This window comes from Ursus arctos, unplaced genomic scaffold (assembly GCF_023065955.2).
Source record: "Ursus arctos isolate Adak ecotype North America unplaced genomic scaffold, UrsArc2.0 scaffold_22, whole genome shotgun sequence".
Classification (NCBI taxonomy): Eukaryota; Metazoa; Chordata; class Mammalia; order Carnivora; family Ursidae; genus Ursus; species Ursus arctos.
The window spans coordinates 33,229,188-33,301,276 of record NW_026622897.1 but is presented as its reverse complement, the minus strand read 5'-3'; the positions used below and the strand labels follow the sequence as shown (position 1 = coordinate 33,301,276).

Genomic DNA, 72,089 nt, shown 5'->3' with positions numbered 1-72,089 from the left:
TCCTAGAGGAGAACGTAGGCAGCAACCTCTTTGTCATCGGCCACAGCAACTTTTTTCATGACACATCCCCAAAGGCAAGAGAAACAAAAGATAAAATGAATTCATGGGACTTCATCAAGATTAAAAGTTTCTGCACAGCCAAGGAAACAGTCAGAAAAACTAAGAGACAGCCCACGGAATGGGAGAATATATTTGCAAATGACACTACAGATAAAGGACTGGTATCCAAGATCTACAAAGAACTTCTCAAACTCAATACACAAGAAACAAATAAACTAATCAAAAAATGGGCAGAAGATATGAACAGACACTTTTCCAATGAAGACATACAAATGGCTAACAGACACATGAAAAAATGTTCAAAATCATTAGCCATCAAGGAAATTCAAGTCAAAACCACACTGAGATACTACCTTACGCCAGTTAGAATGGCAAAAATAGACAAGGCAAGAGACAACAATTGTTGGAGAGGATGTGGAGAAAGGGGATCCCTCCTACATTGTTGGTGGGAATGCAAGTTGGTACAGCCACTCTGGAAAACAGTGTGGAGGTCCCTTAAAAAGTTAAAAATTGAGCTACCCTATGATCCAGCAATTGCACTACTGGGTGTTTACCCCAAAGATACAGACGTAGTGAAGAGAAGGACCATATGCACCCCAATGTTCATAGCAGCAATGTCCACAATAGCTAAATCGTGGAAGGAGCCGAGATGACCTTCAACAGATGACTGGATTAAGAAGTTGTGGTCCATATATACAATGGAATATTACTCAGCTATCAGAAAGAACGAGTTCTCAACATTTGCTGCAACATGGACAGCACTGGAGGAGATAATGCTAAGTGAAATAAGTCAAGCAGAGAAAGACAACTATCATATGATTTTTCTCATCTATGGAACATAAGAACTAGGAAGATTGGTAGGGGAAGAAAGGGATAAAGAAAGGGGGGTAATCAGAAGGGGGAATGAAACATGAGAGACTATGGACTATGAGAAACAAACTGAGGGCATCAGAGGGGAGGGGGTGGGGGAATGGGATAGGCTGGTGATGGGTAGTAAGGAGGGCACGTATTGCATGGTGCACTGGGTGTTATACACAACTAATGAATCATCGAGCCTTGCATCGGAAACCGGGGATGTACTGTATGGTGACAAACATAATATAATAAAAAATCATTAAAATAAAAAAAAATAAAATAAAAAACTAAGAGGCAGCCCACGAATGGGAGAAGATATTTGCAAATGACACTACAGATAAAAGACTGGTATCCAAGATCTACAAAGAACTTCTCAAACTCAGTACACAAGAAACAAATAAACTAATCAAAAAATGGGCAGAAGATATGAACAGACACTTTTTCAATGATGACATACAAATGGCTAACAGACACATGAAAAAATGTTCAAAATCATTAGCCATCAGGGAAATTCAAATTAAAACCACATTGAGATACCACCTTATGCCAGTTAGAATGGCAAAAATTGACAAGGCAGGAAACAACAGATGTTGGAGAGGATGTGGAGAAAAGTGATCCCTCTTACACTGTTAGTGGGAATGCAAGTTGGTACAGCCACTCTGGAAAACAGTGTGGAGGTCCCTTAAAAAGTTAAAAATTGAGCTACCCTATGATCCAGCAATTGCACTACTGGGTATTTCCTCCAAAGATACAAACATAGTGAAGAGAAGGGCCATATGCACCCCAATGTTCATAGCAGCATTGTCCACAATAGCTAAATCGTGGAAGGAACCGAGATGCCCTTCAACAGATGACTGGATTAAGAAGATGTGGTCCATATATACAATGGAATATTACTCAGCCATCAAAAAGAACGATTTCTCAACATTTGCTGCAACATGGGCGGGACTGGAGGAGATAACGCTAAGTGAAATAAGTCAAGCAGAGAAAGACAATTATCATATGGTTTCACTCATTTATGGAACATAAGAAGTAGGAAGATCAGTAGGAGAAGAAAGGGAAGAAGAAAGGGGGGTGGTAAACAGAAGGGGGAATGAACCATGAGAGACTATGGACTCTGGGAAACAAACTGAGAGCTTCAGAGGGGAGGCGGGTGGAGGAATGGGTAGGCTGGTGATGGGTAGTAAGGAGGGCACATATTGCATGGTACACTGGGAGTTTGCGCAAGTAATGAATCATGGAACTTTACATCAAAAACTAGGGATGTACTCTATGGTGACTAACATAATATAATATAAAAATATTATTAAATTAAAAAAAGAAAGTAGCTTTAAACGATCTATCTTGTTGAATAATTTTATTAGTTCTGTAGAATTTCTTAGATTTTCTAAATAAATAATTATAGGCGAGCCCGGTGGCTCAGTCAATTAAGTGTCTGCCTTCAGCTCAGGTCATGATCTCAGGGTCCTGGGATTGAGCCCCGGGTCAGGCTCCCTGCTCAGTGAGGAGTCTGCTTCTCCCTCTCACTCTGCCCTCCACCCCACCCCCACTCATGTGTGTGCTCTCTCTCTCTCAAATGAATAAAACTATTTAAAAAAATAAAAATAAATAGCCAATCATGCCATGAACAAATAATAATAATTTATCTGGGTTTTTTTAATTTATTTTATTTAAATTCAATTAGTTAACATATAGTGAATCATTAGTTTCAGAGGTAGAGGTCAGTGATTCATCCGTTCCATAGAACACCCAGTGCTCATCACATCATGTGCCCTCCTTAATGCCCATCACCCAGTTACCCCATCCCTCTCACGCACCTCCCCTCCAGCATGTCTCTTCCTTTTTGATCCATGTTTCTCCACTTGGCTAGAAATTCTACCACACTACTGATAATAACTGTATTATCAGTGTGGTAGTGGATATCTTTGTTTTATTCTTGGCTTTCATAGAAAAGTCCCTAAACACTTATTTTAGGATCTTTGATAAAATGTCTTATGATATGATAGAGATTTTTGTTATATGTATTTTTTCAAGTCCAGTATGTTCAAGTTCCCCTCTATTTATACTTTAAGAGTTGTTTTAGTAAATCACAGATCAGTTGTGAATTTTCCCGAATGCTTGGTCAAACCTATTGCTGGGACCATGTGGATCGCCTCTTTTAATCTGCTCCTCGGTGAATGACATTGATAGATTGTCTTGCGTTCAAGCTTCTGTGCATTCCTGGGATAAACCTTGGTCTTCTTTTGAAAACATTCTTCCCATGCTTCTAAACTGGATCTCTTCATCTTTTACTTGGAGTTTTTCCATCTATGTCTATAAGTGAGGTTGGCATGTATTGTTCCATTTTATATGGTCTTTAACCAGTTTTAGAATAGTTTTATATTGTCTCATAAAATAAATTGAATGGTGTTTTCTCTTCGTCTACTCTCTGGAACAGTTTGTATAAGATAGGAATTATCTGTTCCTTAGTGACTATAGTAATACTCAGCTATAAATCTTCTGGCTCTGTTTTCTTTTTAGGGAGGACATTTTTCTTACTACTGACGCAATCTCATTATTTTGTTATTCCCATATTAGCAGTAGGTAACACACAGTGTCAGGCCCCTGTTCTAATCTATGCATTTTGGCAACTAATTCTTATTTAATCAACACAACAGTTTTATGACCTAGGTGCAATTACTATTCCCATTTTGCTTATGAGCAAACTGAGGCAAAGAGGGGTTAGCTAGCTTGCTCAAGCTCACATAGTAATGGCAGAGCCAAAATCAAACCCAGGCAGTCTGGCTGGAGAATCTGAGCTCTTAAGCACCACAATAGAGTAAATTTCTCTGTTTCTTTTTGGGTAAATTGTGTTAATTTACATATCCCTAGGAAATGATACCTTTCTTTCAAAATTTCACAATTATTGATGTAAGACTATTATAATATTCACATGATATTTTAAAATCTCTACTGTACATTTTTTAAAGATTTATTTATTTATTTACTTATTTACTTATTTGAGAGAGAGTACACGTACGCATGCGCCATGCACATGCACGCATGCACCAGCGGGGAGACGGGCAGAGGGAGAAGGAGAGAAATCCTCAAGCAGATTCCCTGATGAGCGTGGATCCCTATGGAGGGCTCAATCCCAGGACCCTGAAATCATGACTTGAGCGAGATCATGAGTCAGCCACTTAACCAACTGAGCCACCCAGGCACCCTTCTACTGTACATTTTGTGTCCCTAATAATATTTTATTTCACAGTCTCCAGTAATAAGTGAAACTGTATTCTTACATATGTTACATTAAGATGAAGTCTATTTGTGAGTGTCTATGTACCATTCTTATCTGATGTTTCTGTTTTCCCTGTTCTTTTTTTCTGTACTCTTCCTCTTCTCTTTTCTTGTCTTTTATTGAATGGATAGTATCATTTATCCTCTTTCTTCCCTTCTACTGAGTCAGAGTGATGGAATATTTATTCCTTTAGAAGATACCCACATACATTTCAACCTTATCTTCTAATGAAATGCAAAATTACTATATCTAGCCTCCTTCCTGACAAGAGAAGGACCTGTGCACACGTTAGCTTCCTTCTACAGGCTCTCATCATGCTTGTTGTCCATGTTGACTCCCAACCTTTTATTAACAGGAACAAGGAACGTGCTTTGTTTCTTAAAACAGCCAATACTAATTTAGATTTCCAACATATTTTGCTGATTTCTTTCCTCCTCCTCACTTTGTTCAATGGGTTTGTTTTCTCTCTTGCTGAAGCACATTCTTTAATAGTTCTTCCAGCAAGCATCTGCGGACAATAAACACTACATTTGAATTTTTATATTTATCGCTCATTCTCCAAAAACCATTTAGCTGTGCACAGAGTTGTAGTTCACTATTCTTTTCTCTCAAAACTTTAAAGATATTCTATGTTTTCTTGCCCATTCTTACAGTGATGCTTCCAGGCAGTGTATGTGCTTCTTTGCAGGCAGTCTGCAAGTCTGCATTTCTTCCCTGAATCTTTTAGGATTTCCCTTTTATTGTTGATGTTCTACAGTTTCATTACAATGTGTTAGGTATGAAATTTCTTATTTATCCTACTTGTGGTTTTTCATTTCACTCTAAGAATGTATGTTTCAATCCGGAACACTCTTGATCATTCACTCTTTGAAAGTCGCCTCTGTCTCCCACCTCGTTCTCTATCTTGCCTGTGTCAGGCACTTCCACCAATGTGTGGTGAGATGATTCATGTTACACTCCATGTCCATCTCTTCATACTCCATTCTAAGTGATTTCCCAAAGGCTGCTTTCCAATTTATTAAATCTGTGTTCATCTGTTTTTAGTCTTCACAAATCTATTTTTATCTCAATGATTCTATTTTTCATTTATAGGATTCCTACCTGGTTCTTTTTCAAACCCATCAATTATTTTCCAGAATTATTTGGGAAAAAAATAGGTTTGTACTTACTTTACATTATAATAAAATCTGGGTGGATTTAGAGTTAAATGAAAGGAAATTAAAACAAAAAATTTCTCAAATCTTTAGATGGGAATAGATTTTCTAGGTTTCAAATCCCAGATCTGCTTTCATAATCCTAAAAAAAAATAGTGATAATTTGAATATATAAACTCCAAGTATCTGTAGCTAAAGAAGCTGCATAGGGGGGTGCCTGGGTGGCACAGCGGTTAACCGTCTGCCTTTGGCTCAGGGCATGATCCTGGCGTTATGGGATCGAGCCCCACATCAGGCTCTTCTGCTATGAGCCTGCTTCTTCCTCTCCCACTCCCCCTGCTTGTGTTCCCTCTCTCACTGGCTGTCTCTATCTCTGTCAAATAAATAAATAAAATCTTTAAAAAAAAATAAAGAAGCTGCATAAATAAAATTTAAAACAAGATAATAAATTGGGGGCATAGCTACAAATATATGGCAAAATATTACTACTTTTTTTTTTAAGATTTTATTTATTTATTTGACAGAGAGAGACAGCCAGTGAGAGAGGGAACACAGCAGGGGGAGTGGGAGAGGAAGAAGCAGGCTCATAGCAGAAGAGCCTGATGTGGGACTCGATCCCGACACGCCAGGATCACGCCCTGAGCCGAAGGCAGACGCTTTAACGACTGCGCTACCCAGGCGCCCCGAAATATTACTACTTTTAAAATATAACAGACTCATAGAAGTTGATAAGAAAACATAAACAAAAATACAAACAGCTAAGAAACATTTTCAAATTGTCTTCCTTTATTAATAATTAATAAACAGTAATAAAACAAACCCTCTGACATCTACCATATTATTTTTTTAAAGATTTTATTTATTTATTTATTTATTTATTTATTTGAAAGAAAGAGAGAGAAGGAAGAGGAAGAGAGGGAGAGAGACAAGCAGATTCGGTGCTGAGCACGGAGCCCGATGTGGGGCTCCCAGGACACTGAGGTCATGACCTGAGCCTAAATCAAAATTGGTCACTTAAAAAACTGAACCACCCAGACACTCCTACCATCTTAATTTTTTTAAAGATGTATTTATTTTAGAGAGAGTGCAAGTAGGGGAGGGGCAGATGGTGAGTGAGAGGGACTCTCAAGTGGACTCCCCGCTGAACTTGCAGCCTGGTGCAGGGCTTTGATCCCAGAACCCTGAGATCATGACCTGAGCCAAAATCAAGAGTCTGGTGCTCAACCAACTGAGCCAGTCAGGCACCTCTGACGTCTGCCGTATTAAAATAGTTTGCTTTTAATAAGAATATACAAAGCTTACTAGGCTGCCACTGTGAGAGCATAAAATACGACAGTTTGAAAAAACATTTAAAAATATATACTAAGCAACTTACAAGTATTCTCTCTCTTTTTAAGTATTCTTTTTGACTTACTAATTTCACTTTTAGGAATCTAACCCAAAGCACCAATCCCAAATACTGGGGAGAAAAAACTTTACACTGTTGTCTAGAAGAGAAATTGGAAACAACCTAGAGATACAATAAAGAGGGGAACAAGTAAACTGCTACAATAGTGAAAGAAAATACTCCTCAGTCCTTAAGATTTATTCTTACACTATAGTAATCAATTAATTACTTAATTACTATAGTAATCAAAACAGTATGGTCCTAGCACAAAAATAGACATATAGATCAGTGGAAAAAAACAGAAAGTCCAGAAACAATCCCACAATTATATGATTACATAATCTTTGATAAAGGAGGCAAGAATACACTGGGAAAAGATAGTCTCTTCAACAAATGGTGCTGCAAAACTGGAAAGCTATGTTTAAGAAAATGGAACTTGACCCACTTTCTTATACCATACACAAAATTATCTCAAATGGATAAAGGGCCTAAATGAGAGAACTGGAACCATAAAAATCCTAGAAGAGAGCACACACAGTAATTTTTCTCACATTGGCCATAACAACATTTTTCTAGATATGTCTCCCGAGGCAAGGGAAACAAAAGCAAAAATAAACTCCTGGGGGACACCTGGGTGGCACAGTCGTTAAGCATCTGCCTTCAGCTCAGGGCGTGATCCCAGCGTTCTGGGATCAAGCCCCACATCGGGCTCCTCCGCTGGGAGCCTGCTTCTTCCTCTCCCACTCCCTCTGCTTGTGTTCCCTCTCTCGCTGGCTGTCTCTGTCAAATAAATAAATAAAATCTTTTAAAAAATAAAATAAAATAAATAAATAAATAAATAAACTCCTGGCACTACATCAATATAAAAAGCTTCTGCACAGCATGGGAAACAACCAAAAAAACTAAAAGACAACCTACAGAATTGGAGAAGATATTTGCAAATGACATATCCAATAAAGAGTTCATATCCAAAATTTATAAAGAACCTATACAACTCAACACCCAAAAAACAAATAATCCAATTTAAAAATGGGTAGAAGCCATGAACAGACATTTCTGCAAAGAAGACATCCAGATGGCCAACAATACCTGAGGAGATGCTCAACACCACTCATCATCAGGGAAATGCAAATCAAAACCACATGAGATATCACCTCACACCTGTCAGAATGGTGAACATCAAAAACTCAAGAAACAACAAAAGTTGGCAAGGATGCAGAGAAAAAGGAACCCTTGTGCACTGTTGGTGGGAATGCAAACTGGTGCAGCCACTTGGAAGGCAGTGTGGAAGTTCCTCACAATATTAAAAGTAGAACTACCTTATGGTCCAGGAATAGCACTACTGGGTATTTACCCAAAAAATATGAAAACACTAATTCGAAACGATATATGCACCCTTGTGTTCACTGCAGCATTAAGATAGCCAACCTGTGGAGGCAGCCATCAGTAGATGAATGGATAAAGAAGACATGGTGTATATATATGATAAGAATACTACCCAGCCATAAAAAAGAATGAAATTTTGCCATTTGCAACAACAAGGATGGATCTAGAGAGTATACTGCTATGCGAAATAAGTCAGTCAGGCAAAGACAAATACCATGTGATTTCACTCATATGTGAAATTGAAGAAATAAAAGAGCAAACAATGAGGGGAAAAGAGTCAAACCAAGAAACAGACTCATTTTGTTTTTGTTTTGTTTTTTTTTTAAGATTTTGTTTATTTATTTGACATAGAGAGACAGCCTGCAAGAGAGGGAACACAAGCAGGGGGAGTGGGAGAGGAAGAAGCAGGCTCCCAGCTGAGTAGGGAGCCTGGATGCGGGGCTCGATCCCAGAACTCTGGGATCACACCCTGAGCCGAAGGCAGGCGCTTAATGACTGAGCCACCCAGGCGCCCCAAGAAACAGACTCTTAACTGTCGAGAACAGTTGGTTCCCAGAGGGGAGGTGGGTGGGAGGATGGGTGAAACAGGTGAAGGAGAGTAAGAGGACAGTTATCATGATGAGCACTGAGTAATGCATGGAACTCTTGAATCACTACATTGTACACCTGAAATTAATATAACACTGTATGTTAACTATATTGGAATTAAAATTTTTTAAAAAGATTTATGCTGCAAAAATGTTTTAATAAAATATTAAAAGACTCATGCCATATCTTATGTGAAAAATAAGCATGGAAAACTAAGCACATGGTATAGTTAAAGCACTAAATGAGAAGTATGTATTGAAGTGTTGACAGTATATACTTCTGGGTAGTAGCTGTACTGACGTGGTTGTTTTTCTACAATGTTCATTATACTTTGTTGTACCTTCCAAACGTTCCATAATGTACATCTATTATTTTTATAATGTTTACATCAAAGACTAAGAAAACTTTCTCAATAAATTGGAAGGAACTTGACTCAGCCATAAATTCCTCAGTTGTGCTTGGCCTGTCCGCCTTTGAAGTGAGTCCTTATCTCATCTTTCTAGGGGGTGCTCTTAGGTTATTCCTGGCCAGTGGACACTGGATCAAATTGAAAGCGAAAAGTGCAGGTTCTTCTGACCAACAAAACTCAAACATTTGACAATAGTTCTCAAAAGCAGTTGACACTTCAGGTCTGAGATCTTCAAGTGTGTTACAAAGGTTTAAGAGGAAACTGTCCCATGGAAAATTCCTAACTCAAAGTCCAATATTTAAAAGGTTGGAAGAGCCTCCCAAATTACTGGGCAGTTCTCAGAAAGCCCTGATTTGGTCAGAGAGGAATACTCTAGCAAAGACTGCCCAATAGGGGATTCCCACGCTGGGCAGAAATGGCCCAGACCTAGTGCCTCTGCTGAGCCCAGTCAGCGGTCAGGAGCAGCCGGGGGAGATCGTGCCTCGTCATCAACGCCGCGCTGGGTCCCGTCAGCCAGCTAAGGGAGATCGGAGCGGTGCACCTCTTGGATGCCATGGAAGTGTATTTAAAGTATACTCTCTTCAAAGTCTCCTTCTCACCAAAACCACAAAACCAAAAAACCTTCTCCATAAAACAGCAAGGAGTAGGAATATATCTAGAGAAAATTTGAGCTTTCCCTTAAACTGGATTAGAGAAGAATTCGAAACCTAACACGGTTCCTAGCACATTGTACATACCCCTGAGTATTTGTTGACTAAATTGTTATTTGATACTTTTTATTTTTGAGTACAGTTGACACACCACGGTACCTTATTTTCAGGTGTCCAACATAGTGATTTGACAAGTTTATAGATTATGCTGTGCTCATCACAAGTAAAGCTACCATCTGTCCCATTACATCGCTATCACAGTATCATTGACCGTACTCCTTATACTCACTCCGTAACTGGAGGCCAGTATCTCCTTCTCCCCTTCACCCACTTTGCCCCCGTCCAGCAACCATCAGTTTGTTCTCTGTATTTATAGTTCTGATTCTGTTTTTTATTTTTAATTCCATTTATGAGAATCATATGGTATTTTCTTTCTCAGCCTGACTAGCTTTCCTTAGCATAATACCCTCTAGACCCATCCATGTTGTCTCAAGGGGCACGAGCTCATCTTTTTTAATAGCTCTGTAATATTCTATTATGTATATACACCACATTTTCCTTATCCACTCATCTACTGATGGACACTTAGGTTGTTTCCACGGCTATTGTTAATAATGCTGCAATAAACATAGGGGTGCATATATTTGAGTTAGTGTTTTTGTTTTCCCTGGGAAAATACCCAATAGTGGAATTACTGGATCCTATGGTATTTCTATGATTCTTTTCCTCTCATGAGGCATAATAATATGCTGTTCTTAATTAAGCCAGATACTTCATTTTTTTAAAAGATTGTATTTATTTATTTGACAGAGAGAGAGAGAGCAGAAGCAGGGGGAGCAGCAGAAGGAGAGGGAGAAGCAGACTCCCTGCTGAGCGGGGAGCCCAATGTGGGCTTGATCCCAGGACCCTGGGATCATGACCTGAGCCGAACGAAGCGAGATGCTCAACCGACTGAGCCACCCAGGCCCCCCTAAAGCCAGATACTTTGGATTTGATATTTCTAATCCTTACAAAACCCCCACAATTTGGACTTTGTTAGGTGTCTTTACAAGTTGATACGCTGAGGCTCAGAGAGGTTAAGTAACTTGACCAGGTCATACAGCTAGTAAGCAGTGGTTCTGGGATTCAACCTAGTACTGCTCCAGACCAAGTCTTCAACCCTGGCTAACTATCAGAATCACCTGCAGAGATTTAAAATGTTCAGAGGATCAAGCTTCATGTCAGACTGACTAAATCACTATTTCTGGAGGTGGGCCTAGACATTTGTATTTTTTAAAAAAGCTTTTACATGTGGAAAATTCTATTGTTTCCAAGGTTGAGCACCAATGACCTATACCAACCCCTTCTCTTATTACAGTTTGGGTAACTGAGTCTCGGAGAGGGGAGACGATCACATTCCACAGCGAAGTGTCAGAACCAGAGCACAAATGAAGATTTTTCTAACCCCACGTTGCCCTCTCGGAGAGTACTTGACCCTTCCACGGCTATCTGTGGCACCACAGGGGCAAAGGGGGGTGGGGGAGCAGGCTCTGCCCGTAGGATGGTTCTTGTGTGCCCCCTGGTGGGCTAAAATGGTACAGACCACTGCCTTGGGCAGTACTTCATGGGTAAAAGGGGAAGGAGCTCTCCAGGCCTCTGTATTGCTAATCCAAACACTGCAGGTTGATTTATACAAGGCGGCCGCTTGGTTGGCGACACTTTAGAGCACCCCTGCACTTAGAAAGAAGAAAACAACACCAAAACAAAAACACAACCACTCTGGATTGGGACAGTGCCTTGCCTCCAAAGACTTGTATACAATGCCAACTTGAAATCATATGAGACACTTCCTCATCTAAGAACTCAGGGAGAAATTTTTACCATCTTGTAGTCCCTGTTCTTAAGGCAGAAGGCTTATGGTTCATCGCACAGACTTTGGAGTCAAACGTACCTGAGGACGAATTCTAGCTCTACAATTTATTGATCTTATGAACTTCGGTGAGCCCCATGGCATCTTTAGTCCTCAGTTGTCTCACCTGTAAAATGGTCATTCTAGTGCCTGATGGATACAATTGCTGTGGAGAGTAAAGGTCTATGTAAAGTGCTCGGCTCTGCGCTCACACTGTCCTAACCTCCACCCTCAAGCCCCACAAACAGTATTACCACTATTACTGAAACTGACCCATGGTGGGCACCTTTTGACCAGGCCTGGGAAAAACTCCCGAAGAGGAAACAGTGTTCTCAGGGCCAGCTATGGGATCTCACAAGTCAGAGAGAACCTGCGGCCCTCCGCACGCCCCTGCATGTGGCCTTGCACGTGATCCTTCCCCTAAGAGTGTTCCAAGTACACAGTCCTGTTCTCATTCCTGGGGCATTCTCACATGAAAAGGATGAGAAGATGAGAAGCCAGCAAAGGAGAAGGAGGGAGAATGAAGGACTGACACAGTAGAAGAGAAACCAGGAGAGTGTGTCATCCTAGAGGCCACTCGGGTGCTGGGGACGGAGGAAATGACCTCCCGGGTCAAATGCTGGGATCTCTTAGGACGGTTAGGCCCCAGAAAGGACAATCCGGTTTAGCAAAGCGGAGGTCATGGGTGACCTTGACAAAAGCCATGTTGCTGTAGTGGCTGTGGTGAATTCTCACTGGAGTAAGGAACTTGATAGATCAGGCATCAACTCCTCTTCTGAGAAGTTTTCTATAAAGAGGAGCAAAGAAATGGGGTGGTCACTGGAGGAGGAAGTAGTTTCGTCTTTAAGGTGGGAGGAGTAACAGCATATGGCTAAGGATGCCGGAATGACCCAGGGTGAGGGAAGCAGGGCTGCCACAGGAGGGAGAGGGAGGAATTCCCAGAGCAGCTCCCTTCCCAGCTCAGCGGGAGAGGGACTTGGTATCCACAGGAGCAGAGACATGGTTCATTTACAATGACAGGGGCAGGGCTGGGGCTCCGCGCACAGCTGACCTGCGGAGGGGGGAGGGGACGGGGGCCTGGGCCAGCTCTCTTCTTGTGGAATCCGTTTTCTCAGTGCCACGGGAAGCAAGATCATCAATGAGAGCACCTGCTTTTAAGAGAAATCAAGTACCTTCAAGAGAGCAAGTGGTATGTCCCGATTTAGAAACGTCACTCAGAGTGGTGGTGGTGGGGTTAGCAGGTAAGTCTGTGCTGAAAACCAATCATGAGGTTTGCATGTAGCTTCGACTGAAATCCAAACAACAGTAAATACACATAGGATGCTCTGAATTTTCTTTATTTTCCAATAACTATTGGAACCACTCTACAAAATGTTCTACAATATTATTTAACAAAACGTCAACAAAATTTAGGGTGGGAATTAGACCCCATTTCCCTAGCATCAGAAACATCTTGCAAACACTTATTTTCTTAGAGGATATTCAGCTCTGTGGAATTACTTACAGATGATGGTACATTTTAATTCCATTTACCAGCACGAGAATTTACCGCGAGCATAAAACTCTTTGAAATGAAACACTGTACATTTCTTTTGAACCATTTCAGATTAAGCTGTGCTGGGTGTTTTTCCAGAAGCTAAAACTAAGCTCCATCTCTTTTCCCCAGTCACGGCCTCGCACTTGAGGCAGGTTTGTACAAAATCCAGCTACTCCTCGGACTGCTCATGCAGGGACGCCCGGGGTTCCCATCGTCACAGGTAGAAGAGGGAGTTGGCTAATTCCAGACTGGGCTCTTTGTGAATGCTCTGCGCCACCAGAAAGGTCAGCTTGTGCGCGTACTGACAGGGGGCTGGGATACTGATTAAGCCCTGAGGAGAAAACATATTGCCAGCCATTAAGAGGTTAACTTGTCGTCAAAATAATTCATGTTCCTGAGTTTTATCCTCTGCTAATTCCATCACAGTGGAATGTGTTTGTGAGTAAACAACAACTAAAGTCAACCAACAAAGGGCAACCAGTCGCGGGAAGCACAGACTCACTGGGCAAGCTGGTGTGGAAGGCCAGTCTGGCTCCACAGAGCTGGGAGCCAGGAGCCCGTCCCACTTAGTGCTAATCTAAGTTTCCTGTGGCTTGAGGCTCCAAGGGGCTCAGACCAAACCTTGGACTTGGACTTTGAGAGCAGCCCTTGGCTTCATGCTCAGAAACACAGAACAGACGTGTCCTTACTTTCCCATCAGACACAGTGTCTGAGTTGGCTTCAACTTCCTCAACTGAAACTTGGAAATAACAAGACCCCAATTTCCTCCCAGGCTTGCATAAGATAATGCATAGAATAAAGTCTGCTGGAAAGGATCAATACTAATGTTTTAAGTAATAATAATAATGTTTACAGTTGTTGCTGCTTCGTTTCTATGACAGGCTGGGTTTCTCCCACTGTGGAATCGGAACTCATTCATTCATTCATTCCCACATGCATGCATTCATTCACTCCTCCTTCGTGAAGTCAGGCACCGTGCTGGGTGTAGGGATACAAAGGTGAGTTGGGTGACGACCCTGGGCGGGAACAGTGAGTGTCAGTGTCCCACAGTGTCACTCACCGGCCAGTTGTAGTACACGTGGCACAGTTTGAAGGTAAGTCTCTGCATGTGGTCGGGCTTCAAGCCGTTGTCGTCATAGATGACATTATAGTGGGTGGGAGTCACTGTTCCCCGGCTGGCCGTCTGACTGATCAAGTAGAAGTCGTACCTGAGCGGAAAACCGGCAGGAAGGTGAGAAGGAAGGCCAACGGAAGGGGGCCTCACGTGAGGAACGCACAGCGAACGTTTCATTGAAAACCGGCTTTCGAGGGGCACTTGCCATTCAGGACGCGTGGCTTCGGAGTCCACCACGGTGCCCAGCGGTGGGTTCTGCACCGACCGGTTCAGCTCCGTGAAGAATCGCAGCAAGCATTTCTTCCTGACCACAATCACGGACAGTTTGGTGCTTGGAACCAGAAAGGCAAAAAGTAAGATGCAGAGAACCAGAACCAAACTTGCAGCTTTCTAGTCTTTTTTTTTTTTTTTTTTTTGGTAATTTCTAGATAAATTCATTCATTAGAAAAACACTGCAAAAATGAAGAAAGTCAAAATTACCCCCAACCTCAACTCACTGCAAAAATGAAGAAAGTCAAAATTACCCCCAACCTCAACTCCCCGAGATACACAGTTTTCACAATTAGAGATTGTTCTTATTTGTGGTAAAAGTGTGGCATGTCCACTCACCTGGCTGGTTTATACCACTTGATGAGGACAGGGGGAAATGGTTAGTAAGGTAGTGAGCTTCAACTAGCACTTCTAAAGGAAGATTTTCCAGAATTTTCCATGGAGACAAGAGTTCCTTTTTCCATTAGCAATAGTCCCCCTATTTCACCTTCACCCTTCCTCTCACTTTTGAATAGCAAAGAAACCCACAAGTTCCTCTTACTCCTCAAATCATCGCTTCTGAATCCTGCAAGACACACACACCTGGGGAGGATAGATGGATGAACCAAATGTTGAATGACCAAGGGTTACAGTCAGGATTTGGTAATGCCAGGGCCAAATCCAAATACTGGCCATCATTCCCAAAGAAACCCCTGAGATGCAGAGATTATGGGGAAATCTCACTTTCACCATTTTATTTAAAAAATATATTACTGTTTTAATACTGAAACTTTTAAAAGTTGATGTCATATTGCAAGAAAACTCCTTAGCACTGTCAGCTGCTAAATGTTCTCCTGCTAGCCCTAAATTGCACGCTTGTGACTCTGAATGATGCAGTCACCGGAGCTCAGTGGGAGGGAGAGATCTGGGCTGTGAGGTCTGGATGCAGCTGCAGGCGATACTGCCCCCCAGCCACGATGCTCTCCCTCCTCGCTGACAGGCCGTGACGGGGTCCAGGCTCAGCTCCTCCGGGGCTCAAGGCGGCAACTTCGGTTGCCAGTGGTGCTGATGGTGTCCCCCACCAGACAAATGCAGTGCTCTGCTCGGAGTAAGATGCTCTCCGAAAATTTTAAGAAGCCAACTTAAGATTGTCATCCTCCCCCATTTGTCAGTTCTAGTATTTTCCTTGCACCTGCCACTTGACATTCCACTGAGGAAAACGTACCGCGCCCCTGAATCTAGAAGGGTAGCAATGGAGCAAGCTATTTAGGGTGGTCTTATCTCAGTCTGCAGCCCAGCCGGCCCCGCCCCCCACCGCCTTCTGCACCTCCCACTGACCTTAGCCGCACCCCAGGGCCTGCACTGGAGGGGCCCTAGCCCTGGCTGTTGTTTTGGGCCTTGAATTTCAAACCACAGCTTGTTTAGTCTCTAGGCATATCAATATGCATGAAGCGTCTCCTCCCACAGGCAGCCCCGCAGGCTTCCTGCGGAATCTCCATGTGGGCTGCTCTGGAGAACACCTGCCTTCCTCCAGGTGCCCCCCCACCCCCAGGGTGCACCCCACCCTATTCACGGAAGAGCATCCCAACTACGCTCCAAGCCGGGGGAAATCTAACCATCCAGGCTGTATTCACACGATGCAGACACCCAGCCTTATTAACGTTAATAGTTATAATCAATGTGCTATCGCGAGTGTGGGGAAAGAACAGCAACAGAATACCTGGTATTTGAACTTGCTTCGGTCACACTGCTCAGCAGCTGTGGAACTTCGTATTCGATCAGTGTTTTCAGCTGGCCATCCCCTACGCCGTCCCGGTAGACGATGATCCGCGCGGGCAGAGCATGGTTCTGCTTGTACCATCTGTTGAGCGCTCCTGCAGAACGTGTGGTTGGTGAGAAGAGAATGGCTTGTCCAATGCCAACACAGAGTAACATCCCCATAGAGATCAATGCGTTAGAGAAGTCTGTTAGGACAGACCACTCACTGTCAAAGAGGATTAATTCCCAACTTGAGTTGTAACTGCAATAATATAAAAGTGGATAACTTTAGGGAACGTTCGGCATCTCTGCTCTTTGAGGAGTCATAACGGTTTCTGTGGCCTAACATATTCTTCACTTAGCATGCCTCTTTAGTAACATGTTAATATTTAAACAATAAATGAAGTCATGCAACAGACATACAAGTTCCCAAAACCAAATTAATACTAATCTAGTTTCTTCAAGCCTTTCAACGCTATCAACAGAGATAGACGGGATCATTTCATGTCATTTTCTTCTTCAACGAGCATCGATATGAAGACATAAGGAAAGGAGGTGGCTGCCCCTCTGAAGGCTCTCTTACCGTGGGCTCACCCAATCAGATTGTAAGTTGCACTGACAGTACGAATTCTGAAAACATTTCCAACTACTCCACCTAGAAACTGCCCCAAGAGCAGAGCCAGACAGTAACTCCTACTCAACAGAAACTTTTCATAACAACTTCAAAAAAGGACCAAGTTTTGAAGTGAGGGCAAAGTAATATAATACTTATTTTCATGTATATATTGGGCAATCGTTTTAGAAGAGTTTGTTGTCCAGGAAATTCAGTTTAGTTCAATAGAAGATGATCATATAGGTAAGGCCATAACCAACACATACCACCAAATTCACTTTTTTAGGAAACAATATTTACAACCTCCCCTGCCCCCAAAGTTTATAGATGGGAAGATGCGCGTCAGGAGAGGAAGTGAATCGTACAAACCACACTGCGAGGGAGTGCCAAAGCCAGATCCCAACCAGGGCTGGGGAGGAGACGGGAGCCCCAGATACTGTTCCCATCACATCCCGTATGAAGAAGGCACCCTTCCTCGCCTGCCTTTTTCCCCATCTTCTCCTGCTAAGTCACACTTCATCTGCCAGCCTTCCTATCACCGCCCCAAAGGCTTCCTTCCCATTTCTAGACCTCACACCACTCCATCACAATCCTTGTATCTCTGGAATAGATGCCTTTGGTCTCTGCACTGCCTGCCAGAGCCACCGGTAGCTACAAACTCCCCTTCCCCTTGGCTGTTTATCACACACAGATGACACATGTAAATTCTACAGCATCTGTTAGCATGGGTCAGGACACAGCGCTGGGAATCTCCAACCGGGTGACAGTTGACTCGGGCAGGCTTAGGGCGTCTGCTTCCACCATCTGCTCTGCTACAGGCACACGGACTCTGGGTCAGAAAGAATGGTGCTCGGAGCCCACCACCCACTGCTATACTTTGAGTACCAGTCATGAAAACTTTTAAGCAATCAGCAACGTCAGTCGTTGTTCTCTGAAGGATACAGCGAGAAAACCACCTAAAGTGAGAAAAACACAAAAGTAAAGTTCAAATTCAAAATGTCTACTATAAACATGCATTAGAATTAAGTGAAGAAACAGAAAACAACCGAAATGTCCATCGATGGGAGAATGGATAAAGATGATGTGACACGTGCCTGCGTGAGTGAGTGCACATGTGCGTGGGCACGCACACAGAGAACACTATTTAGCCATACAAAAGAATAAAATCTGGGCATTTGTGATGACATGGATGGACCCTGAGGATATTATGTTAACTGGAGTAAGTCAATGTGATCTCACTTATAAGTGAAATTAAGAAAAAAAAAAAAAAAAGCTCCTAAATACAGAGAGCAGACTGGTGTGGTTGCCAGAGGCAGGGGGTGGGGGCGGGGGCACTGCGTGAAGGAGAGCAAAGGATACAAACTGCCTGATACAAAATAAGTAAGTCCTGGGGATGTAATGAGCAGCATGGTGAGTATAGTTAATAATACTGTATTGCATATTTGAAGTTGCTAAAAGATTACATCTTGAAAGTCCTCATCACAAGAAAAATGAATTTCATAACTATGTGATGATGTTAACTACTGTGGGGATCATTATGCAATATGTACAAATATTGAATCATTACATTGAACACTGAAACGGATATAATGTTGTGTATCATTATACTGCCATCAAAAAAAAAAACAGACACTATGAGTGAAACTTAATGCTCATGATTTTGTATATGCTGTATGAGCACAATTATATTTTTTTAAGATTTATTTATTTATTTATTTGACAGAGAGAGACAGCCAGCGAGAGAGGGAACACAAGCAGGGGAGTGGGAGAGGAAGAAGCAGGCTCCCAGCGGAGCAGGGAGCCCGATGCGGGACTCGATCCCAGGACCCTGGGATCATGGCCCAAGCTAAAGGCAGATGCTTAACGACTGAGCCACCCAGGTGCCCCATAGCACAATTATATTACAAACCTCCCCTCCCCAAAAGAAATTTATTGGTAAGAGAAACTAAAACATAGTGTTGGCATCAGACTAGCTGGGTTCAAATCCTGGCTGGCATAATGACCAGCCATGTGACTGTGGTATGTGAACCTAAGCCTCGGTTTCCTCGTCTGTACCAAGGAAATGTACAAGGTGGTGAGGTAGTTACTACCTCATAAGGTTGTAAAAACTAAGTTAGATAATATATATAAAGTACTTAGCACAGTACTTGGCACAAAATAAGCAATAACAAATAGAAGCTACTGCATTATTATTACAAAGGAATTCATTAGTTTAGCAGATCTATTTTCAAAATATTCAAACATTTCTCAAGCATAAACTTCAAGTTCTATCAATGAGCCTTTTGCACTTGAAATCTGAACATGATGAACTTATTTCAATTTCAGAAGTCCTCTTGCTAAAGCCATTATTTAAATAAAAGTACTTGGAAAATGAAAGTCATGGCTTAGTGGTAAGTATGCCTCAACATGATTTATAACCAATAATGACACAATGAGGACTGTGGCACAAACTGGAAGTCCTTTATCTGCTTGATGAACGAAGTGACACATGGCATCTCATACAACCTGGAAGGAATCTGGAGTCACACCACTACTCTTCCTGTTTCTCACCATCCCAAATATATCCCTGACCACAAATTTAACGGACTAAATCAAATAGCTTACATCTAGGAATACACGTCACAAACTGTTTCTACAACCTCAAAACACATCGCTTCGTTGCAAATAGTGAAACAATTCTAGGAACAACAATTTATTAAATACTATGAGTCAATATTTCATGCGTTGCCCTGAACCTGCTTATACTTTCAGCAGCTGCATGAACTCCATTAACTGTCCCCAAGTGTTCCTAATGACGAGCATGTCCTGAGCGTGCTGAGGCTGTGTGTGAAGCACTTTATCGTACGTAATTCCCATACGTGTCCTGTGAAACATGCATCACTGTCATCCCCATTTTACAGGTGACTACAAATGAGGCATGGCAAGCTTAAATCGCCAGATGTCAGAACAGGGCAGATACAAAGCCAAGCAATCTGAATCCGAAGTCAGCTGCTTGACGAAATGTATGTACGGTTCCGAGTACAGCACCCAAAACAGTGCAGACGAATAGAAAACAAATACGTAAGAATTCCTGTCATCCCTCATTTTGGGAATATGATAGGTATATGAGGGACAGCTTGTCCTGATGTATGTATAAATACAGTTTCTTCATAAGGCTACATATTATCATAATATTATCAATCACATTTTTATCTATAAGTATAATTTATGACTAAAGTGTTTATATTTTTAAAATGAGTGAAGAATACAAACTGTTTCCTCCTGTATGATTTTTAGTTAAGCCACAAACAATAATTAGAGAATATGTTGGGGTAACTGTAAAATTACCTGGTGATTCCGGGGTTAATACTGGCCACAAATCCAACCACCACCATTCCCTTGCTGAATTCATCTTTACAGACATCAATACCGACCACCATCAGGGACTTTAACTGTAAAAGTAAATTTTTCGTGATTTATTGGAATGGGGCATCATTTCCCCAAACGACGATTTAATATGAAGTTGTAAAAAAAACTCTCCCTAGTTATTAAATTATTTAAGTGAAGCTACATGCCAGCGAGACCAAGGGCCAGACGAAGCAGGCTATTACAACAGAAACCAAAGAGACTTAAAGATGGAGGAATGGCCTGGGACACACTTTGCTTCAGAGCCTCACTCTAAGGGCTACCATCCTTTGTGGAGATGGACAAGTGCCATCGGTGGCTTGAGAGGTTGTGGGCAAGTGGTCAGTCATTTATCCGGGCCTCGGCTGCAGGGATCTGAAGAGGAAGTCCATTCCCCATTCTTCAGATGCCTAGGGGACCCTCATTGCTCACTGGCTTTGCATCCCCTGGAGGCGGCTGGGGCTCCCCACATACATCCTGCTTATGGAAATGTAAAGGAATGGACAAGATTCCCTCACTTCCCATCCCCTCCCCTCCTTCCACAGTGGCCAATAGTTCAGGAAAGAGAAGAGGACTTTCTCAGTTCCCACCACAGCTCAAGATCAGAGCTCCGCCAGCTGCCCGAGCCCTGCGGAGGCCCCTCCAGGGTGCAGAGCTCCTCTGAGGGCCAGCAGCTGCTGAAAGCTGATGAAAGAGAGCGCGGAGCACAGATTTCCTGTAGCAGCCAGAAGGCTTCAGATCGAGTCCCTCCAAGTCTCTGCCAACCCAGAGCCTCAGTCATGCAGGATTCTAACAGCTCACCAGAAGCTCCCGGATGACAGGAGCCACCCCTCACCTCCTGGATGGTGTCCTGAGTCATGCTGGAACCCAGAGCCAACAGACAGACAACAGACCCAACAAACAAAACACTTCTGGGATCACGTGAAAATATCTACCACTTTGATTTCATTTTTAAATTAATAAAAGGAGTGACTGATTGCTAAAAGGGAAGGATCCCTGCTCACAGGGATCTCGACGGCCCACAGTTCGCCTCCGAGTTTACAGGCCATCTGCATGGCGATCTTGGTGGCAGTGCTCATCATTATTCCCTGCCTGGTCAAGGTCCGGGCGAGCACGCACTGGCTCGGCACCGGCCAGACGGAGCTCAGGTATTTTTTAATGCAATCGTAGTAGCTCTTCTGATTGGAAGGCAGGATACACATTACCTAAGAGACAAAATAAGAAAAGGAAGAAAAAAGTCAATTTATTTATGCTTAGAAGCAGCTTTACAGAAACCGAGCAGCTTTACGCCTGGGTGGCTCGTCGGTGAAGCGTCCGACTCTTGATTTCGGCTCGGGTAGTGATCTCAGGGTTGTGGGATGGAGCCCGGAGTCAGGCTCCGCGCTGGGTGTGGAGCCTGCTTAAGATTCTCTCTCTCCCTCTTCCTCTGCCCTTCCCATCAACCTTTTCACATGGGCAAGCTCTCTTTCTCTCTCTCAAAAAAAAAAAAAAAATTGAACACATGGATTCTCCAAATAATCTCTTGCCACTGAGTTCTGAAGAAGCAAATATTAACATGCCTGAAGTTGTCTTAAATGGCCCTTAACTGCTGACAATCAGTCAATATCATTTGAGACGCCCTTTTATCAGCCTCCCGCTCTGCAGTCCCATCCCAAAGCTACCCATCCCTCTCAGCTTTCCCTGCCTCGCATCTCTTCTGATTTGCTTCTGTTAGGCTCCCCAGATTCCCTCCTAACATAGCCCCTCTCCAGCCCCCTCCCTGCCCCTTGTTGGCCATTTGCTGTGGCTCTCCAGCTCTTGGCCCCACTGTCTCCTCCCCCAGCCTCACCCACACGGCCAGGTGGAGGACTAGCTTACACGGTGGCCTTTTCCCCACTAGGTACTAGACAACCAAAATAAAAGAAACAAACAACAATTTTTTGTTTGTTTACTGTGACTTGAGAGTAGGGATATGGGGGGGCATAAGGAGATAGAAGTTTCAGGTGGGTATTTTTAAATTCTGCCATTTCTGTCACTGCCCCTGTCTCTTATCTGGTGTTTCTCTCTAAAGGGCCTCTCCTGGCCTACCTGGATCTCCTTTCCATCTTGTACACCTTATCTTCAAAACCACCACATTATAGAAAAGATAGGCATTGTCATGATTCGCAGAGGACAAAGTGATTTTTCACCTATAGATCTGTTCAAAATATCATATCAAGGGCTAAAATTATGTACACTTACTTATATAAAATAGGGAAATATATTTGTCAGCAAAATCCTCTTAGGAGTCTTCCTTCCTTCCATCCTATGAATTTGGGGCCAAGAAAGGTAGGTGACAGAACAAGGCAGTGGTCCAATGGGACCGGGGCCAAAAGAAGACAAGTGAGATTGGCTGTGTATGAGGGGATGGAAGTGTAGGCGATATGTGAATACCAGGAGCCATGTTTCCCCATCAGAGAAGGGAGGCACAGATATGGATGTGGGGACCACTTCCCTGTGCTGCAGGACTCGAACTGGAGGTGTGACCACGTGTTGAACATACACATAGACACAAATGGTAAAAACATAGATGTAAGTGTGTATGTATAGACAGTTGACCCTTGAACAACACAGGTTTAAACTGTGCTAGTCCATTTGTATGCAGATTTTTTATATAGTCCAGTACTGTAAGCGTACCTTCTCTTCCTTATGATTTTAATAGCATTTTCTTTTCTCTAGCTTACTTTATTATAAGAATACAGTATATGTTATATATACAAAACAAAATATGTATTAATTGTGTTACAAGGCTTCCAATCAACAGTAGGCTATAGGAATTAAATTTGGTGGGAGTTAAAAGTCATGCAGAGATTTTTGGCTGTGCAGGGGACTGTACCCCTAACCCCCACATTGTTCAAGGGTCAACTGTGTATGAGTACATATATGTAGACACATGCTACACATATTCCTAGCTTTGCCCATTGAGAAAGCTGGGGAGAAGTGACACCCCAGTAACAAATGAGCACACCCAGTTGCCCAGATTTTGATTTCTAAATACTGGTCTCTATCCAAAGGCATTACAGCTCGTTGGAGAAATATCTAATTCCAGAACTGGGCAGGAAAACTTCAAGATTAACTTGGAATACCTTACTGTGCCAGACAGTAAGGAAGTGTCCCAAAAAAGATGGGGACATGTCAAAGAGACACAGAAGCCCACCTGAATGGGTCTCCCACTAACAAAATCAGGAACAAGTGGGGCATCAAAATAAATAACAGTAGTAATAGACTATAATCTGGTAAATAAAATAGGAAACCATGAATCCATAGTGTATAAATAAATGAACAAAGAAATGGGGAGAAGAGGAAGCTTTCCCTTATAATATAACGCTACCTACTAAATGTAGAAGGAAATACAATGTTACATACTAAATGTACGAAATTAGAAGGCCACCACTTGGCAATCGCCATAGTAATAATGGGTTCAGATAAGAATTATCAATGGATTCTAAAACTAGCAGGTAAAAGTTTGATGAGAAACAGGATATTTACATAGTCTCAAAGTATCTCTCTGCAAAAAAACAAAAACATGTGATTAATTACAAAGAGAAGAGTAAACTCTTCTGTGCAACACAGAAACTTGACAGATACCACCTTAATTAATGGGGTACCTCCTGGTAGGACATATTAAGAAAACAGAATCATTGCTGTGATACTCCTACCAAAAGTGCATAACCTGAATTGAATTATAAGGAAACATCAGACAAACCCAAGCAGAGGGACATTCCATAAAATAACCGATCTATATTCTTCAAAATTGGAAGGTCATCAAATACCATGGAACTGTTCCAGATTGAAGGAGGATCTAAAGAGACAGGATAACTGAGTGCAATGCATTGGATCCTTTTACTAGAGAGGACATTTTTGAGGACAAATGGAGAAATATGAATGGAGTCTGCGGATTAGCTGGTCTTACTGTTTCCTGATTTTGATGGTTGTCCTATGGTTCTGCCGAAGAGTGACTCTGTTTGTAGAGAATATGCACTAAAGTATTAAAGGGCAATGGGGTGTCATATCTGTAACCTACTCTCAAATGGTTCAGGAAAAAAGATGATGATGGATAGATAGATAGATAGATAGATAGATGAAAAAAGGAAACGATAAAGCAAATATGATAAAATGTCAACAATTGGAGAATCTGGGTGATAGGTATATGGGAGTTCTTTGCACTATTCTTGCGATCTTTCTGCTAAGTTTCATTTTATTTTCAAGGAAAAAAAAAGTGCTCTTAGGGTTAGAATTCCCTTTGTTCAATGTATCATCCTTAAGGGCCTTTTTTTGTGTCTGACTAAAAGAGAGACACGGCTAAGCTGCTTTGCAGGAGATGCAGAGAGGCATGCTGGGAGTCCGGACACATGCGCTAGGGAGGTAAGACACTGCGGCCCAGTGAGGGGCTGGGCCTGGGAGAAGAGGAAGCATTTCCAAGAAATAGGAATGGCTGAGAGATTTTTAAGAACAAGGATGTCAGTTTTAACTTGCCTACAATGTTGGGGTGTGCTGTAATCACGCCTTGACCCCAAACCCTCCTCAGAGTCAGCTACACCTGTGCACATGCACGATGCTTTGGGAAATGAGGCAGCTGTGGGGGCGGATGCGGTGCAGGGGGAACGGCACTCATGAAAGAGGGCGAGAATCCAGGGGAAGCAGCCACAGGTGACATGGAAAAACCCAAACCCTCCAAGAACCCACTGAAACACTGGGAGCCCCAGCATTTATGGGATACAATGGGAGTCACTTTATCTTAAATTTTAAATAAAAGGTGACCCCCTCCCAGCAAGTTAAAAATATGTAGACATCCAAGAGGTTGAGATGGGAGTAAAAACAAGAATTTAAAAATTTATATAAGAAATATGAAAAGGAAATAAAATGTTGATTAAAATACCAGGATTAATACTTTTCTGGGTTCTTGGGGAAATGCTCAGCCATTTGCAAACATATCATGGAAGAATATGCTCACATTCCTTCTTCCAAGGAAAGAAGATTGTTAGATAGAAAGAAAAAACAAAAATTATACATCAAAACGAAAATTATCCTATACTCACCAACTGAACGTGAGGATCCACATGTTTCTGCAGAACGCTGAGGAACGCAGCTGGATCTTCTTGTACTTTAATGCTACATAAAAAGATTAATTTTGAGGCTATATAATTCCCTTTTTAGTAACACATAATCCTATAGAGTTAAAAATAATACAGATTTTTATAACCCCACTACAAGATACACCAAAACACTTAATAATCATTTTTATTAGCTTAAAAACAGTTTGGTGGTAAATGCAATTTTCTCTACTGTATATAATCCCTACAATTAATAATTCTGTTGTTCAAAATGAGGTTGAAAGTGAGATTTTGAAATCACAAGTCTCAATAACCAAGCATCTGAAACTGGCTTGAGTTAAACTGGGATTAAGATTTCTCTACTACTGAATCTCCATAAGAAATTTAAAAGTCTCAGAAATCATCAGATGAATGAGACCAGGCTATTCAGCTAATCTGAACGGTTCAGACTAAAAGTTTTTTTTCCCTATGACGGCTTGTTTGGAGCCTGGAATATTTAGTCTGTATCAGTTTGCAAGTACTTATCTGATCTGTGCTTCCATTATGTTAGGGGCCAGATGCTATAGAAATAATTCCCACACTTCATAGATATGGTTTCTTTATGTAGAATCAGCTTCTGAGAGGCGTATAGGATGGGACTGTCCTAATGCCCAGTGGCCTTTTAAAACTTGCCCAGCAGGTGGCAGGACCACTGTTCCCTGCTCACTGATTCTGAGCTCCAGGAATGTCCTGCAGCTCTGGTAAAACAGCTGAATGGTTCTGACTTTTCCAAATCAATGTCTTGCATACAGACTCAGCAGCCATCTTGCTGTCCATTCTTTCCAAACTCATCAGGCAAATGTTTCAGATATAAATCCAACAGGTAAGGGGCACCTGCGTGGCTCAGTCAAACACCGGCTCTTGATTTCAGCTCAGGTCATGATCTCAGGGTCATGAGATCGAGCCCCTCACTGGGCTCTGCGCTGAGCAAAGACCCTGCTTAAGAGTCTCCCTCTCCCTCTCTCCACCTCTCTCTCCCCACTCTCTCACCCCCCCTTAAATAAATAAATAAATAAATAAATGTAGGTAAATGGATACTTCATGGGAAAGATAAAGGATGGAATGAAATATGGGCTTTCAAATAAAACAAGCTAAGAACAGAACGCAGCACCGGCTTGTGCGTGGAATTCACGAAAGAAGGAGCCTGTGCTGTCATCCCAGGGTCTGTGACTGGGCTTCTTTCATTCATCTTTCCCTGCTTTTTTAGCTCCTGGGTTAAGAGAAATGAGAGCAGTATGGTGACTAACATAATATAATAAAAAATCATTATAAAAAAAAAAAAGAGAGAGAGAAATGAGAGCAGGTGAAACTGAAACCAGGCGATTTGTTAACAGATGTGATAAGAGGAGCATTCTAAACTGCGGTGTCAAATGAGACTTTGGGGACATCTCTGGTTTTCAACAATGTACTGCTGATGTAATTAATTAGTAACCACGTGTTTAAAGAATAACTTCCCACCTTGCCAATTAGGACATTTGCCCCTCCACTATAACAGCAACAAAAAGAAGTATGCATCCCTCCGTATTAAATCTATCAAGCTCAATAAAATAAGGCATGACCAATTTTACTGCTTTTCTAAAGCAAACGATACCCAATTTTGAGTGACTATGTAGGGACCCCTTACTAAACTGAAAGCAATTTACTTGTCTTTCTCATCCCCAGCAAATGGCAGAGTGTCTAGTATATAGTAGACACTCAATAAATGTTCAAAGACTAAGTGTCCTTGGTTTCATCAGAAAACTAAATATAATCTTATACTACAGTAACAGAATCAGAAAAGTTTATTTAAGATCTATTTTTACATTAAATTTTTTTAAAAGCTTCTTTATTTAAAAGAGAGAGTTAGTGAGGTGGAGGGGCAGAGAGAGAGGGAGAGGGAGAGACAAACTCAAGCAGGCTCCATGCCCAGTGCAGAGCCCAATGCGGGGCTTGATCTCACGACCCTGAGATCATGACCTGAACTGAAACCAAGAGTCCGACACTTAACCAACTGTACCACCCAGGCACCAGGCACCCCTCTTTTTTATATTAAATTTTAAAGCATAAAATCTATCAAATAAGTCAGGAAATGCAATGTCTATATTTTTCAATATCCCTGTTTCCTGTTAAGTTTTATAAAGAGCTGCTATGAAAGAATTAAGGAAAAAAAGTTAATGGATTTATTAAGGATTTATGGCCCAAATAGTACTGAAAAGATCTTGAGGGTAATGACAGTATTGCCTAAAGAACTGTGAAAACAGTTTTACAAAGACCAGTATAAAACTTCAGTCACTGCAAAAATCTATCTACTTATAACTGTTTTCTTGGTGCTTTATATTAGGAAACTTTACTGAGACAAAGCTTTTGCAGCTACATCCGCCATCGTTTCCAATCTTCTAACCAAACCAAATTAATAGATGAAAACAGCTGGGATGATTTTCTGTGTATTCTCACATTTTGGGGTAGTCCACATTAAATCCCATGGCACTTCCAACTCTTCTCAAGCAGTGCAGAAAGTCCTCAGTCACGTTTTCATCTCTGTGGCTACATACAATCAACCATTTAGTCAAAGACCGTGCACTTAAAATCTTGCAATTCCGCATGTCCTTGGACCACTCGGCAGCAGACACAGGCTGACACTGGGAAAAAGAATGGTCATGGAGGGGTTGAACACATGTATTCAGAGAGCAGTTAAACAAAGATTGTGCCAAGATGGTCCACATTTATCATAAGAGAACTACTTAGTACAGTTCGCTATTCACAGACTTAAAACACTGATCCAGAACCGCACATCGGGACAGAATACATGGGCTTCCTGGAAGGGGAGGCATCCGAGCCTCACCGCGGGTCAGCCACTCCCTGGCTGTAGATGGTTGGGCGTTCCCTTTACCTCGTGGGCCACTGCTGTGTGCAAAGATCTCTAGGTTCCCTTCCAGCTCTAAAATCGATGACCTTTAATACGAAAGCCTCAGGCAAGTGGGCTGTCTGACTCGGTCTCTGTAGGCATAAGCTATCGGAAAGAGAAAAGGCTGACTCCTGATACTCCAGGACATCCAACGACAACTCACACATGCTGCAGGGCAGTGAAGAGCATACATTATGCCAGGATTGCTCTGTGTGGGGGCAAAGATGAGGCCAGGGCACAAGCTTCTTTCTCCCTCTTGGACGGTCCTTCCCCCAAGTGACCAGGAAAACTAAGCTCCCTGCACTGAAGGGGGGAGACTTTAGATTGGTTACTTGCCTTCTGCTTATATCCACGGACCAGAATTGAATGGAAATGTCTTGGGAATAGTGAGCCGGGAAGAGCCACTGTTAGCATTGAAAATTCTAACTAATCCCCTGCTACTCAGCATGGCCTTCTACTGAGAGCTTGTTAGGAACGCAGAGCCCTGGGCCCCATCCCAGACCCACTGAATCGGAATCTACATGTTACCACGTTCCCAGTCACTGATCAGGACATGAATGTTTAAGAAGTATTATAATCCCCTTGTTTTACAGACTCCAAAGCTGAGGCTGAGAGACGTTATGGAATCAGTTGGTGCCAGGGACAGATTGAGATTGGTCTTCCTGTACTTTCCACCAAACTCTGAAATCCAACCACAGGCACCCTCATAATGCCCTGCCATTAGGTGGCCTGGCAGGGACTCGGCTCCAGGAGGCAACCTTAACGAAAGAAGGAAAAAGTTTAGCCCTCCATCAATGGAGTCACGGCTCATTCTTTCCATTACCACCAGAATGAGGAGAGCCAAGGCCCTCTCACCTACACTCCTACCTGTTATGGGCTGGCGGAAGACCCAGGACAACTGCCCAACACACTCTGAGGCCTGTGAACCGTTAGTCTACTCAGTTCCTAGAACCCAATTCAGAAAAGCAAGCATTGGTCCAGAAGCCCATGACACTGTCAACTCTCGGGGGCCATCACCACCTCTAGGGGGTAGGTTCTCCCATTTTAGTGCCCCTTCTCCTAAGGAAGCCTGTTTCCATGCTAAAGAAATGCCACAAAAAAGCTCTGAGAAATATGACTTTGCTTACAGAGATGATGAGACAGATCATATTAAGTACTTAAATCCTGCTTCATACGTGGAACCGAAACAGAGCTTCTCTTTCCTGACTCCTGACCAAAATCTTAATGGGGGCCTACTTTTTGGTACTTTACAAACTTTGGTTCTGTCTTGTTTTTAAAAGTCGTTTTTCCTCAGCTTCTCCAGTGAAGGTTTTGGTAACTTGCAGCGATTATAGAAAGGAAATGATGAAAAATTCCCATGCGACCAACACGAAACTTCTGTTTCTCAGTTACATTCGTTTAGACATCTCGGTTTATTTTAACAGAGAAAGATAAGAAGAGGGAGTTTAAAAATGAAGTATGTAATTGGCTTTAAAAATGGCATAAACAGACGGGAAAGCAGAAAGAAAATGCACCATTTTTGCATAAAATAGGTTAATTTCTTCAAGTGAAGCCTTAAAGAAAGGTGTCTCTTCAGGTTTCAGAATGCCTCTCCTCCTAACTGCTGGGGCTGGGCATGGGCTCTGGGCACTTTCCTTCATGTTCATGCCAACCGAGCATTTTACTTTGGGGGAAAAGAAAGAACCCCGGTATCAGGAAACGTAGTCTACTGGAATTAACTCTCACCAGTTAAAACACTTTCTCAAGTACTATGGATTTGGGCGGGGGGGAGGACACAGAGTACTACAACACCTAATAATAGGTGGGCATGTTTTAATTGTCATAGCTTGAAATACCATTTTTCTAATGTGTCTTTAAATGAGAAACCAAACCACACTGACCTGAATCATGTCCAGTGGGTACTGCCAATTTCTCACGAGTACGCTCAGATTGTAAAGGGAGACAGAGGGGACCTCAAGGTTTAGGACAAAGGGAGCACATGGACATGGAGAACCCAAATGACTATTACTAGCCCACGAGCCACTCTTGCAGATGATCAAACTTACACATATTCAAGCAAATACTTTTAAATGCACTTACTACATGGTCTTGCATTAATATTTTTTCTGAAGGCAAAACCCTCCCAGTCAGAGACATCTGGCATCCAAAATGCAGCCCCCAAGTCTCCAGCTCAAAACGAGCATCCTTGTTTCTGTTGATAGAGTTGAGTTTGAAATCATTAGTTATTTTCTAAAGACTTTTAATCATTAAAGAGAGAATTATAACTTACTGAATTATTCAGAGACTACTTTTTTTAGGATTCCTGACTTCTATTTCTACTCACCACTTTTCCCCCTGCTCGAACGAATGATGGGACAACTGAACTCTTTTGGGACATGCAGAGATGGAGAAGGTTTCCAGTGTGGCATCCTGGTCAGCAAAATGGGCCTGCGAGCCAGACAGACCAGGGTTTAACTCCTAGTGCTGACATTTCATAATATGGGACCTTGAGTAAGACTCAATCTTCTAAAGCTGCAGATTCCTTATTGGCAAAACGTAGGGATAATAAGCCTAGTGACTTCAGAGGGTTGATGTAAAGATTTAGCTGACATGGAAAGTGCTACCACAGAGCCTGGCATATGCTATGGGCTCAATAAATGTGAGACATTTTCCCTGATAATAAACGTGTTAATAGAGAGATATTATGGAGGCTCTACACGTGGAGATGTCTTCTGGGAGTATCTGAATTAGTTGGCTGAGGAGTGGATGAAAGATGACAAAGGAAGGGGACATACGGACGTGGGCTTCCGGAGGTTCACAGGCTAGACGGCAGGAGGAAGATCATGAGAAGAATGGTAGTATCAACAATAATCACTGTTTTATGTTTGTATGGTACTGTACGTTTATAACTTAGTAAACCTTAATCATAGTTGATGCGTAACCTCATTGGATTAGGATATATGGTCATCTCTAGTAAGCTCTAAGTCCCTTCAGGGGAGCAAGCATGTCAACTTTGCCTCCTGGCCTCCGTTACTGTAGCCGGCTCCCAGGGAGCCAGGCACTCACTAGAGAGACTGAGGAGACTCGTGCTTTACCTCGTAAAGCTTCCCTCTCTCATTAGGGGAACTCAAACCTCTTTACACAGACTCTTTGCAATAGCTCATTATTTCCATCTAGTGATGCTATGTCTGGTCTGGTCCCACGGAATACTTAGAATTAATTATTTTGCTTCAGATACTATCTGCTCAAGATGAGATGGGTGGAGTGATCAGCAGTCAGGAAACTGGGTTGAAGTTAATGGGATTCCTGAGAGGCAGCCAGGAGAGGTGTCAGGAAGAGTCATGCACAGCCCGGGATAAGGGGAGAGAAACGGAAATGTCTCAAGTAGGCGTAAGTCTGGGGGATGTCCAGGATAAATGGCATAAAACTGTAGCCATAAAATGGAAAACTATGAGACCACAAGCATAACAGAAACGCACATTTACCATATGGAAATGTTCTAGAAAAAGCAAGTTTCCAACCATGATGTATAGTACTATGCCATTTTCCTAGAAAGAACGTGATTATATGCATTTGAAAATATCTGAGACAATATACACCATTCAATTATGATTCATTCATGCATGAAACAAATATTTACTGAGTGTACATACACACACATTCCTTTTGTTTATGTACGTTTCCAAATGTGTCCTCCAAATTTATCTTTAAAGAAAAAAGACCATGCTACCATGTTGTCCAGCAGAAATATAAAGCAACTTACATATGTAATTTTTAAATTTTCTAACAGCTGCATTAAAAAATGCAGCTCTTCATTCAAATGTTTATCCAAAACCTCCGTGTATGAAACAGAGGAGAGGAGGGTCAGCTCGTTGAGGCATGATGGTACTTCGGCCAGCGTGGGCTCCAACCACCTCCCCACCATCCGTAGTCCCGAAGCATCGGGGATGAACCTCTGGCTCTGGACCACACAACCCAAAAGGACCTTGCTCTGAGTCAATCGTAAAGAGACATTCCAAGGAATGAAATGTTTTGTAGACCATTCAATTCCATAAGCCAGGCCTTAGGCAGGATACACTCTGGCCCCCGCAAAGCGGCCCAGTACCTCTGAATGTCGTCAGCAAGCCTGGCCAGGCACTGCTGCCTTCCCAAAGGGCTGAGACGCGTTTCCTCAGCCACCGCCTTCATCAGTTGGAAATCAGAGGTTGCCTGGCGGGTCAGTCCTATTCATGGAAATGAAAACAAAGGGAAAAATGAACAGTGTGCAATGTAACCCAGCCCAGCTCAGGCAGGTTTTAGGCTTTGCACCTAAATGGACTCGGATCTAGCATATGGATAGCATTGTCCCAGAAAAACGCAAGCCCCTGTGTCATTCTAAATTTTCTAGCAACCACATTTATAAAAGCCAAAAAGAGGGGCTCCTAGGCGTCTCAGTCAGCTGAGCATCCGACTCTTGATTTTGGCTCAGGTCATGATCTCAGGGTTGTGAGAGGGAGCCCAGCGTCCAGCTCTGTGTGGAGTCTGCTTGAGACCCTCTTCCTCTCCCTTTGACCCTCGCCCTGCTCTCTCTGTCTTTCTCTAAAATAAATAGATCGTTTTTAAAAAAGCCAAAAAGAGGGGCGCCTGGGTAGTGCAGTCGTTAAAGCGTCTGCCTTCGGCTCAGGGCGTGATCATGGCATTCCAGGATCGAGTCCCGCATCAGGCTCCTCTGCTGGGAGCCTGCTTCTTCCTCTCCCACTCCCCCTGCTGTGTTCCCTCTCTCACTGGCTGTCTCTCTGTCACATAAATAAATAAAATCTTTAAAAAAAATAAAAAAATAAAAAATAAAAAATAAAAAAGCCAAAAAGAAACATGAAGTTATTTAAATAGTATATATTACTTAATTCAATATATCCAAAATGTTATCATTTCAATACATAATCCATATTTAAAATGTTAATGAGCTACTATACTGAGTCTTAGGAGTCCAGTCTGCATTTTATACTCGCAGCCTGTCTCCAGCTGGCACCTCAGTTGGGCTAGTCACATTCCGAGGGCCCAATAAACACATATGGCCAGTGGCTTCCGTACGAGACCGTGCAGATCCAGAATCTCAGAATACCATTAAGAACGAACATCCCTCCCGTCAAGAATTATATCCTTATTGATTTTTCTAATTCCAAAATAAATATATACACATTGTAACTGGTAACAAAATGTAAAAGGTAGAAGTCCTCCTTGCTTAGTCCCACCCTGCTAATCAAATGAACATGATTAAAAGTGCTGGAGACAGTTACTCTGTTCAACTGTATAGTGAGAATTACCTTCTAGAATAATGCCAAAATAAAACAAGGATCATTGTGGCACCACACAAACAATGTACCTGAAGAAAATCAAAGTCCTGTTGTTTCCTACTCTAGTGAAGCTCAAAAACACTGGAGAGAAGCTTGGTTTAATATGATCCAGAAATTCCACTACTAGGTATCGACCCAGAGAAAATGAAAACACTAATCCAAAAAGATACATGCAGCCCTATGTTTATGGCAGCATTCCTTACAGTAGCCAAGATATGGAAGCAGCCCAAGTGCCCATCAGCAGATGAATAAAGAAGATGTGGTGTGTAGACACACACACACACACACACACACACACACACACACAATGGAATATTACTCAGCCATAAAAAAGAATGAACTATTGCTATCTGTAACAACATGGATGGATCCAGACAGTATAAAGCCAAGTGAATTAAGTTAGACTGAGAAGAACAAATACCATATGATTTCACTCATCTGTAGAATTTAAGAAACAAAACAAAACAAAAAAACAAAGAAAAAAGAGACAAACAAAAAGACAGACTCCTAAATATAAAGAACAAACTGGTGGTTCCCAGAGGGGAGGTGGGTGAGGGGGATGGGTGACACAGTGAAGGACAGTAAGAGCACACTCATGCTGAGCACGGAGTCATGGGCAGAATTGATGAATCACTCCATTGCACACCTGAAACCAATGTAACACTGAATGTTAATTATACTGGAATTAAAAAGATAAATACATAAATTTTAAAAAGGGAATATTCAGGCACAGGGAGCAGCTAATGCAAAGGCCCTGAGGTAACAGCACACATGGTGTTACCATCTGTAAACTATTCCTGGATTAGAAAAGTTTAACCTTGGGGCACCTGGGTGGCTCAGTCAGTTAAGCATCTGCCTTCAGCCCAGGTCATGATCTCAGGGTCCTGGGATCGAACCCCCACATCGGGCTCCCTGCTCAGTGGGGAGTCTGCTTCTCCCTCTTCCTCTGTGTTCCCTCTGTCTTTCTCTCAAATAAATAAATAAATAATCTTAAAAAAAAAAAAAGTGTAACCTTGAGAGCTCACCTCTTATTAAATTGTTAGCACCTCTAGAGTCTCTCCCAAATAAAGTAACTCAAAATGGTTCTTCGGGTGCTCCCTTTTAGCTCACTCTAATTAGATAACACCGTTGTAAAGTTTTCTTGTTCCAAGCTCAATTGATTCCCTAGAATCCCCTCGCTTATTCTGGGATGAGAAGTATCATGAGAAAGAAATTAAGATCTGAAGTTGGACAGGTAAAAGTTAAAATCCTAAATTCTGAGGTGCTGGACGGCTCAGTCAGTTACTGTCTGCCTTCACCTCAGGTCATGATCCCAGAGTCCCAGGATAAAGCCCTACATCGGGCTCCCTGCTCAGTGGGGAGTCTGCTTCTCCCTCTCCCTCTGCCCCCTCCCATTTATGTCTCTCTCTCTTGCTCACTCTCCCTCTCCCCCTGCCCCACCTCCTGCTCCGTCTCTCTCTCTCACATTCATTCTCTCTTCCAAATAAATAAAATCTTTCTTAAAAATCCTAAATTCTGCCTATTAAAAGGCATAGGACTAAGAGCAAGCTGCAAGCTTCGGCTCCCTCAACTATAAAATGGAGATAATAATAATTATACCTAAATCATAGGGATTTTCATAAAGATTACATAGAATAGTGTGTGTCAAAATAAGAATAAAAATTGGGGAAGTAAGAAACTTTGGGAGGTGAAGGATAGGTCTATGATCTTGATGGTGATGATGGTTTTCTAAGTGTACACTTACCTCGAACTCGTCCAGTTGTGTTCATTAAATATGTACAGCTTTTATGAGATTTTTTTTTTATTCAGTAGGCTTCACACCCAGTGTGGAGCCTAGCACGGAGCTCAAACTCAAACCCCTGAGAACATGAGTCAGATGCTTAACCCTGACTGAGCCACGCAGTCTCCCCTAAGTGTATGTACAGCTTTCAACTTGTCAATCATTAAACCACTCAATTAAGTGGTTTAAAATACATAAATAATAAAGTGAATAGTGCATATTAAAAAAAGAGAAGATTGGTTTTAGGAAAATCTCTGGGGTCCTATTTTATGTCGAAGTAACAAATGGAATACATGAGATAAAGAAAACATGTAGCTCTTCCTGTGCCAAGCAATTCCCTAAGCTCACTCTATCCTCCCACTTTCTCTGTCAGACATATCACTTAACGCCCCACCGTCCATGGGTTAAATGAGTGCTCTGGCACCCCGTGAGCTCGGGGAGGTTCTGCCCGTGGCCAAGTGCCCAACGTCGGGGGCCTGGGATCAAGAGCCTGACTGATGGCATGTAAAGCATCAACATTACCTGTTAGAAAGCAGAGCTCAGGGATCAGGTGGGCCACCCGAGCCTCCGTGTTGTCATTTCTCTTGCTTTTCAGCAGACTCACGAGCACTGGCTGGTTCAAGTCAGATAAAGTAATATCATATTGCTACAGAACGCAAGATTAATGAGCGAGAAATTAATATGGAAACACTGTAAAATGAGCATCCTTGCTTATAAGCAAAAAACCAATTCCAAAATGAATAGATGAGCAAATCTTTTCAATAAAAAAAAAAAAATCCCTACCAATCCCTATGGCTACCCACTCATTTCTGCTCCCTTCCCAGGATTCATCTTTCATTTCTCAGGATCAGTTTTATGATTTTCATGATTAGCCTTTATAATGCCACACTTTCTAAAAAGGAAAAAAAACAGTGATTTCCTTGCTTCATCCAGAGTCCGAATCGTTACCAGCCGGCTCTGTACGTAGGTGGCCCCCCTGGAGCTGAGTCAGTGCCAGCATTTCCATTACTGAGGACCGAGGCCCCTGCTCCACGCATGACCGACCTGCTCTGCGCATCAGTCTTCATCCTGAAAATACCTATACACAAATTGGAGGCAAGAGTTATACTCAACTCCAGATTTCCCAAAAGAGCATGACTGCCCAAATTTCCAGGATTGCATGCTGTTATTAGGGAAGCAGCTCTGAAGTCTGATGGATGTAAATCTGATCCTTGGCTTTTCTGTGTCATTGGGCTGTGACCCTGGGGAAGTTACTTACGTTTCCTCAGGTATGAAGTGAGGTGAACAATAGCTCAGAGGCCTCTGACATAAACCGTCAGCACCGTGTCTGGTTTATAATGAATCCTCCACAACTGTTCATCCCTGTCCCACCCCCTTTCCCTTCCTAAGCTTGAATTTCAACATTCTCACCTTACCAAAAGTTCATTTACTTTCCAACAGCAAAGTTCCTAACAAACTAACACTCATTTCCAGCATAATTGACTCAACACTAATGACAGAACAACTGGAATTATAATTTACAAAATGTCTGGGCACTATGTGATGCTGACATGAATAATTATAATTAAGGAAGTGAGAAGAGAGAGATTCCTCTATTCAATGAGGGCTTCTAGTCATTAAAACAAAAAGCAATTCAGGAAATTGCAATTTGAAGGGCTGATTGCCACTTATGCTCCAGCTAAAAAGCTTGGGGAAGTCTTCGTAGAAGAAGAGTTTTTACACATGACTTCATTAATTCAGTACACATCTCGTGCTTGCTGTGTTCCAGGAACTGCCGTGGACACAAGGATGAGAGGCACAGCCCCTACCTTACACGTAACTACACTATCTACGAAGCAAGGTAGACGAGAAGCACCAATAATGATAGGCTAAGCACTTGTGTTTTTCCTCATTTAAGCTTAACACCACACCTATGAGTCAGGTGCTACCATCATCCCCTCCACAGACGAGGAAACCCACGAGAAATTAAACAACTTTCCCAAGGTCCCATAACTAGAAATTAGCACGGCCAGGACTCATCCCATAAGACTTGGGAACCTCTGCTTGTTACACCATTCAGTACTGGGTGCCTGGGGAGGAAGGCTGGGGGTGGCTATGGTGGTGGCAGTGAAACAATTTATGGTTGGTAAATCAGGGAAGGCTTCATGAAGGAGGCAAAGTCCAAAAGAGCACCTTGAAGAAAATATGGGAGTATGAAGATTGCCAGGTAGCAAAGCTGGGTCATGTTCCAGGAAGAGGGTATTGTATTTGCATGGGACATAGCCAAGAATTCTGCTCCCCAAGCTGTGTTATAAAGTAAACTTTACTCTCTCCCTTGCCCTAATTTTCTTAGCATTTGAAAATGTTGTTCACAAGATAAAATAGGGAAATATAAAGGCTAATGTCAAGTCGTCCACTGTGAGAGTTGACTACACAGCAATTTAGTGTTCCTTCCCTGAGACAGAGAGGAAGACATTCTAGAATTGGCACAATTTCTTTCTTTTTCTCCCTAATTACAATAAATATGCAGTGAACTGCAACTCATTACAAAGAAAGTGAGTGGGATTTTACCATGATTCCCATTTCAGAATGTCACAGGACCTAAAAATACCCCTGTTCAGAGAACACATTTACTCAGGCAAGAAAGAAACCCAAATGTTCAACAAACTCGGTGTTCAATAAACAAACACTTATGGAGCACATTATGCATGGGATGCTTTGGTAGGCACTGTTCATCATGGCTTGGCCCAATGCCATCCCTGTTCTACAAGGAAGACATTCTAGAAGCAACGGGGGATGCGTGGACCAAGTGCTCAGAGAAGAGAATGGCTAGCTCTTCTGTGAACGTGACAGGAAGCACAGTCAGAGAGGACTTCACCTACGAGGTGACATTTGACTTCGAAGCCAGGGTTTTAGCTGGTGCTGAAGGGGAAAGGTGCAGGGTGGATTTGTGCAGATGTCTAGCGAACATGAGCAAAGGCTGAGAAATGCTTGGCGACAGCGAGTGGATGGAGGGACAGCGGCATGGGGTCCCTGGTGGCAAGGCGGTGAGAGATGAGGCTAAAAGATGAGATAGGATCAAAGGGTGTGATGTTAGAGATGAAGAAGGGGAGGCTGGGAAAAGAGGAGCAGGGTCTCCTCCATGTACCTCACTCAATGCTTTGTGCAGCCCCGCGAAGGCAGATCAATGACTCCCCTTTACATAGGACACCCCATATTTAGTGCTTAGCTCAAGGTCACATGGCCAGTGTCAGGACTACCTTATTCCATAGCTAATGCTCTTAACCACCTTTCTGGGTGACATTTCAGAAGGATCTCTCTGGTGGCAGTGAGGATGACGGGTCATCTCTGTCTGTGAAGACAGAGCTGGGGCGAGGACACCATAAAGGGGTGACCAAAATCCCCCAGACGGGAATCCATGAGGTGTCCTACATTCATGCGGCGGTAAGAGGGCGAGGAAGGGCGATGGGTTCCAGGGAGAACTCAAGCGCAAAGGAGGCAGGATTCATGTTGGTGACACGTGATGAGTGGGTGAAGATAAAAAAGAGGAAGGAAGCAAGAGGCTGAATTCCCAAGGAGAAGCGGGAGTGGGAAAGACAATGAGTTCAGTACGAACAATGTTCATCTGAGATGCCTGCAGATCATTCATGCAAACGTGGTCTGAAAATGGAGGTGAGTATGTAATTTAGGAACGAGGGCAAGGCAAAAATATTCCATGTGGGAGGTCTCAAGATAAGAAGATCGGATCCTATGTGAGGGAGCCATGGTGAATAACAGCATTTAACATGTGGGGAAAGGAAGGGGAAACCAGCTAAGGAGGCTGACTGGAACAACAGAATCTGTCAGAGAGCCACCAGGGGTGAGCCCCCAAGTCAAGGGAGAGAGCCATTCCAGCCAGGTGGGTGGGGTCACTGGGGTCAAGTGCCACCAAAAGCCCCTTAGAATAAGAACAGTAGCTGAGTTTGACCTTCAGAGAGCTATTTCCATAGCAGCAGACCAGATGCCACACTACCGAGGTTTCAGGGAGGAAAAACAGAAGAGGTGATGACCTAGTGATGACCTTCCAAAGAAATCATCTAAGAAGAAAAAAAAAAAAAAAAGCTTTTCTGGAGGGTGTAGAAACGAAGAGTTCTTGCTACGTGTTTGTTTTTGTTTTTGAAAAGATCTGTGAGATTTTGGAGACTGAAATATGATTGTACATTCAAGAGAAGGAGCCTCTGGAAGGAGCTGCAGATGGAAGGTGGGGGCAGAGGTCATGGTGACAGTCATGAATCCAGCTCCTGGAGGCAGTAGGAGATCCCATCAGCAAATGTTTGAGTACCTGCTACGTGCAAGGCACTGTGCTAGCCCTGGGTATCCGGAAGTAAAGGTTCCAAGTTCAGGAGGGAAATGAGACCATTCACATCCTGCCCGTGATGATGTGATGCCGCCAGATGCAGGAAGGGGCCCCTGGGGAGAGCGCCGTGGGGCTCCCCTAAGAGTTGACAGCTGAGGCAAGGATGTAAGGTGGTCAGTGATTGGCTGGCTGTGAAGGGGTGCCCAGGAAGAGGAAGTAGCATGAACGAGAATGCACAGGGGAGTAACTGACCAAAGGAACCACAAACTGTAGGCACAGCAGAGCATGCACAGGAAACCAAAGTGGTAAGAGAGGAGGCTCTGGAGGCAGGGACTGGCCAGATCATAGCGGGGCTCTGCCCGGGAGCTCAGATCCAGCTTCTAAAGCGCTAGACAGCTGTAGAAATATTTTAAGCAGGGAAGTGACATTATCAGATATGCTTTGAAGGGAAATTCCTCAGACTACAGAAAGAAGGACAACGGGAGACCGGATGAGGGTCTGAGCCAAGCCAGGGAAGGTGGGGGCGGAGGGGAAGGGACAGCCGAAGAATGGTGTCAGAAACAGACTCAGCCTGACAGTTTGGGGGACTTGTCCAATTTGGAAAGGAGCAGGGAGACTTCTCTAAGCTAAGAGGAAGGGAGATGAGAGTAAAGTAAAAAAGTCCAACCTGTTTATAGTAATCCACGTAGGTGATCTCAGTGCCGTCCCGCTTCTGAAACGTATGCGTGGGCTTCACCGACCAGTCAATGTCATCAATGCGATAGGTTTTGTTATTGTATCTGGGAAGTGGAAGGAATCTTTAAACATTTTTCCCACATCATACAAAACAAAGTGGCTATTTCACTACAGTTATAATTCAAAGTACTAGACTCCAGAATTTTAGAAATTACAATAGTAATACAAGAATAGTCATTTTTTTTAATGATCAGCTTTTACCTGAGAAGAGCACTGATTAACTCTTAAGTATATAGGAAAACCTCCACAATCCAACAAAACTGGTGAGAAAGTCATTAGACTACAATATTTCTCTCTGTGAGACTCTCTAACTTCACATAAATTATTCTTATATGTTCAAAGGCTGAAGCACTGCTCAAAACTTTCCCATCAGCTTGTGGTGTCATTCAGAGTTTTTCGGCTCTCAGATAGCTTTTCTGATAAAAAGCACCCAAACAAGGGGCGCCTGGGTGGTGCAGTCGGTTAGGTGTCCACCTCTTGATTTCAGCTCAGGTCATGATCTCAGGGTCCTGGGATCAAGCCCCACATCAGGCTCTGTGCTCAGTGGAGAGTCAGCTTGGGGATTCTCTCTCTCCATTTCCCTCTGCCCGCCCCCACTCCCCTGGCTCTTTCTCTCTCAAATGAATAAATAAATCTTAAAAAAAAATGAATGAATGAATGAAAAGCACCCAAAGAAGGCTGACCAATCATGCAATCTGAGTATCCCATTTAATCTCCCATCTAGGGCTGGTCCTTCGTGAAACTGCAAAGTCAGCTGGATAAAATCGTTCGAAGCCCCATCTTCCCTGCAGCACTGTGTGGCCTGCAGTACCCTCACATGCAGCCCCAGCCTTGGGATGGAAACCTTCTCAGGTTTCTCCTGGGCTCTGGGTACTTTGCAAGGTTACTTTGGAACAGTGTGATATGCTAATTCATGATGACCAGGACAGGAGGATAAGAGGGTGGCCTTCTCATCCAGGGTAGGACGGAATTCAACCAGTCCCACCTCCCTGCTGTATAACCCAGAAACACAACTTTAAGTGGAAATTCCAAAGCAGATTAGGAGAAGGCTAGCAACAATCTGTGGACGAACAGCAGTACGCCGTGAGCTTTCTGGTCACTCAGGAAGTAACCCAATTTGTGTTGAATTCAGTTCAATGTGCACTGCAGGCAAATTATATATAAGGACTGGAAACGTCTCAGTCTTAAAGTTCTCACACTCTCACAGATGAGAGGAGCCTTGGACCTAATGTGCTCTCCTGTGATGTAATAAAACAGAAGAAAATGGCTATAGAGAGGTGGCTGTGAGCAATGCTGCTACCAGAACAGCACAGAGGAAGGAACTGAGTAATTCCAACTGAGTGGACAGGAGAAGGCTTCAGGAAACCCCTAAGGTTTGAACTGGATTTTGCCAAGTAGAAATTTAAAAGTCAAAATTCGGGGTGGAAAATCCAGGCAGAGGCACCAAAGCAGCAAAGTGCAAACTACTGGGGGTGGGGGAGGGGTGCAGCAAGAGATAATGCAGGACCGTGTCAGATGGTGGAGCGTCCCCAAAGGCCACTCCAGGAAGTCTGAACTGCAGTCAGCAGAGAATGGCTAAGTCTAAGGAGGTGAGCAAACTGATCAGATCTGAGCTCAGGACCACACCCTGATGCTCTTCCTGTTCCCAAAGAGCATAAAGAATTCATTCCCTAGGGAAAAGTTTTTTAAATGCAGGCTTTTACCTTGTTAGGACAATGAGCCCAAGCAGCTGTTTTTCACACGTCTGGGTAAAGCAGGATATATCAGTCTCTTGGTGGATACTAGTCATGAATTCTAGAACAGTCTCATTCCGGAGTATTTTATAACTCACATCAGCAGTAAATAGGAGACTGCTTTCAAACTGTGACACAGAAATAGCAAACCCAGGCCAAAGGGACAACCTTCAAGTCAATAAATATTTAAAAATAAATATTATAAATGTCATATCATAAAACAATCATCATTTTTAAGTGCTGATTTTACATTTCAGTTTTTTAGATTTTATGAAACAACTTTTCTTTAGTCTGATTTCTTCCAGTTGCTGATTAAAACTTTAGTTATTTCTAGCTGGAGTGTCTTTAAACATATATTTATGATAAACACATTCCCACAGAGCAGCATGTCTCCGCCTTGGCACTAAGGACATTTTGGACCAGATTGTTCTGTTAGGAGCTATCCTGTGCCTTGTACGATGTCCGGCAGCACCCCTGGCCTCTACCTCCTAGACGCCAGTAGCAGCCTCCGAGCTGTGACAAACAAAAATACTCACAGACATTGCCAAACGTGCCCTGGGGGGCAAAACTGCCCTTGGTGGAGAATCACAGTGGTAGGATTGATACGTTTATACAGTGAGCTGTCCCAGCATGAAAACCTCTACGTTCGGAAAAGCACGCACACTCAACGGTATAGACAGTGTAGAGACTTCATGAGAGCGAGAAATCATCTAAGTGATCTGTACAAACAGGGAAACTGTCGCAGAGGCTACAGCTCCTCTCCACGTTTAGGGCTGTCACGGACTGGAGTCCTGATTAAGGAAAACTTACGGAAATGACACGAAAGAAAGGGCAAATATTTTTTTTTAAATTGTTTCTGTTTATTTTGTGGACTTCATTCACAGTGATACTGAGCCAGCCTTTAGGACAAGCCTATTTGCTGGCACCAACTCCAGCTCACAAGAATTTCTCATCCACGCTGGGGGATGAGGGACGAGGATGGACAGGATGCTTCAACAGCCCACTGCGACACACTGACTTACCATATGCAAACCCCACCATTTTCCCCCTACCTGGCAGAAGGCTACACAGCCCGCCCCCTCATTTTCTATCTTTTATGCGCTCCTTCTTTTGTTTACATATCTGTCTTTGGGTTACCAGTTGCCTCTCTGTCTTTAGCTTGACCACATATTTTGGGGAGCTAACAACCTGTTCTAGACACAGCTGATGACTTTCCCTGAAGCATCTACTTCCCAGTCAAAGTGGAAATTGCAGTTCAGTTTAGCTGACTTGTTTGTCTGGCCTCTGCTTACCTAACATCACCCATCCTGGCTGTGCTAACTTCCTGTCAGCAAGAAAACAGAGTTTCAACTATGTGGGTATGACATTATCCCACTTACTCTGCTTTCATTATTACTTGTCACACACAGAAAAGGCAGTTTCTGAATTCCTTCTAGGATGTATGGTAATGAACTAGCACACTAATAGAAGAAAACAGGCTGCTAGCTTCACACTGACGTTCTCCATTCAATAAAAAACTTGAAAATTAAAAAAATCCATTACTTTTCATAACACAGAGTCTCTCGTAGGAGGCATAGTGCTATAATGTTGCATCGTAAATTATGTTCCTCACATTATAACAATTTCAGAGTAACAGAAAATACAAATAAACCTACTTGTGCCGGGGAATTTCCACTGGCTCAGAAGGCTTATAGAAGTTCCGTCCGATTTGGTACATGGCCAACTTTTTTAAGATCCTGCAAATATACATTTTTTTTTAAATCTTTGGTCAACATCAGTTAATAACAGTATAATTCTAAGTTTGTCCCCATGCTAACATATGATAAAAATATGTCAAAACTGTAGAACTCTCATTCTTCTGGCACTGGAGGGTTTAGATGCTAAATATACAGATGAGTGTATATATAAGAACTATAACTTCTTCCTATTTGAGAACGATACAACTGAAATTATTTTTGTCTGTTTGCAATCAGCTGCGATGATACATAAAGGTAACAATAGGACTGTGGCTGTGACATTCTGGTTAGCATGGATGGGGTGAGGCAAGCCAAGTGTGAAGGTTCTTCTGGCCTCTTCCCTGTTCTGAGATGGGGACGCTGTTTCTAATGAGACTACTCAAGCTCCCCACATAGCACAGCCGCCTCTTCAGCAGCTAATCCTGGCCCTGTGTAGCTGGACGCACCACCGACCTGAGGCTGCCCGCTGCGTGGGGGAAGTGCGAGCGTTTCAAGTCAGGAAACATACGTGGCCACCGCAGGAGCCACTAAGCCTCAGCCTCCACGTCTGATCATATTGACTACGATCTACAGCTGCTCAGCAAGACGTCTGACTAGAATTAAGAAATAACATATCTGGGGGTAGGGGTGGATACCTTTTATGTGTCCTACCCAGCAAGACCCACACTCCTCTGTCCTCCTCCTGACCAGAGGCTGTTATTAAGCAAAGGGCTGGCACCGAAGGTTTTTGAACGTTTCTTCTTGCTGGTCCACACCGGTACTGTGGAAAATACTGGTTTACAAGCCTCTGTGTTCCCACGTGTCATCTGGCAAGTGTGCTAAAAATGCAGATTTCAGGCCCCACTCTTGAACTTCTCTTTACTAGGTCCGGTGAGGGGCGAGTAAATCTGCATTTTGTGGAGTTCCACCCAACAGCCCCCGAGATGACACTGAGGCAAGGGATCCTCCCATCAGTTTGAAGGACACAGGGCAATGTAGTCCCAACCTTCCTTCTGCCCCAGGGGTCCACGTGGCAGGGGGCTGGGGTGGGGGCAGGAGGAGAGAGCAGCTGGTGATGCTAGGAGAATAACAAATCTTTCAGCTGACTGACCCGGACATACCTGATTTTTCAGTCGGGGTCGGAGGGTGGGAGAGGGTGCAGAAAAAGAAGAGAAAGAAAGGCAGCTCCGCCCCCCCCACTCTACCCCACCCCAACCCACCCCAGCACCACTGAGACACCACAACCCTTGAGTTCTTCGTCCCAACTCAGAGAGCACTGGATGATGAGGTGGGAGCCAGTGAGAGGCTATGACGGACTGCGGGGCCCATCATTGCACAACTCTGTGAAAGCATGGGGAAATGGCACTGCTGCTGGCACATGGCCCCCAAGATGGCCTCAACTCGTCACACCCAGGCCCTGTACTGAACGGCATCGCTAGCCTCCACTAAAGAGCCATGGGAGGCACCTCACTTTCTGAAGATGATATTGAAGACCTGGGTGCACACGGGGGAACTGGCCGGCAGCTCCCTTGTCAGAGTGACAGTGATCTTGACAGTCTCGCCTCTTGGAGTTTCACCTGACAGTTCCGTGACCTGGGAAAAGATGTACTTAATATGCACTCGAGATTATCCTCGAGTGTGAAGAATTAGAGATGATACAGCCATCACAATTTACTATGCATTAACAGAACAGAACTGCAAGTGTTAGTATGCGATGATCTAATCACATTACACTTAGGGGGTTTTCCTATCTTGCTAATCCTAGAAAAGCAACACATCTCTCTCCTAACTTCTTTCTTCTTTTAAAATTTGAGAGATACAGAGAGTGAGCAAGAGAGAGAGCGCGCGCGCGCACAAGCCTGGGGGAGAGACAGAGGCAGAGGGAGAAGCAGGCTCCCTGCTGACCCAGGGCTCTATCCCACCACTCCAGGATCAGGACCTCAGCCCAAGGCAGATGCTCAACCGACTGAGCCACCCAGGCACCCCTCTCCAGTCCAACTTCTTAATGAAGAATCAAAATCAGACTAGGGTACAGAGACTTGATCCAAAGACAAAGTGTTTCTTGACCTAATTTAGCTGAAGAGGGGGTGCAGGTCACAAATTACTTTGAGAGTCTGATGAAAGTTATGGGCACTGTCCCAAGAAAACTTCACATACGTATATACCACAATGATGTGCCCATTTTCAGGGGGTTCATGGACACCCAGAAGCCTGTTAGTAGACTGTCCAGCCCCTCCTGGGGTCCTGGATTCCAGAGGACAGCCTCTCAAACGTTTATTCATAAACAGAAAAGCAGAGTGGTGCCCAGGTGGCTCAGTTGGTTAAGCATCTGACTCTTGATTTTGACTCAAGTCATGATCTCAGGGTCTTGGGATGGAGTCCCGAGTAGGACTCCACGCTCAGTGGGGAGTCTGTCTGAGGAGTCTCTCTCCCTCTCCCTCTGCCCCTCCCCTCACTTGCACACAGGGGCACAATCTCTCCTTCTGTCAAATAAACAAATAAATCTTTTTTAAAAAACAGAAAAGCAGAGGAGAGAGGAAGAAGGTAAAGAGAAGGGATTTGCAAGAGGGCAAGTAAACATGAGGAAAGTGGGGAGAAATCATCAGACATTAAAACAGGGAATCTGTTTTATGAATTTTTGAAAGGTCTAGAGAAATACGTATGTTTCTTATAATCTGGAACAACGTTCTAACAATAGAATGAATGTTTGAATAGGTTTCTATACCAGCTGCCCAACAAAATTTGAAGCTTGTTAGACCAGACAGGACTTGGTACAGGCTTTTGGAATAAAAGAGTGATCAAACCAGAAATAAAAATCAATGACCAAGGATTTTTCAGAAGGGCAAGGAATCAGAAGAGGCCAGTTCATTAACAAGTATTTACGTATTTTATCCCTACTTTCTGTAGTTAAAGTAAAATTTTAATCACTTTCAGGCTGAAACAAAAATGTAGGGCAGGAATGGCGCATTGCATGGAAATAGAAATAGGCCCTTCCACAGGGGATGAAATATTTCACGAAGGTGATTTCTTATTCAAATTGTGAGAAATCAGAGATGGATAACTGTAGGAAGAGCTCATCAACATCTGGGAGAAGTCTAGCAGGCGAAAGAGGGGAGATGCTTTCACACTGCTGTAGGGATTCCAGAACGAAAGCTTTAGACAACAAAGGACATCTGGCTGAGGGCTTGGCGTGCAGGTGGCAGCTGCCATCCAGGAATTGCGTTCCTCACAGCCACCTAAGCAAACTCTTCAGTGCTCCCCGCACCACCCCTACCAGCCACCAGCTCCTCTTGGGTTCCTGTGTCTGTTCCTGCCCCCCCCCCCACGCCTCCAGTCCCAGGCTGCTAGTGTCAGTGTGCTTTCACTTCTCCACCCACCAGCTACCTCACTGTCCTTTGGTTGGCAAGTCTTAGCACTTCTACACCATCCATATCTTTCATCTACTTCCACTGTTCCAGTTGTTTACCACAGGGCTTAAGAGGACATGACTGGGGATTGGACAAACCCTGGTCCTCTGTCTCTGGCAGCCTGTGTGATACAGAGCAAGCCACTTCAATTCCATCAGACCATTCCCCATCTCTACAACGGGATGAAGCCTCCCGTAAGTCGCAGCAGCGTTGTGAAGATGAAATGGGATCATTCCTTGATCTCATCCTTATCCACAGCACACGCCCCCAGGAAGGTTAGATAAACTGCGCGCTTTGTCCCGCGGTTCAAGCCCTTCTGACAGCCTGCCCAGATGATAACAGTGACGCTTTATTAATCCTTCCATTTTCTCCTGTCAACCATTCAGTAGGGTGTGATCAGAGCAACTGCAATCTAACACAGCTCTCCGGGAAGCACTCTCTCAGAGGCTTCGGTGCTCCTTGGAGGATGGTCCCTATTCCCCAGCAGGACACTTAAGAGTCTCCCTACCTTTGGAGCCACAACTTCATTTCTACTGGCTAAACCTGAACAATCAGAAGTTTCTAAAACATGCCCCTCGCCTTCTATCAGTGTCCCTTTGCTCCTTCCCGTCCTCTGGTCTAGGAATCCCTCCTACCCCCATCATCGCCTTCATTGACCCAATCCTACCCAAGGAGCCAGTACTGGCTCCCACTGAAGTATCCTGCTGGGCAGGATCTTTCCTTTCCTCAAGCTCTGCATGAAGACGTTGGGCAAGATACTTCACCTCTAAGGCTCCAGGGGGGATGAGAAGATTAAGTGAGATCACGCATATAAAGAGCGGGTCAGAGTAGGTACTGGAGAAATGTCATCTTGTACTGTATTCATTTGTAAATAACCCTGCACCGTATTTAGTCGTAAATAACTTTAATAGTGAGTTGAAATGTTTTGCCAAGAGCCTTGTTTTATTTGTCCTTGTCCCCTCTATGATGGCAGCACCCTGGCGGTCACACAGCAGGCCCTGTGTGAGGGCAGAATGAATGCGTGGGCGTGGCAACTAGATGTAATCCACGAGAGCAGCCCAGGTCATGGCCACAGATACGCAGACGGGGTCTGCCAGACAGTGGAAGGCTGGGAAGCCACAGACTAGGACTTCTAGAACTGTACTTCGGGGGGCTGTGATGAATGCTTTAGTGGAGGGGCGTTCTCAACAAAAATAAGGGTCCTACAAAGCGTGCAGTGTGGATGGGAGTGCCGGATTCAGCCTGAGTCAGTATTAAGCCCAGAATAAAAAGGTGAGCGTAATAACATGTTTGTTGGGACACTATTTCTTTTCACTATTTCTATCTCACTGTCACTCGGTAGCAGACCATATGTCAATAAGGTATAAGACGACACTCTTTTGTCCAAACCTAGTTATCACCTGGATCTGGGAAATAAAGTCAACAGGCCTGATTTGTCTCACTAGTTTTTTGGTTGGTTTTTTTTTTTATGATTTATTTATTTATTTATTTGAGAGAGAAAGAGAGAACATGCAGAGAAGCAGGCTCTCTGCTGAGCAGGGAGCCCGATGCAGGGCTCAATCCTGGCACTCCGGGATTATGACCTGAGCCAAAGGCAGAGCTTAACCGACTGAGCCACCCAGGCGTCCCCATCATGCAACTGGGTTTTTACAATCTCTTTACTCTTGACTCACCTGCCTCTTCGTTAGATTCCATCCCTGAGGTGCATACTACATGCTTATTTTGAATGACAAACCAATAATATGCTTATTCTGAGCATCTGTAAAGTTTCTCCATTTTGATTAGGCACAAAGGAAGTAAGCTAGACCACTCAAGGGGGTGTATAATACTACATATTTAATTTACTGTTACTAAAGATGTATCTACAAGAACAAGAGGGTCTTTAATGATCATAGTACACCTGCAATAGAGCATTTAAGTGGGAGGGGCACCATCTCAGCACACTATCGATGTCTGGTCACAGGACCAAATAGTGAAGGATCAATAAGGACTTGTGATGAGTTAAAATGTTTCTAAATCTATAGATCCACATTTTCCAAGACCCTAAATTTAAGCGTATGGTATAATTTTTAAATTCCATATCCAGAGAAAATAATCACTCACGCAGCTCCTATAAACCTCAGGCTCTCATAAAAAGATAAAGGCCCCAAGAGCGCTCAGAAATGCATTTCTTGAGGAAATTCACAGAGATTTATGTGGAGTCCAGAAATGTAAATTTATGCCTTGGTACCATCCTGTCCAAAATGTTGAACTAAAGGATTAAGCTTTCTCAGGGATAGAAACATAAAGTTTTAATTCAACACTCTATTTTAATTTTTTATAAAGAAACTGGTTCTTTTTTCCTTGTAGTAATTTAATACTGCCTTAGAACAAAGCATATGCTAAAAGCATCAATAACAGTATCTTTATTTTAGGACCGAAAATGTTGAAGGTATAAAAACATGGATAAAAGAATATGAATCATGTAACTGCCATATTCAGTGATCACACCATTAAATAATATCCTTAGGACGGATATCAATAACTCATATTTCATATGAGGAAACAATGGCAGGTTCTGAATCAGAGATTGGTATAAAGTTAGTTAGGCACACAGGTACAACTGCACAGGAACAAAAAAGGAGCAAATTTCAGGCTCTGAAGCCATAGGCTAAATGGTGTTTCTTAAAGTCTTGCCTATTTTGGGAAAAAGTTTAAAAAGGATGCCTATTTCAAGGACACTTTGCCTAAAAAACAAGACTTAGTAGTTGAAAAAGCAATGTTTGTATTATAGCTCTTATTTTTAAAATGCCGCATCATCAGCTTCTTAATTAAGAAATCAATTACTGATCAGGTCTCAAGTAGGAAGTTTTTTTGCTCTCAGGCATGGGAACAGGAAGGAGTGAAGAAGTGAGTGAGACGTTCATTCCAACTCTTATGACAATCAGCTAACCTCTTAAATACACACGGAGGAGTGTAAGCATATGCATGTGTGTGCAGACATAAAAATTAACCATACTGTACCTTTCGTTCCAGTTTTTGTGAGAGAAAAAGGATGACGCCATCAAATGCTTTTGCTTTGTTGGAAAGTTCCCTGTGACTATAGAGCAAAGCAATTCTCAGCCTTCTAGACTCTAAATCTGGGACGTATGCCACATGATATTGGTATAGCTGCCAGTCCTGGGGCAAGTCTAACCTAAAGAGATTTGTGACCAGTTTCACTGGTACTCCACTGGAGCCTGAGAAGACAAATAAGAAACATTTTTTTTACCAAAATAAAATCACACCTGGTTAATACTAATCACATCATTTAAAACTTTTATTTGCCTACGCGTAGCTGTTGCTGTAAAGCAAGCATTCTTGTTCACTGACACAAGACAAGCTCTAATAACCAATAGCCTGATGACCTTATGGAATCCTACAAACACACATGCAGGAATTAAAAAGGGATCATGTGATCCTGTGTAAAGCAGACCTCATGAGAACATAAGAGAAGACACTGACATTCTTTTCCTTGGGAGAAGAGAAGCATCAGAATTCAACTACCATAGGACTCCTTCTAAAGCCTGCCTTCCAGTTCTGAGTTTGTACAACTCAAAATGGCTGAAGTAATATTTTCAAATGCACCTCTGAAATTATGCTGCTCTTAGATTATAAAGACACTGTCCAGTTCTTCTCATGAGCACAACCCCCAACCCCCTGGAAATCCAGACAATCAAAAGTTAACCATACTTCTGAAAATTCTGAAATAGTTCAATCAGAGAAAATGGAAGGCTCTCAGAGATTGAGGGGAGAACATGGAGAAAGAAAGAAATTACACATCTTTCATCTGTGAAAACAGACAAGGCCTCTGAGCTTGTTTTCTGCAGACACGGGGAGGCCATGTCCGGCCCCAAAATTCCATCCCCTACAGAATTTTTTATTCACCTCTTCAAAGTCTACCAGACAAATTCAGAGATGGCCTCGATATGGCTGTTCAGTGCTCGAGATGGTGTAAGCTCCCTCTAGGCTAGAATCTAGGAGGGCACAAAGGAGGTACTTCTGACTTCTCCTTGTAGGGAATCAGCCAGGGTTTGTCTTACAGAAAAGAATTCTAATAAATGGACACTATTTTCCTTCCTTTCATGAAGGAAGTGGAAACATGAGCCCCCAAGGTGGTAAGAAAGAAAAAGAGCATCACGTGTGCATTAGTATTTCCTCAGTTTCTACGTATGCTAGACATCTGTTAGGAGCAAGGAATTCTTGCATCATTTTAGTTAAAGAAAAGATTTCTTTTGTTCTCCTGTATCCTGGGAAAAGGCAACATATTTTAGCAGCTCATATTCATGGACAAAGGGGAGTCATCTTAGAATGTCAGAGCTGGCAAGACCCTTGGAAATCAGCAACACCAAGGTTTGCACACTGTAATCATGACCGATTAGTGCCGAAGTTAAGAAAATATATGAGATGACCCAACACATTTTATGAAATGACTAGAATGGACCAGAGTGCCTTGCACATAGTAACAGCAAGCACTGCTTCATGAAACTTTGTTTCAATTTTTTGTGTTAGTGTGTGTATTCTAGATTACAATGCATCTATTCCTTTTTTGCATGGTTGTAAAAAGTTTGAAGAAAATGGACCTGCATCACGGAGTCTTTCTCGACTTTTGGGAGAGTGTTACAAAGCCTTTCAAGAATCTAATGAAAATAACAGACCTACCTTCCTGAAAACGTATATGCCCATAATTCTGGGTACAATTGCAGGGCTGACCCTGGAAACTGGGTTAAAAATTCCAAATATAGGCTCTACCTTTCTTTTCACCGCTGAAGTCCAGAGACGTTATTATTTTCCATATAGGAAAAGTGTTGGAAAAGAAACAGAGCATCTCTTTCAACACCTACCCCAAGTGTAAGGAGAAAATATTTTCAACAAATGACATGTTTGGGGGAAATATTTTTACTTCTACTAATAAAGGAGAGAATTGAGGCTAAAACAACTAGTGTCGACATAATGCCTTGAACATAACAGATGTTCAATAAATATCTCTTAAGTCATATATAAACTTGTTTATTTCAGATCTAGAAATTAAAATTCCTTAAACAAGATTTGATAACATTAAAAAAGTAAGTAACTAGGTACCTCTTTTGCAATCTCTCACGTGGGCCAATTTCTCTCTGATACAGACAGCCAGATCCATGAAGTCCCGTCTGATTTTCCCACCTCTTTCAATGAAAGTGCATCTGGCATTACCAGAAGATAAACTATCTTCACCTAAAATGTGAAGAGAATGCCATAACATCTCATGTTTCATTCTAGTGATACTGTTTACAACTACTATCAAAACTGCATCTCTAACCAAAGCTCAGATTTTTGTGGCTTTAGTTAAAACTGGCCCACACTGCTGAAAATAATCATGACTATACAGAAGTCTCCAGCCTAAAAGCTGAAAATTGTAAAGGAAGCATGGTACTTTTTGTTAGAAATAACAAACCATGAGTTAATTCTACCTCATAACATTCAGGGCTAGTCTGATTCTCCTCTTGGTGAAAGAGGAAAAGCCCTATCCCTTATGCCCTGCTCCACACTCATGTAGGGAGGGTGGCTCTCCCTCCTTCAGCTCTTGCATAACACCCTGAAGATTCACAGACTAAGACTGTCCACACCAACTTCTTCACAGATTGGGGCTGAATCTCTTACCTCTCTCAATCACGAGAAGAGAACTGCCCAAAACACTGCTATCAGTTTTTATGCTAGATCATTCCTTTGAAAATGAAAGCCAGCATTTCCCCTTGGTGCACGTGACTTACCTTTAGGTTCTGACAAATCTGAAAGTAAAATCTGTTTCCAAATGAACCTTTTCCTGTTTAAACAAGTACAGAGATGTTGGTGTTTTAGATACAACTTTGGCACTTTGAAGATAAGGTGAAAATAAGAAAGTCCAGAATATTACTACAAAGCTAATAGTAATATTACTATGAAGTAATGGTATGACCAATCTCTAGGACTCTGACTTGACCTCTGTCCTTTGATACAAGCACAGCAGCTACCCCAAATGACACCATCACTTGCTCAAAACTGCTGCTCATACCCTTTCAGTGGAGTCTGGGTCTCCCAAGAAAATCACAACATTTATTTAATTTAAGAAAATGTTTAAAAATTATTCTTTCTAGATTATCCATATCATTCACTGCTCTTGGTTTCAAAAGATGTTAGGTGGTTTATAAAAAAGCAATCTATCATAAGATGGTAGTTGTCAGGGGGGCATCTGTCTGTCTGGGTGGCTCAGTCAGTTAAGCATCTGCCTTCAGCTCAGGTCATGATCTCAGGGTCCTGGGATCAAGCTCCACGTGGGGCTCCCTGATCAGTGGGGAGTCTGCTTCTCCCTCTCCTGTCCCTTCCCCCTGCTCATGCTCTCTCTCACTCTCTCTCAAATAAATAAAATCTTTAAAAAAAAATAGATGGTAGCTGCCAGGGGTTAGAGGGAGGAGGAAATGGGGAATTATTGTTTAATGAGTACAGAGTTTCAGTTTTGTAAGATAAAAAAGTCCTAGAGATGATGATGGTGATGGTTGCACAACGATGTGAATGTTCTTAATGTCAATGGAATATGCCACGGAAAATGGTTAAAATGCAAGATTTTACATTATGTATATTTTACTACAAATCCTAAAAATAAACAAAAATTCAATCTCCAACCCTTGCTAGTCAGAGAATGTGCAGCAGACATGGACAGAAAGTCCCAAGAGAGGCTGGACTGGTATGCAGATGATGGCAGTAGTGCTGGACCTGAGGCACGGCCTCTCAGAGCAGGTGTGCTGAGGGACCACATGCACTTCCGTGAGCTCAGATCACAGAGGGTACTTGAGGAGAGCTAGAAAAACCCTGGTGGAGAATAAGAGAGCCAAGGAGACAATGGTGGAGGGACTGATGATCCGCAGAGTCTGGGAGAACCTAAGTGCTTAGAGCTTACATCACTGAACTGCACAGTCCGAGCAAGGGAGAGGGCTAACAGGTTTCAGCACTGGTTATTGGGTGAACTATGTGTCCCCCAAAATTCATATGTTGACAATCTAACCCCTGATATCTCCGAATGTGACTGTATTTGGAGATGGGGTCTTTAATAAGGTAATTAAGCTAAAATGATGTCATTAGCATGAGCCTTAATGCAATACGACTTGCGTCCTCACAAAAAGAAATGAGTCACAGACAAATACAGAGGGGAGACCATGTGAAGACACAGGAGAAAACAGCCATCTACAAGCCCTGGAGAAGGGCCTGAGGAGAAACCAACTCTGTGGGCACCTTGATCTGGGACTTCCAGCCTTCAGAATTATGAAGCACCACACTTCTATTGTTTAAGCCACCCAGTGTATGATACGTTGTCATGGCAGCCCTAGCAAACCAGGGTGCAGGGCACGCCGACCCACACGGTGAGAGCGGCTACTTGCAGTAGCATGTGGACAAATATCCTGAGTCCAGATTTGCCCTGAAGAGAGCCACCATCAGATGGTGGGGAAAAAAAGAAGAGAGCACGGAGGCTGGGGTGCCAGGTTTCTACCATCCCTGTGGGGGAGTGGCACTGACACTTTTACGTCATAGAGAATTTCTGAACATTTTTCAAAATTATTTACTGAACAGAGGAAATCAGAAGACTGGATTCCTGGTGCCTGTGGATGCCCATCTGCCAAGCAGTATCAGGAAGTTCAGTGGCAGACTGTGTTTGGGAATCCCAGAGAAACCTAACACACAAGGGATCCCCCGAGAAGAGGTAAATGGGACCCTCGAGAAGTGACCCTGCTGCTTGTAAAGCTTAGCAGTCACTCCCGTTCCGTTCAGGTGGAATGGAACAGAATGAGCAGACTGAGCTGCACTTACATTTCTGGGACATCCTGCTTGTTCCCACGAAGCCACCAGTAGAGGATGCTTCATTGTTGCCAATATCAACAGAAGGAGGCTAAAATGGCGGGAGGGGAAACTTGGTTAGATTTAAGATGTTAAGTCATAAACCAAAAGGTTGTCACAAAGTAAGAAGTGTATCATGTCCTAAGTCATCAGACTACCATGAGCTACTGTTAAGAGGTAAAATGTTTAAGAGATGATGAGAAGAGACTGCCCATTCTAGAAAAAGAAGGATCAGGACCAGAGATAGCTTTCCCCATTTATCAAACTTGAATTGTGACTGTGAGCCAGATACGGCTGTTACACCTGAAGTGTAAAGAGGCGGAGCTGTGATTCTCACACCTAGGGAGCTCATCAGAGGGAAGGCGGTAGAGATGAACACAGACCTCATGCTTCCACCGCCCCCCAACGCGGGGCCTCCAGTGTGAACACGCTTGTAGCAAGTAAATAAATTGAGCCCAGAGGACCTGGACCACTAGCTCAGGTGATGACTCTCCTGAATAAATGGGTCCCAAATTAGCTCACAAAATAGGCCAGGCGAACCATTAATATTTCCTCTTTTCACACTAACTACTTCTCTCTGCTCAAGAAGCATATGTTGGCCTGCTAAAAATGCATGAAGTCAAGAGAAAACAATGTCGTGAAAGTAAAGGCACAATGACCACAGCCTACTCACTTGAGCCCCTTTGGTCTAAGAGACTGCGCCCAATACTGATAGGTAAGAGTAACATCACTCAAAAGTCGCTGATTTGCCGGCCAGTTTAATCTAGTTGCCTAAGTCTAGCCAGAAGCCCTACCCACCGTGGTTGGTCAAGAAAGAGCAGTTGAATCTAAACCACACCTGTGTTTGAGATCACTTATGTGTGTGTATGAATCAGCGAGACAAATATTGGATCATATGCCCTACAATGGTACAACAGTTTTTACCAGGGGACTTAAAACCGAGTCAAGTCATTAAACACTCGGCAGAAGGGAACGGCGCCCTGGCCTCCAATCTTCAGTACTCTTCCCCTGCCAAAATATCTATGTGACTATCCTACTCGGAGGAGCCCCCCAGAAGGGAAAAATGTGAGAAACCCTGGAAAGACCCCAAGTCGAGCGGGAAGATACCCTACTTCCCAGCAGAGGGGAAGAGGTAAAAGCAGAGGAAGGCGGTGTGCGTGAAGGCCACAGAGGAGGAGAGAGTGAGGCCATGTCGGCCACGCGTCCTACACACCCATGGCGATGGCGATGGCGATGGCGATGGCGATGGCGATGGCGATGGCGGAGCCGAGGTGCGCCCCGCTTCCGCGGCACTGGGGCTGCGAGCCATGCCTCTGGCCCTCACGCGGGCGCGACCACTCATGTTCCCGATGAGCGCAGGGGACCCTCCAAGGCAGCGAGGGCGCAAGGAGAGTATTTTCCCTCTCGGCGTCCAGAGGGCGAGGCTGTGACGTGAGGTGGAGGACTCGGCGGGGCTCCGGCTCCAGGCCGGGAGACACAGCGGTGGTCCACGTGTGGGTGGAGGGGCGCGCACTGCCCACCGGGAACGCGTGCCATTTGGGAGCACGTGACCGGGGGCGGGGCCCAGACTTTCCTTGGATCTCCATCACCCCCCAAATTTGGGATCATCTAACTCTTTGGGTTTCGCGCATCTTACGTGTGTAAGGTTGCATCAGGCTTGCTTTTCTCGGTTTGTCTTCTCTGCTCACTAGCGTGGGCAAGCACCTCGGCCTATGCGTGACAGCTCAGAGCTTTCCATTCTGTGAATTGTCTGTGTACATCTGTTGCCATTGTAAGAATTGGGTTTCTCGTGTTTTTCTTTGTGATTTGGGAGAAATTTTATCCTTTTTTTTTTTAACGTTGAAAATATCTACTCCCCATCTATCACTTGTTAATTTTAACTAGAAAGGTTTTTATCTAACCCAAATCCTTAATTTTGATGTAGTCCAATCTACATGTTTTGTACTTTGGGGGTCTTTTCAAAAGAAAGTTTTCCCTGCCCTAAGTTTACAAGGACATTATATGATATTTTCTTTTATTAACTTTGTAAGTTTACTGTTCACATTATTATCTTTCATCCTTCAGGAGTTCATATATATATATATATATATATATGAACTAGAGTTTAGAATACTTTTTCTTCTTCTCAGACAAAAAAAGATAGTTATGAACCTTGGTAACTGTGTCAACGCAGGGAAAGGGCCACTGGTAAGAGCAGTGTGATGATTGAGCAGTTCAAACCATATTGGCACCTTCACAGGTAGGGGCAGGCGCAAAGAATCCACTTCACAAGCCCCTACAGACCAAGGCTCTTAAAGATTGTATTTATTTATTTTATTTAAGAGAGAGAGAGAGAGAGAGAGCACACGGGGAGGGGCAGAGGGAGAGGGAGAAAATCTCAAGCAGACTCCACAATGAGTGCAGAGCCCGACTCTGGGCTCAGTCTCACAATCCTGAGATCATGACCTGAGCTGAAACCAAGAGTGGGTCACTTAACTGACTGAGCCACCCAAGCACCCCTAGAGTGAGGCTCTTTAAACCCTGTGGGGGGTTTTCAGTATATATACAGAATCTCTGATTCTCTTCCCCTCAAAAGGCCGATCCTAATTCCCTCCCGTTAAGCACGGGCTTCTCTTATTGACTTTCTTCTAACAAATAGAATGTGGCAGAGACGATGCTATGTGTCTTCTGTGAGTAGGTCATAGAAAACACTGTAGCTTCCCCCTTTCTCTCTCTCTTAAATCACTTGTTCTGTGGAATGTCAGCAACCATAACATGAAGACACTCAAGCAACCTTAGAAAGAGATTTACATAGTAAGAAACAGACACCTCATGTCAGCAACCAGCACAACTTGCCAGAAAATAAGAGTCTTGTTAAACTTCTCATCAGAAACCAGGCAAGCTAGAAGACAAAAGAGTCACATTTCTAAAGTGCTCAAAGAAGAGAAAAAGTCAACCCAGAATTCTAAAGCCAGCAAATATATCTTCAAACTGAGGGTGAAATAAAGGCTTTCTTAGAGAAACAAAACAGAATTCAGAGCCAGCAGATCGATACTATAAAAAATATAAAAGGAAATTCTTTAAGCAAAAGAAATATGAGACTGTACAGAAACTTGGATCTATATAAAGACATAAAGAGTGCAGCAATAAATAATGTAAAATAAAATGCATTTTTTTACATTTTTACTTTCTCTAAAAGATAACGATCCAAAGCAAAAACAGTAACAATGTGTTGTTACATATATATATATATATACATATGTATATATATATAGTTACATATAGCATGTGTAAAAATAAAATGTATGCTAACAATAGCCAAGGATGGGAGGAACTGGGAATACACCATTATAAGGTAACACTATTCAGGAAGCACTAGAACGGTATTTGAAGGTAGACTCAAATTAGTTATTGATATATTAGTAAACCTTAGGGAAATCAATAAAGAATTATAAGGACAATTATAAATACATAATAAGTCAATTATGGAGATAAAATAGGATCATAAAAAATGCTCAATTAACCTGAGAAGCCAAAAAAAAAAAAAAAGATGGAATAGAAAACACCTAGTCAGACGGTAGATTTTGATCCAACCGTATCAATAATCATACTAAATATAAGTGATCTAAATGTGACAATTAAAAGACAAACTATATGCTGTCTACAAAAAAACCCTGTTTTAAATATTACATATAAATAGGTTAAAAGAATGGAAAAAAGATATACCATGTAAATCCTAACTAAAAGAAAAATGGAATAACTATACTACTATCTGTTATGGGGTGAATCAAGCCCCCCATATTCATATGTTGACATTCTAGTCCTAAGTATCCTAGAATGTGATCTGATTTAAAGATGGGGTCTTTATGGAGGTAATCATGGTAAAGTGAGGGCATTGTGGTCGGCCCTACTCCAGTGTGACTGGTGTCTTTGTAAAAAGGGGAAATGTACACAGAGACACATAAAAAGAAAGATGATGTGGAGAGACACAGGGAGAAGGTGGGCATCTACAAACCAACAAGAGATCCTGGACCAGATCCTTCCCTCACAGCCCTTAGAAGCAACCAACCCTGGCCCACACCTTGACTTTGGACTTCTATCCTCCAGAGCTGTGGTACTTTGTTACAATAGCCTTAGCAAACTTATACACTGTTAGACAAAGTAGACTTTAAAACAAGGACTATTATCAGGGGTAAAAAGGGAAAACTTAAAATGACATTATAGAACATTCAATAACAGCAGAATATACGTCTTTTTCAAGTGCATCTGGGACATTAACCAAGAGAGACCATATGCTGGGCTATAAAATAAACTTTAAAGGATTAAAAAAAATAGAAATCATACAACATATATTCTGTGACCTATGTAAGACTCAACCAGAAAACAAAAACAATTATTTCCAGAAGATACCATGTATTTAGAAATTTTGGGGGGCGCCTGGGTGGCTCAGTCATTAAGCGTCTGCCTTTGGCTCAGAGTGTGATACCAGTGTTCTGGGATTGAGCCCCACATCAGGCTACTCCATTGGGAGCCTGCTTCTCCCTCTCCCACTCCCCCTGCTTGTGTTCCCTCTCTCCCTGGCTGTCTCTCTCTCTGTGTCAAATAAATAAATAAAATCTTTTTTTAAAAAAAAGAAAGATATTTTATTACACACTTGTAAATAATCCTTGGGTCAAAGAGGAAGTTTCAAAAGAATCTTTTTTTAATGACTGCATGTATTTATTTGAGAGAGAGCATGCACGAGTCAGGGGGAGGGTAGAGAGAGAGAGGGAGAACAGGCTCCCCACCGAGGAGGGAGCCCAATGTGGGGCTCGATCTCAGGACTCCGGGATCATGACCCAAGCTGAAGGCAGATGCTTAACCAACTGAGCCACCCAGGCACCCCAAGAATTTTTTTTAATTAGGACCAATTAAACCATATGAAAAACTGGGGGATGCTGCTAAAGGAGTGCTTAGACAAGAATTCATAGCATTAAACACTTTTTTTAAAAGAGAAAGTTATCAAATCAGTAGTCTAAAAACTTCCATCTTAGGAATCTAGAAAGAGAACAAGTATGCTCAAAGCAAGGAGAAAGGAAATAATGAGTATGAAAGCAGAAATAGGCACACACAAATACAATAAATGGGTATCTATCAAATTTGAAAGGCAATTCAATGGAGAAAGGATCGTTTTTTCAACAAATGGTGCTGAAATGATTTGTTATTGAAAAAAAAAAAGGAAAATCTACCCATACTTCACACTTTGTACAAAAATTATTTCAAAATGTATATAGACTTAAATGTAAAATATAAAACTATAAAACTGCTAGAAATTAGATATAGAAGAAAATACGATTTTTGACTAGGCAGAGTTCTTATATGTACCACAGAAAGCACAACCTATGTAAGAACAAAATGATTAATTGGACTTTAACAAAACTATACATTTGCTCTGTGTAAGATGCTATAAGGACAATGAAAAGGAAGCAAGAAACTGGGAGGAAATACCTGAAAAATCACATTTTGATAAGGACTTTTCTCCAGAATACATATAAAATTCTCAAAATTGAACAGTGAGAAAAATACAATTTTAAAAATGGGCAAGGGATGCCTGGGTGGCTCAGTAGGTTAAGCATCTGCCTTTGGCTCAGGTCATGATCCTAGGATCCTGGGATCGAGTCCCACATCGGGCTCTTTGCTCAGGGCAGAGCTTGTTTCTCCTGCCCCTCCCCCCACTCGTGCATGAGTGTGCATGTGCACGCTCGCTCTCTCTCTGACAAATAAATAAATGATCTTTAAAATTAATTAATTAATTAATTAAAATGTGCAATAAATAAATAAATTAAATTAAAATAATTTTTTTAAAAATGGGCAAAAAACCTGAACAGACACTTCACCGAAGAGGTCAAAACAGCACCAAAAAAAAATATGTGGGAAACAACTAAGCATACAAAAAGATATTCAACATCATTAGCCATATGGGAAGCACAAATTAAAACCATGGTGTGATCCTTTTACATACCTGGTACGATATCTAAAACAAAAAAACACCCCTCAAAGCCGACAGTGCCAAATGCTGGCAATAGCGTGGAGCAACCAGAATTCTCATATATGTTGGAGTGAATGTAAAATGATACGACCGCTTTGGCAAACAGTTCGTCAGTGTCACATAAAGTTAAATGTCTACTTACAATATAACCTGACAACCCCACTCTTACTGATCTAAGACAATCGAACACTTATGTTCACATAAAAACCTGTAGAGTGGCTGTTTCTGCAGCCATATTAGTAATCATCAAAAACAGGAGCGGCCCAGATGTCCTTCAGCAGGTGAACGGATAAGCAAACTCTGTGACATCTATACAATTGAACACTACTCCGCAATAAAAGTTGCGAAATGTTGTTACAACGTGAAGGAATCTCAAATACATGTTGCTAAGTAGAAGTAGCCAAACTCAAAAGGTGACACTTTGTGGATTTCTGCTCCCCTGACATTTTAGAAAAGACAAACTATAGGGATGGAGAACAGATCACTGCCAAATTTGGGTATAACAAAAAGGGTTTGTCATGCGATATGCCCTTCAAAATTCAGTATTCAGGAGCCCAGTGGTCTGACTATTTGGCAGGTCCTTCGGTGAAGGCCCATGAGTCTATGCGCTTCAGTCAATGTCAGTTTGTGGGTTCTGTGGCCAATCGACGTTCACCCTGGCTGCACAGAGTCTCCAAAGCTGTGGGCTGTCAGCACTTTACCTTCCAACAGTGGGCGGCTGCAGCATTCCCCTGGAGGTGCCACAGTGGAACAGGCTTCATTGTCAGGTGGCACTTCTGCTCTCATGTCCCTCGGTGGCCAGTGGTTTAGGAAAGCAGCAGATGAGCACATGGGCTGCCCACTGTCTCTTGGTGCAGATTGTTAAGGCCTCTGCATCCAGGCCTGGGCTTCAAGTAGACGTGCCATTTCCATTTTATGTGGGAGCTTTTTGTACCTATTAGGACTTTGGTTCAGAGAAGACCCAAAGTGGGATGAGAAGTCATACCTTTTCCTTGGGTGTGATCATTGTTATTCACTAGGATTTGATCCCACCAATGCAGTTACTTCTCAAGGGGCTTACACTCCTCAGAGGTGGAGGAAAGTGTGAAGTGGAAAAGCCCAGAGCCCACTAAATAGTGGGGGGCTGTCACTGACAAAGGCTACAAACAGCCATCAGGTTGATGAGAGATGCCCGTAACTTCACAGTTCTGAGCAGGCTGGGGGACAAAGCTAGAGCTTGTTTCAGATTTAACTGAACCACTTCCAAGGCCGCCGTTCAGATTTAGCTGCCTTTCTGGTGACTTCATTCAGAAAACGTGTGAAAATTCCCAGGTATGTAATTTGTGGTCCCCAACACTAAAGAAGCAATCACATGGGGGTGTCCTTTGTCATTGTGGGTTGCATAAAGTCAGTGATTCCCCTGGGAAGTTTGTGCATCCAGAACCCAGGCCTAATCTTATTTCCATTTGAGAAAACTGAATAGTGAACCTCTGATGCCTAGATCCATTTTAATCTCAGATCAAAAGATGGCCTATGGCCTTCTCTCCCCAAAACCCTCTTGCAAGGTGGGACTTCCGATAACGGCAGTATGAAAAGGCAGAGCAAATCTTCCTACAGAAGACAATTATGAAAACAAATATTTCAAGCCACTGAAAAATAAATACAGGCAGGCAGGTAAAAACATGAGAAGAACTTTGATCTTGAAATACTTGAATCCTAAACAAAATGGGTAGTAACTGCAAGTTGTAGCCTTCTTACATATGGGCATGTTCTCCTAACTCTCTTGCTCTCTATTCTCTCGTTCTCTCCTTCTCTTTGATGATTTGATAACCGCAGCCATGGTGGCTCAAGAAGGCGGGGATGGCATTCACGGTGCAGAGTAATTGGTAGTGTAGAGGGAAAATATGAAAGCAAGAGAGCAGCAGAAGCATTGAGATCCCAAATCTGAACACAAGTTGCAACAAAATCGCTGTTGACCACTAAATTGTGTGTGGATGTGGGACACTCAGGAGAAACTGCTGAAAAAGCAGCAAGAACCAGACCGATCCTGGTGAATTCTGCAAGTCCACACTTTGACTGATGAATTCTTCAGTTAACACAAAGCTTAGGCAGCAGAAAGCCAAAACCTTACTGGTTTGAGGTATTGAGGGTCAGAACTTGTGGTTAGGGTGCATCTGGAAATTTAGGGGAAATACCAAGAACAAGGCAACCACAGAGACAGTGTGACCCAAATGGAAGTAGAAACTGTCCAAATCCTTGGTTGGCCCCTAAATTACACAGATGCAGGATAGATCACTCAAGATTCAGGATAAAAATGCAGCCACTGGATACTGGAAAATGGAGCTGACACACCAGCTGTCGCACATTGCAGGGGTTCACATTTCACAGTGTGGTCCAGGCAAGTTGGCCACTTTCTAGAAAAAAAAAAAATAAAGGCAATCTTCAGAAAAATAAAATAGGTTCCAGATTTGCTAAAACATATCTGCGATATCCACTTCTCAATTAAGTATTAACAGATATGCAAAGAAAGAGAAATATGTGACTATAATGAGAAAGTCAGCAGAAATGTATTCCCAGCATGTCCTGGTGTTGGATTCAGCATTCAAAGACTCCCACGCAGATCTAAGAAATGCAAAGAATTGAATGAAAACATGTTGAAAGAATTAAAGGATATCTTGGTATTAAAGAGTGAACAGGCAGGAAATCTGAACGAAGAAATGAAATGTATAAAAAGGACCAAATAAAAATTCTCAAACTGAAATAAAAATTCAGTGGATGAGTGCAAAAGAAGGTCTTGGGAAGGCAGTGAGGTTGAATATAAATCCATAGAAATTACCCAATCCAAAAAAAAATCAGAGAAGAAGAATGAAAAATGAATAAATCCTTAGAAACCCATGGAAGAACATATAAAAGGCAATAAGCAATAGACAATCAATTGGAGTTCAAAAATAAGGAGAAGGACGGAAAAGAGCAGAAAAAAAGACTTGAAGAAATCGCATTTGAAAGGCTCCCAGCTTTAGCATATAGACCCAAGATGCTCGATGCACCAGGAGAGACCACCAAAGGAGACCACACAGGCACATCCCTGCACAACGGATGGAAACCAATGATAGGGGAAAATCTGGAAAACAGCAGGAGATAATGACACCTACATACAGGGTGTGGTGGTTTTAAAATGTTCGCAAACTCTTTAATTTTCCTCCTCTCAAGAGGTCAAACCAATTCCTTTCCTCTGAGTGTGGACTGGACTCCGTGACTCACTTCTAATGAAGAGAATAAAGTGGTTGTGTGACTTTAGAGATAAGGTCATAAAAGGGTCTGTGGTCTTTTGTGCTCTTGTTCTCTCCTTCTCTTTGATCATCTGTTTTAGAAGAAGCCAGGTGCCGTGCCATAAAGACGCTCACGTGTGGCAGTGGCCGTGTAGCCGCAGGCCAGGGCTCCCAGCTAAGCGGCCAGCAAGGAACTGGAGTGTCCAGACAAGAGCCCCAGGTGTGAGCTTGCACGCATCCTCTAGCCCCGTCAAGCCTTCTCATCATTGCAACTCCAGACAACATATTGACGGTAACCTAATGAGACAACTTAAGCAGAACCACCCAGCTAAACTGCTCTCAGAATTCGGGCCCTCAGAAACACATTGAGATAATAAATGTTCACTGTTTCAAGCTGTCTCATTTTTTAATAATTTGTTACACAGAAGTAGATAACTAGTACAGGATTTGGTGTCTGGAAATGGGATGTTGTCACAGCAAAAAAATTAAAATGAGGTGGTAGATTTGGAATCAGGCAGTGGGTAGAAGCTGGACTTTGAAGTGAGTTTTTAGAAGAATTAGATTTACATAAATACCCCAAATTTTCAGTAAAAGGTGCAAAGACAGTATAAATAAAAGAAGTCCTAGAGAGCCCTAAAATTCTTCTGCGACTGGAGACTCGGGGCAGGATTGGGAAACACAAATACAGTTATGGGACGGGTATGGGAAAACCATTAGAGAACCTTCAAGAAGAAAGCAGGCTGAGATACTCGTGCAGCTGCTAACACAGGCCATCCTTCATGGAACAAGGTGGGTCATTAATCGTGTAAAACTAAGATCCCAAGTACGTAGCCAAGAGCCTCTGGTCCAGGGCTGGTGGATGTCTAGGCTCTCATTGTCCAGGCTTCTCTCTGGCCTCTCACATGATGTTTTCTTTGCATGCTATGGGCTATGCTCAGCTGCAAGTGAGTTTGGGTCAGGGGGTTGATCCCTGACAGCCTTAGGCCCATGGGGGGGGGCCACCCCGCAATTCCTCGCTTAGTTACAACTCTGGGCTTGGACCACAGCCTGCTGTTGTTCTACTCCAGGCAGCGACAGTGCCTAAGGCTCTGCTGTGTCTCTCAGGGTGCCTAAAGGTGAGACCCTGGATGGCCGGGAGTAGGGGAGGGATTGGGGCAGAGGGGACACAATGGGGTCATGAAGATTCTTTGAGTGGGACATGTTAGGCATGTAATGGACTGCTGAGAATGTCAACACTTGTGTGACCGGGACTCCTGGGTGGCTCAGTCGATTAAGCGTCTGCCTTCTGCTCAGGTCATGATCCTGGGGTTCCGGGATTGAGACTGCTTCTCCCTCTGTCTCCTGCTCCCCCTGCTTGTGTGCGCACACTCTCTCTCCCTCTCTCTCTGACAAATAAATAAATCGTTAAAAAAACAAAAACAGAAAACACTTGTGTGACCCACCTGAATTCGTTCATGATTACTTTTTTCTACAGTGGGAGACAGCTGCCTTGTGTCACACTGGTGATGCAAGAATTGCTCCCACTGGGGCGCCTGGGTGGCACAGCGGTTAAGCGTCTGCCTTCGGCTCAGGGCGTGATCCCGGCGATCTGGGATCGAGCCCCACATCAGGCTCTTCTGCTATGAGCCTGCTTCTTCCTCTCCCACTCCCCCTGCTTGTGTTCCCTCTCTCGCTGCCTGTCTCTATCTCTGTCAAATAAATAAATAAAATCTTTAAAAAAAAAAAAAAAAGAATTTCTCCCACTGTCACTGCGTGACTTCCGGATCCCCTGACTTCTCTTTCTGCCTCTGGCATCTGGACATGTCTGTGTTCTTATTAGCATGGCGCAAGGAACTGGGGAGACTGGCCCACCCCTGCCCACAAGGACCCCCTCCCCACACTGACCTACACGTTTCTTCCCTCATAACTTTCTGGTTCCAGCAGAAGCGGGGCTGGGCTGTCTCTGTCCCCATTTTTACTTCATGTCACACTGAGTAATAATGTCTTACTTCCCTATTTAAAAGTCCAGTTATGAATTTCTTTTTTCTACTTCTTGTCATGTGGGGTTGATGGGTTAATAAAGGAGAAGATTCGTAAAGATTGAGACAGGAAATAAGGGGAAGCACTGAGAACCTTCCAGAATTTGCATGTTTGCTGTGCCCAGTCTGTTTCCGGTGGGGACAGGAGAGGCCGTGAGGAGGCTAGCATGGATGGGGCCTGTGTGGGCTTTCACCACGGTCACTCCTGGGCAGGGTCATCTTCTCTGCTCCTTTGTCCTTGTCCCTTCAGTAGAAACTTGTTGCACTAGGAATGTGATCAGAGGGACTTAGATGTCATTGGGACCTTGTCACGTTTCCAGGTCTCTGGGCAGCAAGGGGCTCCTGTAGCTGGGTCCGCCTACGTTCGGGCCTGGGTCCAGCCCTCAGCTTCTATCTTTTGTGTATTTATATTTGGCTTCTGTGGGTTCTTTTGGATTCTGCCTCTTCTTTTTCACGTGTAGAGTTCTGGTCTCATTTTCCTCTGGGCTTTCCCCATCTCTGACAGCAGGAGGAGTCCTTCTGCCTGTCGTTTTTCTTACCAGTCCCGGGGAACCCCTGCACTCAGGCCTCTGTAGCAACGAGAGATTCATTTTCACACTCATCCAGCTCTTGCTCTCCTTCTAGGGCTGTGTCCTGCGTTATTTTTTCCAATTTCACCAATCTTTTTTTAAAGAATCATATTCTGGAATTAGTAGAGAGGAGGGATCCAATAGTTTTTCATCTTAATTAAATTCCTGTTGGGTTCCTACCTTCTCTGCAATTTTTCCCCTTCCTCTGCCCTTCACTCCAGTTATCCATGTGCTGGCTCTTGTGCAAACTCATGGATTTATAAGACAGAATCTAATTTAGATTCACAGTTGGTTAGAAAATAGGACCCATAAACCTAGGATCATCTTTTCTAAAGAGAGAAATGTAATTCTGTGCTGTGCATGAGGGTTGGTGTGGAGGGAGGAGCTGAACAGAAGGAGGGAGAGCAGCACTTGAGAAAGCACGGGCAGCATTGATGGCAAGGGGAGTGGATGTGTCCTGTAGCTGCCATGAAACAACATTTGGCCTAAGGTCGCATTAATAAAGATATTGTCTCTAGAGCAGGGAGGTGTTCTACACTGATTATTCATTCAACTGATATTTGTTGTGTGACAGATATATGACAGACTCTTTTTGCTGTAGGAAACCTCAGTGAGGGGAAAAAACAGGTAAACATTGCCAGACTTGTGGAGCATATGGTCTATTGCTGAGGGGCAGGCTGTATGCCATAAGCATAGTAAATAAGGAAAGGGTTTACGTTAGAAGTTGGTCATTCCTTTGAGGAAGTTGATCCAGAGAATAAGCGTGGGAAGAGGAAGATGGCTATCTTACTAGTGTGGTTAATGTGAGCCTCAATGAGAAGATGACCTTTGAGTAAAAATTTCAAAGACATAATTATGCAAGAGGATATCTGGGGGAAGTTCTTTCTAGGCAGGGAGAACCTCCAGTGCAAAGGCATGGGTGGGAGTGTCTGTGTTCAAGGAAGAGCGAGGAGGCTGGTGTGTGGCTGGAGTGGAGAGTAACGGACATGAGGTCTGATGTCTGATTAGCTCATGTAGGCCTCAATGATAGTAAGGGTTTTGACTTTTCTGTGAGTAAGACTCAGAGTTATAATATAGTTTTTAACAGAAGACAGACCTGCTGCAACAGCTCTTTGGAAGCATAAGTCTGGCTGCTGTTTGGAACGGAGAGGTCAAGGTTGAGTGTCAAGCAGAGAAAACTGCAGAATACTGGTAAAGGGTTCCAGGCTAGAGAGGTTGGTTGCTTTGTCTGGGGTGTGAGCAGAGAGAATAACAGGAAGTGATTGGATTCTGGACATATTCAAAGATGGACTTTACATCTTTTCTTAATGGATCAAATCTGGGTTATTAGAAGGAGGAATCAAGGAGGGCACCCAAAATTTCAGACTGTGCATGTTTCTACTATTTCCATGTGGAGTGCTTTTGGTGAAAATGGGGAAGACTCTGGAAGAAGCACATTTGATGAAGTGGTATCACAGGCATCCAATTTAAAAAGTTGAAACTGAGATGTCTATTAGAAAGTGCAAATGAGATTAGCAGTTGGGCATACGAGCTTTGTGTCCAGGTGAGATGTGTTGGCTGGAGAGATAGATGTGAGAGGTGATGTCATAGAAATGATATGTAAAGCCTTGAGAATAGGGGTACCTGGGTGGCTCAGTTGGTTAAGCATCTGCCTTAGGCTCAGGTCATGATCCCAGGGCTCTGGGCTTGAGTCTCGCCTCGGGCTCCTTGCTCAGCGGGGAGCCTGCTTCTCTTTTTCCCTCTGCCCATGCTCATGGTCTCTCTATATCTCAAATAAATAAATAAAATCTTAAAAAAAAAAAAAAAAAACTTGAGAATGGATGAGGTACCAAGGGAGTAATGGCTTAAGAAGAGAAAGGAATAACAATTGAACCCTGGAACCCCAGCACAAAACAAGCCATACAATTTTGGCACTACGTGTAGAAAGCACATAGACCAGGGAGTTCCATCTTTATTTTTTTTTTTTAAGATTTATTTACTGTGAGAGAGAGAATGTGAGTGCAAGAGGGAGAAGCAGAGGGAGAGGGACAAGCAGACTCCCTGCTGAGTGGGGAGCCTGACACAGGGCTCGATCCCACGACACTGAGATCATGACCTGAGCCAAAATCAAGAGTTGGATGCTCAACTGACTGAGCCACCCAGGTGCCCTGAGTCCCAGCCTTTAGTGGGCAGAGGACTCACCAGGACCTCTCATTAAGATCCAGACAGTCTGGAGTAGAGCCCAAGATTCGAATTTATAATAGGCTTGGCACTGACGCTGCTGGTCTTTGGATCACACATTTGTAGCAAGGATGCAGACCAGGATTCCTACACGGCTGTGCATCAGCCTCATGCAGGGCTGGCTAAGTGATTCCTGAGCTCTGGTCTCAACGTTGTAAGATGGCGGATCTGGGAAGAGGCCTGAGTATTTTGCAATAAACCCACAAGCAATTTTGGCACTCAGCCAGATCAGGAACCATTGAGGTCAGTGATCAGAGAGGCTTCAGGGTGGGGAAGGGACTTAAGTCCACACTTAAATATTATTTTTTTCTGTGAAGAAAAAGTCAAGACGTAGACTAGGAGATATAGGGTGTTTTCTCTGTCATGGAGTATAGCCAGGTGGAAGATTTAGGAAGTGATCATCAGCTCAACATAAAGAAAATCTCTGAGTTGCTAAGAGAGTAGAGCTTAAATGTACTCACCACAAAAAAGAAATGGTAATTATGTAACTTGCAGGTGCTAGCTAACACTGGGATGGATATCACTTTGCAATATATAAGTGTACAAATCAACAGGTGTACACCTTAAACTTACACAATGTTATATGTCAACTGCATCTCATAAAACAAAACAAAACAAAAATCTCTGAATCCTTGCTGAGACGACTATTTCTTCCATGAATTTCTCTTTCACTTCTTGATGTGAACAACAGATTCCAAGTTGTTCTAATTGAAATCGAGAGAGAGAGATTTATTTTTATATATTATATATATATATATATGTATATACACATACATATATACAATACATACATATATACACGTGCCTTGTTTTATTTCAGGGAATACCACAGAACGGGCTTGAGGCTACACAGCCAGGAACAGAATCCAAAATACCACCCTATTTGGTTTCACATCGGAATTTATAATAAGCCCCTGCTGCTGAGCACAAATGCCATTGTCCACCACACTGACCCTGAAGATGCTGGACACTGGACCTTGTGGTAAGGATTGCTGTCTCTGCTGCTCCTGGCAACTGAATGACACTTTGCAACTCACACCACCTGTGCCAAATGCATGCTACACTGTCCCAGCCTATCTGTCACCATGTCCTGAGTCAGAGGCTGGCATGTGGTCACCTGAATACTGGGACCTCATGCTCTGTTCAATGCAAGAGTGTTTGGGAAGGTGAGTTTTCCTCTCTTATGGAGGAAAGTGGACTCTGCTTCCTACCAAGACTCTGTAAGTGTGGAATTCTAATGTGGGAACAGGGTACAGGTTCTAGGGGTGGAGCTTGGAGGTAAGCGATGGAAAAAAGAATGGTAAATTTAAATTTTTGGAGCAATGATCTGAGATTTAGAACTTGATCTGGTACATTGTAGGCACTTGGGTTTGGTTGAATGAATGAGTGACTAATAAATGACATCTTTCAACGTATTCCCTAGATAGTCTGTTATAGGGCCCCCCTTTTGTCTACTCCAGTTTATACAAATCAGTGGAGTGGCGAATACATTGAATGATGAAATGTTACTCGGAGTCTCCTTGCCTTTGTCCGTTGCTAAAATTAAGAGAACAAGATCTACAAGATTTCAAAGGATCTGTATATATATACCCTGATATTTTATATTAACTTTTCTGTTTCTCTTTATGTGCACCTATTTCTGGGGAGAGTATCGACAACATTTAACAGTTTTGCTGTGGTCTCAGCAAAAGTCTAAAAAACCATCCTAGTTTGGGCATTGTGCTACTCAATCTCTGACCCATGAAGGGCATGACATGATGTAAGTGCTCATCCTTTTTTGGAAAGTACCAGTCTGGGACACGATAAGGCAGAGGTTTAGTTGCTTATACTCACTTTCAATTCCCGTCTGCATCTTGATAACAAATAGTTCACAAACCAGGACTGGCTTACAGAAGACACAAAATAGCACTGGTTAGGTAGACCTGTGTTCCAGGACCTGTCCTGGTGTCAGTTAAAGAAGAGGAATGAATAAATAGTTAATGGGATTCCATGTCCAGTAACATGGTAGACTAGATTTTTAAGTCACCTATTCCACTAAAAATAATTGATAAAATAGAAAGAACATCTAAAAGTAGAGTACAATTATCAAGAGAATAATTATTTAGTCCGAAAATATAAATGTGGGCAACAATCCAGAGAGAAAAGCTGGTTGTATCCTTACGGTATTTGCCAAATCTGGAAATATCTTAGCTATGGTTGTCTCAGGCTCACGAGTTGTAATAGACAGGAAATGATGCCCAGAGCTTTTTCATGTGGGGAGCATATGAGATACCCCCTCCCTGAAAGTCTGAGAATGCAAGATTCATATTCTCAGAGTAAGGGTGAAACAAAACAAAATCTGCTCTATCTTCTAATACAAGAATTTTCTTTTTTTTTTTTTTAATTTTTTTTTTAAAGATTTTATTTATTTATTCGACAGAGAGAGACAGCCAGCAAGAGAGGGAACACAAGCAGGGGGAGTGGGAGAGGAAGAAGCAGGCTCATAGCGGAAGAGCCTGATGTGGGACTCGATCCTGGAACGCCGGGATCATGCCCTGAGCTGAAGGCAGACGATTAACCGCTGTGCCACCCAGGCGCCCCCTAATACAAGAATTTTCTAAGGAAATTTGCAGTTGAGACAGCAGAAAGAAAAAGAGTAAACAACTGTTGTGTGGGAATTTGCCATCATGAGCTAACCCTTCTGTGGTCTGTAGTCTAAATTTGCTTTACCATTTGGGCCACAATAACCTCACACCATGATTTCATTTTATAGTGGCCCTGGATTTGTAATGACCCAAAAATTGGAAGAAAGAAACAAAAATCCCTAGAGAAATCTGTACTTAACCTAGGTGTCAAAGAATTTACACAAATAATTTCATAG

At 43.0% G+C, this 72,089-nt stretch overlaps 1 protein-coding gene across 1 annotated transcript; it reads right to left on the bottom strand.

Moving 5' to 3' along the window:
- Positions 1 to 13,408: 13,408 nt before the first annotated feature.
- On the bottom strand, positions 13,409 to 56,509 carry PIWIL4 (piwi like RNA-mediated gene silencing 4). The gene is made up of 20 exons (XM_057316829.1): positions 56,424 to 56,509; positions 55,141 to 55,220; positions 52,405 to 52,536; positions 50,308 to 50,522; positions 45,369 to 45,490; positions 43,838 to 43,918; positions 42,153 to 42,350; positions 40,382 to 40,493; positions 35,922 to 36,045; positions 32,392 to 32,509; positions 30,387 to 30,498; positions 27,857 to 28,041; positions 25,370 to 25,442; positions 21,317 to 21,517; positions 20,256 to 20,359; positions 17,814 to 17,884; positions 16,278 to 16,431; positions 14,514 to 14,639; positions 14,255 to 14,402; positions 13,409 to 13,525 (listed from the first exon to the last, which is right to left on the bottom strand). Exons 1-20 carry the CDS (start codon positions 56,507 to 56,509, stop codon positions 13,409 to 13,411), a joined length of 2,559 nt encoding a protein of 852 aa, XP_057172812.1.
- Positions 56,510 to 72,089: the final 15,580 nt, after the last annotated feature.

Bases quoted from the DNA above. Each gene is read 5' to 3' on its own strand.
- PIWIL4 (XM_057316829.1), bottom strand. From the start codon at position 56,509: ATGAGTGGTCGCGCCCGCGTGAGGGCCAGAGGCATGGCTCGCAGCCCC. The intron at 25,443-27,856 runs GTGAGAATACAC...CTTTTTATGTAG, and splicing joins AATGTGGACTACCCCAAAAT to CATTAAAGTACAAGAAGATC. The intron at 20,360-21,316 runs GTGAGCAGGGAT...TTACTTTTACAG, and splicing joins TGTGGGCCGTCGAGATCCCT to TTAAAGTCCCTGATGGTGGT.